Source organism: Corapipo altera, unplaced genomic scaffold, assembly GCF_003945725.1.
Source record: "Corapipo altera isolate COAL_440 unplaced genomic scaffold, ASM394572v1 112, whole genome shotgun sequence".
NCBI lineage: Eukaryota > Metazoa > Chordata > Aves > Passeriformes > Pipridae > Corapipo > Corapipo altera.
This window is the reverse complement of record NW_020884899.1, coordinates 8561273-8633361: the sequence shown is the minus strand read 5'-3', so window position 1 is coordinate 8633361 and position 72089 is coordinate 8561273. Positions and strand designations below refer to the sequence as shown.

General features: G+C 40.8%; 2 protein-coding genes across 3 annotated transcripts in view; both read right to left on the bottom strand.

The window, feature by feature from the left end:
- Positions 1-23203: 23203 nt before the first annotated feature.
- SHISAL2A (shisa like 2A) lies at positions 23204-42213 on the bottom strand. Its single transcript, XM_027649118.1, has 3 exons — positions 41976-42213; positions 34036-34175; positions 23204-23711 (listed from the first exon to the last, which is right to left on the bottom strand). The coding sequence occupies exons 1-3, from the start codon at positions 42155-42157 to the stop codon at positions 23491-23493; spliced, it is 543 nt and encodes a 180-aa protein (XP_027504919.1). The 5' UTR covers positions 42158-42213; the 3' UTR covers positions 23204-23490.
- Positions 42214-59194: 16981 nt separating this feature from the next.
- The window catches only part of GPX7 (glutathione peroxidase 7), a 13523-nt gene continuing 628 nt past the window's right edge, over positions 59195-72089 (bottom strand). The window contains exons 1-5 of one of the 2 annotated variants that reach the window (XM_027648856.1): positions 71516-72089; positions 69675-69783; positions 68809-69285; positions 62191-62452; positions 59195-60404 (exon numbers count right to left, since the gene is read on the bottom strand). The exon at positions 71516-72089 is cut by the window's right edge and continues 628 nt beyond it. In XM_027648856.1, the coding sequence (XP_027504657.1) occupies positions 60241-60404; positions 62191-62452; positions 68809-69120 (738 nt within the window). In that variant the 5' untranslated portion in view covers positions 69121-69285; positions 69675-69783; positions 71516-72089 and the 3' untranslated portion in view covers positions 59195-60240. The remainder of the gene's footprint in view (positions 60405-62190; positions 62453-68808; positions 69286-69674; positions 69784-71515) is intronic. The other variant, XM_027648855.1, reaches the window with a different exon arrangement.

The window sequence follows — 72089 nt, the reverse complement described above, 5'->3', positions numbered from 1 at the left end:
TCCTGGTGTGACCTGACAATTCAGATCATTTCCTTTCAAGCACCTCATTTAGCAGAAGGCCTCAAACCACTTTCACTGACACAATTCTCTTAGATTTCCAAGGAATAAAATACCAGATCCCATTTGCACAGTCTGCCATTTCCTTTTTGTATTAAAACTCTGAGCTGCCCTTATCAGGTCAGTGCTGCCTTATCACCTTCCCCAGAAAAGCTTCAGTCATACATATAATGGAATTAATATTCAGTGCATTCCTCGTGTCTCAGAGCTCCCAATTTAAAATCCCAAGTGCTGGTTTGGGAGCTCCAGCAAACATTAGCAAGGATTGCCAGAATCTCTGTAGCTCCTGCCCTGCCTTGCCACGGGCCTCCCAAGTACAGCAGTGCCCTCAGAGAGCATCTCTGACCACAGGTTGATCCCTGTGGATGGAACAGACCAATGGAGATGGAACAGACCAGTTGGAGCATCAGGGGTAACAGAGCAGTGTTTCCATTTAGCTCAACATCATGATTCATTGACACCAGTAACAAATGCAGCCTAAGGAAAGGCAAAGCTGCAGAAACACATTTTATCAGGAACTCAAAGAGAAGTCAATCTGTTTGCATATTTTAGTGGGAGCAATCTCCATTAAAAAGCAAAGGGACGAGACAATTATGTTTTTCATACTTTCTAGAATCCCATGGTTTTTTACTATAGTTTAGTCTCTGCCCTGATCCTGTCTCTCAAAAGCTGGTGGGCTCGTAGAAGAGATCAGCCCTACCCACCTGCCCTTACTGACCCACAGCCAACTCCCAGGCCCTTCTGGGAAGGCACTCTTCCCAAAAGTACTTGGAGGTCTGCAAAGAAGAGGAAGGTTTAGAAAGATTTTTGCCTGTGAATGGTCTGGAGTGACTAGAAGATGTAGAGAGGTTCAATTTATCCATACTGACACAGTACACATCTGCATTTTCTCACTTAAAGAAACAAAATTACGTTGATGGAGTTTGTGGTTCCTGTGCTTGCCAGGAGATTGAATGGGGCCAGTTTGGTCAAATGAACCATTTTAAGTGCATTGCTTTGTGCAGGTGTCTTTGGGAAAATAAAATAAAACAAAACAAAAGAAACAGCATGAGTCACTAACAGCCTCTTTGTGCTGCAATCACTTGTGGTTTAATTTCCTGAAATGAAAATTTATTGGGACGTCACTGCAAGTAATTTGACTGTTTTCCTTCGGGAACCAAAAAGTGCAAAGCATTAAGCTGGCTAGAGGAATGTCAAAGAAGGCAGCAGACATGACAGGAGTCCACAAGTGGCACACACTACCCTGGCTCCAGGCCAGTGAGTGCAGATTTGCATTGTGGCAGTTTCCTCCAAACAGTTGCTCATCACAGAGTGGTGAAAGAAATTACCTGCAACATTTGCTACAACAGCTACATGAGAAAATGGTACATTTTCTTACTGAAAATAAGGAACTCTTAAAATTGTTTTGGTCATTATGCACCTTAAATGTGTGTGTTGGCAGGACTACAGGACTAATAGTAAGTGAGGTGGAGAGAGGAACATGAACTGAGAAAAGGCACTTACCTATTACAGGCAGCAAAACCACCAGCAGAGACTCAGTGCCAGGTTCACAATGAGCTGGAAGCCACAACTCTAGAAAGGTGTGAGCACAACACTGCTTCTCATGATACATGATCTGTAAACTATCACGGCAGCCCTGAGAGAAAACAAGTAAAATATGTTAGCTAAGGAACACAAGGTGTATATTAAGGGAAGATTTGAAGAATTCAGGTCTACCTATGATGTCAAAGTAATACTTGTACATTTGTTGGTATCTCAGAGAAAAGACTCTGGGGAGAAAAATCTTCTATACTCAGGAGGCTGCTGGAAAGAACCTGGAGTACAAACATGGATCAGAGCAGTGGGCAGCACCACTTTTAGCTTTGGAAATTCTAAGTTACCTTATAGTTACTGGTACTATTGCAGAAAATCCTGAAAAACTTGCTAAAACCAGGGATAACTAACTAAAAATTAGGTGCTTTGTTTTCTTTAATCTCTCTTTAGCTCTGGTTCCTGTACACCAATGACATTTTTAACCCTGTGCTCTGACCAAACCCCCCAGGCTCACCCTCACAAGGGTGTGCTGACAGAGCTGCGAGGTGTGTGCTGCCTCGGTGGGCAAGGCCAGGACTCACCAGGCTCTCCTGTCTCCTGTTCTGGCCATTCTAGGATCTGTGCTGCATGTTTTGCCCCACGTGCAGCTGTGCTGTTCACAAGCTAAACCACAAAATGCTGCAGCACCACCCTTCAGACAGAGAGGTGACAAACTGACATGGTGACACTCATAGCTCAACCTGCAGAGTAGACATCACAAAGGATGTAAACACATTTTTCATTGTATAATGGATATATAAAAGCATTATGTCTAATTGAATGTGCTCTATCCAAAATAAATTCTTGCTCCCTTTCTGCAAACTCAATGGAAGTCAAAGTAAACCCATCTGTTTCAATCCCTGGGACTAACACTGCTTCCTCTCTTCTATTAACATGAGTATATCCTGCCCTCCCTTGAACGGGAAATGCATCAACCCTGAAGTTTGATTAGTGGTAATCAGAAAACATCCACACCTGCATGGAGGCAGTGGGAGGCTTTTCAATTAAAAATGGATTTTGAGAGCATAATGTCTCTGTTTTGAAAGGACAAATGCATCTCTCAAGGAATACGAGCTATAAAAATAATTTGTGTATTGTGCTTCTTCAAGGACAGTAATGTTATCATAGAATGAAGTGTCTTAATTCCTGGAGAGACTAATTTCTACTCTTTGGAACTAAATACATTCAATGTTACTAAAAAAGTACCGGGGAGCTTTTCAAAGGCTGGATGATAGAACAGCCAGTGATTATCATCTCTCCAGAACCAGGTGTCTTTTTTTTGTTCATTTTGTTCAAAAACCAGGTGCAAGGACTGTGGTGTAGGGACCTGCACTTGACCTAAAAGCAACCCAGCCAGGAATGCATCAGGGCAGTGCATGGGGGAGCAGGATGATTATTGCTGAAGAAAGTAGCCTGGCAGGGGAGCAGTGTCTAACTGCAATAAGTGGGTTTTATTCATTGTTTCCAAGTCTTTATTATCTTTAATGCCTGTTGAAATAAAACCATTTGGAAGAAAAGTCCTCCCTGATGGTTTAACTTCCTCATCATTTGGTTAAATTCTAAGGATGTTTCTGCTCCTTGTTTGTCAGGTTCCCAATAAAGCCAGAGGAAGGCAAAATTTAATCTTGCTGTAACACCTAAATATAAACTGTAATCAAATTTATAAACAGTATCTACAGGCCTCTTTCATAAGCCATAAAAAGCTTAGAAAAGTACATCTGCGCACTTCTGTTTCCTTTTCATAGTCTTTCACCTCTGCTTCTATTTCCCTAAACAGAAAGATAATAGTATTAATCTATTCCTTGGGGCTTTTGTGAAGATTCATCGATTAATATTTATGCAGCAAAATGGAATAAGTGCTGTGTAAGTGCTGAGCATCATTACTGTTCTCTCTCTTCATTAGCACATCATGGACTTGCCAAGAAGCCCAGATAAACACAGAAATTAGCTGTCCTCAAAGTAAGGCAAGTGAGACAGATAACATGACTGCTAGAGAGACACTAATTAAAAATGTTTGCTGTGGGTGATGTCTGTGGCTAACAAAACAACCCTGTACAATTCGAAGAATCAAATGTATTTCTTTACTCGTTTGAACAAGTTCTGTCTGCAGCAAAGAAGCTCTGAGACTATGTCCAAATTAAATATGCTGCATGTTTCCATGTGGGTTGCGCTTTGGAAAACACACATATAGCAATAAACACAGGGGAAAAGGAGATCTGGGAAGAATTACTGAGGAGGTTTCTGGATTTTAGAATGTAAAACCTACTTGCTGCTTCAGCTGGATTCCTGTTTAAGATGCAGCTGCTGTGGGAGGGACATCCATGAGGAGTGGAAGGACAGCTCTGCTCAAGAGCTCTGCACTATGAAAGGGGAAAGACAGAAAGAAAAACTAAAACCAGAACAAAGACAAATTCCAGGAAAGAAGCCCCAGGGGGTCTCAGCGAGGCTGTGGGTGGAGAGCAGAGGTGAGCATGACACACCCTTTTCAGGCAGGTGGGCTCTCCAGCTTCCAGGCTCCTGCCAGCACAGATCCAGGGTCTGCAGTGCCCATGGCACTCGGCACCCACAGCACATGGATCCCCTGCACTGGGAAAGCCACTCTCTGTTACCTCTCTTCCACCTTCATTTAAATGCTGGCTTCCAGCTTGCCCTCTTTTTTTTTGTTACCAAGAAACAACCCTTCACTGCCCCAAGCTCTACCCACCATGTGATCATTTACTTCTTCACTACGGATCTGTAAAATCCTGAGCTGTCAATGTTTTACATTGGAGCACACAAAGCTGATGCAGTGCCAAGTGTCTCTCTCAGCTTAAAGACATGCCTTGGGGGAGTTTCTGTCCAGAGTTGCAAAACTCTGGACAGCAGAAGCCAGCAGAAGCCCCTGCTCCTTGCAGCAGCTGAGGGAGAGCTGTGCTCCCTGCTCCAGCTATTCTGGAGCGTCTTGCAGCAGTGGCAGGGGCTGCACAGCACCTCAATCTGCAACTGGCTTCGTCTCTGCAGCTCCTGTAGCAACTAACCCCCATTTCCACAGGTTTTTGATGCAGGAATTTAGATTAGTCCCAATACCATCAGGACTTCTCATTTGTCAATCTCGAAGTCTTTCCGTCTGGTCCATCCCAAAGCACAGCTGGTGGTTGTGCTGTTACACCTGCCCAGAACAGCTTGGTGTTTGCTTTCAGAACAGTTCGCCTTCCCTTGGAGACTTTTCATGATGTGGCACAGTGTTATTTTGTAGCTGAGGATGCTGGCATGAGCAGTGCTCAAGTACTTCAGCTGAAATAGTCTAACAGAAACGGCCTTTTTATTACTGCATCGGTCTGACACAGAAAATTGCCCCACTTCTCTTCAAAATGTTGCAGGATCGTTATCACAGACACTGTCTGAAGGATGCACCAGCATCCAGCTGGGCATGGCAGCAAAGGTGCAAGGGGAAAATGAGAACTTTGGGCAGAGGTTCTTGCAAATCGAAATCCCCAGTTTGGGAAATTGAAAACACATGAAAGTAAAATCAGGCTGTGAAACCCAATTTGCTCTTCTTTTCCAGAAATAACAACTTGATAATAGCATTCTGCTGGACATGGGCTTCAAGAGGAGGTGACTTTATTCCTGCTTATGCAGAGGAGAAATTGAAGTGCCCTTCCATTGAAACCCCACAGCCATTTAAGCGTGGGTTTACTTGAGGGACTAATTCCCCCATAACTGCTGGCTGGAGTGGCTGAGTCCTCTGCACAAGCCACTCTTCCCTGTATCTCTCTATATCACAACAGACTGCTGTCCTGTGCTTCCAACCTCCAGCTAAAGCTGCTCCTCCCAGCATGAACCCACAGTGGATGACTTGCAAAATGACAATTCTTGTCACTGAAGGACATTAGAACCTACCAGTTCTCCGGTGTTTTGTTGATCAAGGAGCATCTTCCTAATACACTGATTAAAATTGTACAACCAGGGAAGGAATAGACACTATGGAAGAAAAAACCAACTTCTCACAGCATCTGGAATTTGTGGATTTGGCCTTCCAGTTGGCCACATTGAGGCCCTATTTGATTAAGTTACAGTATTTTACTTATTACCATAGTAAAGCCTAAGACTCCTTCTCACCCACCTTGAGCCCGTGGTTCTGGGAAATGCAGAGACTCAGTGAAGAGCTCATCCTGCATAAAACCTTTGCCCTTTGGTCATGCCAGCGTGGAACATCTCAATGCTAAGGAAGGACGTGTCAGAAAGAGAGTTGTTGAAACATAACATGGACACACCAGTTCTCCAGGAAGCTTTAAATAATAGGCAAATTTAGATTAGACATCAGGAAGAAACTCTTCCCTGTGAGGGTGGTGAGGCCCTGGCACAGGTTGCCCAGAGAAGCTGTGGCTGCCCCATCCCTGGAAGTGCTCAAGGCCAGATTGGATGGAGCTCTGAGCAACCTGGGCTAGTGGAAGGTGTCCTGCCCACAGCAGGGGGTTGGAATGAGATGATCCTTAAGGTCCTTTCCAACCCAAACCATCTGTGGATATGATTCCTTTCTCTGATTTATCTCCTCTCCTACACAGAAAATGGACCTTCTTCTCCAGCAGTGGAGAAGGTTGAGAAGGGCTGAGAGCAGCCAAGGTGCCTTCCCAGGTCTGCTCTTGTCTGAGTCCCTTGGGGCAGCACTGCATTAAGCACTTTGCCTAAAATTGACACTCCCACTGCTTCCTCCTGTTACACAATGTCAGGATTTAGGATTATGATGGAATTGCATCATTTGAGAGGAAGAGATGCTGGACTGCAAAGCCCAAGTGGACATGCCCTTCAGAGCAGTAGTCTGCTCCCTTGGCTCAGATTTCATCACAACAGGATCACCCTTGTTACAATGCTGCTGTTTGAGATTAGGTTTTATGCTAAACCCATGACCCGTTTTCATTCTGGGCTTTGGAAGGTAATTTGCATGCTTCAAATTTTGAATTATCGAAGACAAACTGATAGTTCCAGTAAGGGGCCATAAACTATACAGTGGATGCTGATCCCCTTCAACTCATTCAAATTCAGTCTCTCTCCTAAGGGAATCTGGCTCACAGGTTGTGCTTCAAGTCAGAATTCAGCTGGCAGAAAAGACAAACTCAGTTAATGCATTTTAAATGCTGGAGTCAAATCTGGCAGGGAAGAAAGGCCACGTCAGCTCCCAGTCTTTCATTCCGTGATGTTACTGGACTGTGTGCTACAAAATCCAAGCCAGATGTCTTATTATTAACAAAGATTTTCTCTCTAGGAATATCTGGCTACCTGACGGAATCTAATTGACCCTGACACAGATAGCTATCTTAAAGAGTATTGAACCATTTCTTGTTCTCAACATTTGCATTTCAGGAATGTCCTAAAGGAAAAGGAAGAAGGATTAATGGTGAATGCTGTCCCATAATTTTCTTGATTGTTTCCTTTCAAGGGGAATAATCACCAAGGAGAAGCAGTGAAAACTGCAGATGGTGTGTGAGAATAAGTGCAATGTGCAGTTATAAAATAAAAAGTCTATTTGCCATGAACAAGAGCTAGTAAAAGAAACTCAGTGAAGCAGGACAGGCTTGCTGTGATCAATGTGGTCAGAACCTGACTGTCAGAAGACAAAATGTTCTTTGAGCAGACCATTACATTGCTTTTTACACGCTCTCTGCATTTCATAACCGCTCCTTAAAGCAGCCTAAACTTCTGACATGCTCAAAATATTTCCAGATAAGAAGAGAAACACTTCACAGGTAAAGGATATTAGCGATTCTCAAAAAGCAAGTTTTTGTTTGTTTTTTTTAGTATGTGTTTCAGAAATTAATAAATGGTTTAGTGCATTTATTCCATTCAGATTAGGCAAAGAAAAAAAATTAATCGGTGCAATTTCAACATTTCTAAGCCTGAGGCACCTCCTTATACAACAGATTTTCACTAAAGACATGTAGATGTGCCACTTAAGGATATGGTTTAGTGGTGGGCTTGGCAGTCCTGGCTTAACAGTTGAACTCAATGACCATAAAAGTTTTTTCCAAACTAAATGATTCTGTGATTCTATGCAGGGGTGCCATCCCACAGCTCTGCTGGGATGTCACACATCAGTTGTGACTGAATGTTAAATGCCTCCCCCCTGCTACTCTCAGAGGGTCACCCATGCACAAGAGTCACCTCCCTTCTGCTACTCTGCAAACGTTCGATGGCTTTGCTGGAGAACAGCAGGAGCAAAGGGAGAATCCTGAGGCAAAGTTACCAGCAGCTTTAGATCCTTGCTTACTCGTTTTGGTATCAACGGATGTTTGCTTGTCTGTTTAATCCAAGTATGAGTTGATCTGCATTTGATATTTTCCATAAACATTTGTGGGAACCGTGAGAGATGGACAAAGCTCTTCAAGGATGTCTCTGCTTTTCAGAGCTTACCTATTGTTAATTGCAAGCACATCACACAGTCTTGCCTTTGGGATTCATCTCACCTGCCCATAAATATCTGAAAGGATGCTCCAAGACAGCAACCTGGGTCCCTTCCAACAGCAAATGCAGGAACACATGTTGCTACAGGGTAAAATCTCTCTCCTGGGCCAGGGGGCCAGGATGAATTGCCAAGTGCTGGTTGCTGTCTATTATTTTCACTGGCTAAAGGAGAAGTGTGGACAAATAGCTGAAACCAGCCAGTTTTTAGATCATTAAAATAAGGTGAGACAAATGTACCCTTCGCAACTGTATCTGTTTTGCTTTGCTTTTAAAAGATCTGCTTGGTTTTACAACACATAAGCAAGAATTCTTGCTTTCAGGACAACTGCAGGAAGATTAAAGAAACTTCCTTCCCCCAGTGGCACATTGTTACTCTTCCTTAGCCAGGTACTGGTGTTTTGTTTAAGCTCCTTCCCTCAAAGCACCTGGGGGGGGGCAAACTGAGGCAGGTGCTGGGTTGAAATGAACCTTTGCATGGGTTCAGGATGGAAAGTCAGCAATCCTGATGTTTGAAATGAATACTGAATCATGCACAGCCAGGCTGCTGAGTTTATATTTGTCTTTGCCCTTCCTCAGTCACTAGTTTGAAAGAACATCTGTTCCAGAAGCCTACACTGTATAAAACTCCTGTTGAGCTGTTACTTCCCCTTGACTGGCTTTGGCTTTTAACAAGGGAAACATAGGCAGAGCCCCATTCCCATCCTGTGCTCCCTTCATGTCACGATCCACAGCAATCCTTAACTGGGACTGCAGACTGCAAGGGGGCCCTGTCAATCAACATCATTACTACCAATATGAGGTCTTTTAAAAATGAGAGATTAATTGCAGTAATAGTTAACTGCAATTACCTGGCAGGACTGTCAGAGGAATCCATAATGGAAAGCCATATGTTACAGCCACACCTGATGCTGGGAGGCACACTGCCTTTTACACTGATTTCTTGGGTTGTCCAGCAGGGTTTGGGTTGGGGGTTATGGTTAATGTAAATTTAAAGTTTGCCTAGTTCATTTTTTTAAAAAAAATCTTAAACATTGTATGATTCCACCTTATTTTCCCACTTATATTTACAGTGTTCCAGGATTGTACAATGAAGTTACCACATGGATATGACGAAATAACTAAAAGTCACAGAGATCATGGTAAAGAAACTGGAATAGTGAACTGGCATCCTAAGATTCTTAATGTATTCCTAACTATCCCCTTATCACTGATGCTCATATGCATAAAAGGATGCTTTTATTTTGTAACAGCAAATGATTTGTTAGGTAGCCTCCACATCTGCTCCCCCGTAATTTAGATTAATGGCATTTATGTCTTTTCTTTAAAGAAATGATTGTTGCAGCTTTCCCATGGCGCCAAAAGAAAGATGTCTATTGTTCTTCATGCTAATACTATGATTTTTAAAGGTCTGAGTTGTTTTTTTATTCACTTAAACTTGCAATAGGAATAGCAAAAATGAATTACATTTGCATTGCATAACATAAAGATGAAAGCACTTCGGTGAAGTCTTGATATACACTTAGGAAGCATTTTTAAAATTCCCATATTCCCAAAATGTACATACACACATCGAGGATCAGTAGCTTGTTCAAAGGATAATTCATTATAATTTATACTGTTTGGCTACTGAAATGATATGCTTTCTTCTTCTAGTAAGATTCTGGGTTATCTGGAAGGATCACAGTCAGATGTTAGTTCTGTGGATGTAGTCATCCTATATCATGAGCCTTCTTGTACCTTTGGATAAGAATTTTATGCCCAACATTAAAGATGGCCACATTTTTACATAACTTACAACAGCTCAGTCTTTATGTTTGGAGGGTGCTGGGTCAGTTCCATAAGAGGACAGCACATGGTCTGCACAGAATCTGGCAGGTCCATTAAAATCCTGCTAATTAGAGCTGCTTTTATAAATTCAGGGATAGGATAGCTTACTGTCTGACTTGTCCTGCAATACCAGCTACAGTATCTTACCAATTATTTGTGCATCAAGTTCTTTATTTGGTCTCGTTGGTTAAAACCACAACGTTGATCAAAAATCCAAGCAAACACAGAGAGCTTAGGTACCAAGAGCCTGGTGTATTCAGGAAGGCAACTGGAGAGCAGCTCTCAGTGTGCACAAGGCAGTGGCAGTATCCAGACTTTACCTTTAGATGCCTTCTTTTGTAATCCTTTGGCACATCAGAATGCAACTTTCTCAGTTTTTTCATCAGTGGTAAAAAAGAGAGATGATCCAATTTGTTAATTGTCTGGGAAGAGGAAAAAAACCTACATTGCTACAATTTTGTTGAACAGTTCAGTTTTCATGATCTATATATCCATATTGCTGATTAATTCACATTCCCAGTGAATTTACCTCACTCTAACAATTCAGTATCTTTTAAAATGTGACTTGACTGAAGCGATTTTTTTCTCAGTTAATTCTGCTTGTTTCTAATTTGGAAGGCAAAGGCAGATCTGGCTTAGCACATCACTGATACCCCTCAACACTCTTCAGTTTTCATTTGGCCATTGGGGAATTCTTTAGTGGCTGAATGTGAGGTTCTAATTACATGCCTTTGTTGGAAAAGCTATTTTATTTCAGTCCTTTACGCTTCTGAGCCACGTAAGTAAAGCTGGAAAACTGAAGTGCCATTTGAAAACTGGGTGTTGGAAGACAACATGTGTACAATGGCAGTTCACATACTTTTTGTATCACTTAAAAAATCATGTGGTGTCCAAACTTGCAGCCTTGCACTATTCAAACAATAAACCGTTGGGATCAGATTCTGGAATTGTGCCAAGGGAGTTATGACACAGTTTCTTTGATAATTGGCCTGTATAATTAGGTTATATTTCATTTAAAGAAAGCACCTAGCAAGATGAGTTCTGACTCCAGTCAGATTAATTCACACCAAGCACGATTTTTAATCACATTCAGGGATCTGGAGATGCAGCAAAGTGCTTCATTCACATGGTTTGATGGAGAAATGGGCTACAGTCTTTTTTTTATAAACCTCACTTCAACTTCCTTAAGACTGGTTCATCTTTCTTTTCTCCTCAGCTCTCCCAGTCTGTGTTCCAGGCTGGCTGTGAGCCATAGGGCACAGACCTGAAGCTCAGCACATGCTGCTATCAGCACAGAGTCAGGGTTTGCTAACCCATTTTGGGAGAAGGTATTTTCCTAGCAAGCACAGGGTGAGATCATGTCTGCTCATAAAAAGTGTAAGCAGACCCTCAGGTATCCAGGCAATGTCAATTATTTCTTCAAATTGCTGGCACACAGAGAGAAGCAGAGATTAAAAGCAAACATGGCCTTAACACACTGTTTGTGAGTTGTGCTGTTCAGGGCTCAGCAAATGTTCTCAGGCAGCAAACTCCCAGGGAATCCACTTACTCTGCCCATCAGGCCCAGGCCCATAAATTATTATACTAGAAATAAGGAGCAGCGAAAAACATCAACATTATTTAACACTGTAGAGCTCTTTCTCCAATGAAAATACAGTTGCTACAAGGATGAACCACAGCTGAGGGGTTTGGGGTCTACTTGTGTCACAGCAAACTGAGCCTGGGCCACCAAGCACATAAGGAAGATTTTAGTAAAGCCAACTTAGTGGGAGCTTCCTGCTGTTTTCCTTAGCCTGCTGTGCTGACTCCAGCCTCCAGCTATGGATTGTACTGCTCTGGAATCCCTGAAGAATTTCTGAACGTGGAAGGGAGGTGAGAAGCAGGGCATCGATTCTTATCGATCCTCCAGCTCCACCTTTATCCTGGCTGGACAAAAACATCCCTTCCTAACATGCCCCCCGGGTATTTTCCAGGGCTGGTCTTGCACTGGAGAGCACAAACAGAGCAGAAAACACCATCCATCTTTCCAAGGAAAAGCAAGGACTAAACATTTTTCAGTTTACTTGTGTGAACAGTGCAGCACCTTGGTAACGAGCAGCTTGGGGGGTTCTCATTCTGGGGGGTTAAATGAATATTAGTGATGTTCAGGGAGGCTGCTGTGAACAGCCAAACACTGCTGGAGCTGTTTGTCAACAAGTTTTCAATCAAGGTGGATTAAAAAAAACCAAAACAGTTTATGAAGTACTACTGGGTAAAATACATTGCTTAAAGAAAGATTGCAAAAGAAACACAAGGGAAAACTAGTACGCACATTATTAACTTATGGAGTTTGATCTCTAGACAGAATTTAATTTGTGAGGCATTCTGTAATGTTCTAGTACTGTTAATGCTATGCTGTTTCATCACTACAATCATATGTTAACAGAGCAAACACATGCTCTGCAATGTTTTTTATTCTCATTTCTTCTCATAAATCTGTTCTCACATAGATGCCTTCTTTAAAGTCCTTAGATAGGAAAGTAAGAACAACATTAGGGATTATTTAAGTGAAACCAAGCTAGTCCCAGTTTTTACATGGATGCAATCCTTTTCCCAGATATTTTGCATTTTTGTCTACACCAAGCTACCAGTCACAACTAAAAGCAGTCCTGAGCCACCCCTGACAATAAGATGAGATGCTTACAAAAGTCAAGAGATTTTGAAGTATCTGCTTATGTCCTTGGGTTTTGGCCATGGATAAGATCCCTAACACACAGATTTGCTCACCCTCTCCACCACAGAGCAGCAATGTCTTTTCTTTTTTAATTTCCAGAAAAAATGTTTGTTATAAATCTAGGATTAAGGCCAGATGTGGTCACAAACAAATTTGGGAAGCTGAAGTAATTGTTATTTGCTGAAAGTAATTGCTTCCTGTTATGATTACCATAGCAATTAATGCAATTCTCTATAATACTCTCAGGAATAATAAAGTTACTGGAGAAGAACAGCAAACAAACACCTTTGCCTGCTCTAGAAAACAGATTAGTACCAAAGCTGGTTTGTTATATGGACAGCAGGAGAGCTGCATCGTCCTTAGCACTGCACTTTCTTGGTTTTAAATGCTTGGCTTAGTCAAAGTCACGAGAGACAATTAGGTTTTTGTCACTTAGCAACCATAACTGGGTTCAGGAGCAAAGCAATTTGGAACAGACAATACTTGACTGCTAAACACTACCACTGCAGCACACCTCCAACCTCTCACTGCTGCTCACACCTGGGCAGACTGGGGCACAGAAAAGCAATCAAGGTACCCTTTAAAAGAACTGCTAGAGAAACTTTATCTTCCCCTGATTTCCCACCATCCCATCACCCACACAGATGAGTTTTTGAAGAAATGCTCAAGACAGGAAGGACACAGGTAAGCATCTGAGGCTGTCTCAAGGCATCGAGTGCTAATGCCACCAAGTCAACTGCAGTGAAACACCTACACAGATGTCCCAGTGGATCTCTCCTTCTGCATGTTCACTTGCATCACTTAGGTGCTTTTGAGTTTCAAGTATGTACTTAGGATGTCCCTGGATGAATAGGAAGTCTTGAATGAAAATACAACAAAATAATGAAATTACTATAATTCTACATTCCCTGTACATTTTGGGACTTGGGTACATCAATAGTGGTAGTTGCATCAAACACTGGTGACAAAAATATTATTCTTTTATATAAAAATACTTAAATTAACTCTGTTTTCCCTCTCCCCAGAAGATCCTAATTCAGTGGATTTATAAAAACCCCACACTCCTTTCTCTGTCTACTCTTGTAACACGATGGAAGAGCCGGGAAAAGGAGTGTGGGGAAAGGGACTAGGTACTACCAAGAACAATCAAGCAGACAATCTGGCCCAGACCTTGATGCACACCCACAGTGCAAGTAATTAAATATATACTAAGAGTTATTTGAGAAAAAAAAGCACAGAAGACAGAAAAGTGACGAATTTAGGAGGATCACGATATGTAGTTAAGGCTCAAGGCCGAATTCTGATTTTGGTTGGAGCCAATCAGAGCAGGGGTTCTGAAAGGCTTGACTTGAGGGGTTCTGAAAGGCCCTACATACAAGGGCAGCATCAGGCCCCTTCTGCTTTACAGCTGCGACCAGACAAATGCACTCCTGACTCACAGATGCAGCACTCAGGGCCATACAGCATCATCCAGGAGAGAGTCGAGAGTGTATTTTCCTAGGAGTTTAAATACAGACTTGAAAAAGGTTTGATGGATATTATAGGAGCTCCCAATGGAAGTAGAAGCTCAGCATGACTGGTCTCAGAGCACTAAGGGATGAAGAGACTTTTACTTTGATATTCCAACATCCAGCTAAATCATTCAGTTCTAGAAGACTGAATAGATGCAGCTGAAAATGCCAATAGCCAAGTATTTCTCATTACTTTTTGCTGCTGAAAACGCTATGGATAAGGGAGGAAATGATTTTGGCTGGGGGATGCTATGCTTGCCTAGTAGTCCTTAAGTGTTTTGTTCAGCCTCAGTACACAGAAAATAAAAATGTCTGAACATATTTATTGAGGGTTCTCCGCTTGCCGCACTTGGCAGCAAGTCTGTGACTGGCTGGAGAGTGCTGCTGCTGTTTGGGGGAGAGCAGCCTCCTCTCTTGCCACATTGTCTAATCCCTGGTGCTGGTGACCTATTTACTGATCATTCCAGGGAGACATCTTACAGACATCATCTGCAGGGATGCAGGTACGCAGCAGAAAGGGAGTCAACAGATGCAAAGTGGAACTTGCAGCTACGGGCCTTCCGCAGCTGAAAAGCAACTGCTTGCCCTCAGAGCAGCTCTTGGGATAGCAGTGTCACAGAAGTGACTCACCTGAGTCCCTCACTGTACTCCTCTAACCCCCTGCCCAGCCCAGTGCTGGTTATGTACCAGCTATGCTCAGCTTGTGTGTATTTTTCTTCTTTCCTGCCCACTCACAGCTATTGTACCAAGCTGCCCTGTGCTGCTGGGGATCCTTCTCCACACAGAGAGCCCTGGGCACTTCCATCAGCCATGAAGCTCAGTGTCTCCTGACAGAGCAAAGGATTTTGAAGTGTGGGAAGAAGCAGAGAATCAATATACACAGCAAAAGTCTAAGGAATGCTTAGTCCTGTCTAATGGCACTCTTAGGCTTCAGAATACGATGAGAGCTCCTGGGAACCCCAGTCACAGCAGCAGCAGTGAGGTGAGAAGTGACCATTGCAATGAAAACAAGCAATATTCTGCAAAACCCTCAACTCTGAGAGCTAGTGGCTACTTAGGGGTTCAGTATTTCTATGTCTACAGTTTTTTGTTCTGAGGACAGAATTAGTACAAGATCCAACATTTTTGGTATATTAGACGTGTATTAACTATGGTCTATAGAGAAATACAGTGACATTTAAATTGCTTCTAATAATGTAATTGCACCATGAAACTACTATATTTCCTTCTGCTAAAATAAGAAACAATGATTGTGATGATATTTCTGCTTTATTAAGAAATACTATTCTTTTTTAACTTATGCTTCTCATTAGCACCAAAAAAGGGGTAACCATGGATATAATTCTCAGGCTCAATTTATGCTTAATGATACGTTAAGTCTGCTCCTTAACTGCCAGAGAATGGGCTCCTGGGTGTTTCCTTCAGTTCATTTCTTAAGCATGTGCAGCATTCCTGCCTCCTAAAAATTTGTTCTATAAAAGGCTCTTATGTGTCTTTAGTACTGGCAGATCCTATTCTCCCTTCATTAGACTGGAAAGCCTCTGTGTTACCCAAACATTTGTTCAAATAATCACATTCCAAACTGGTTTCAAGACATACCTTTAAAATGTTCAGATGATCTTTGATTCTGAAAGTTATCAGGGATTAGTCTAATATTTTCCAGCCAAACCCCAGAGTTTTAGGTACTGAACTGAACATTGTGCTCCTGAAAGAGAAGAACAAATCGGAAAAATGTAAATGTTAGGGGAGGTATGAGCCAGAAGCCAAAACTCCAAATAATTTTTTCTGAATCATCTTATGCTGTGAGACTTGAAACCTGCACAAATACTGTTTCCTCCTGAGGCAGAAACAGGAAGAATTTGAAATCTGTAAGGCTGAAAATAACTTTCCCAAATATCTTTCTCTTGCATTTCTGCTGCCACATTAGACATTAGAAAAAGTACAGAAGTGTGTGAAGGTTTGGATGTGGGCACCTGACAATATCATCTCTTGTGTGAGCTGCCATGAAGAGCAATCACAGGGTGACTGTGCTGCAGGCATTGCTGGGCATGACCCGGTGAGCTTTGGCATGTGCAGAAGAAAACATGAAAACAACCTGTCCTGAATTCTTTGACTGCAGCAGCACACCTGCATCCCCTCTGGAGCAATAAGCCCTGGGGGGAGAAGCGTTTTGTCTTACCTGGTCCTTCTTTTCCTCTTTCTTTGTGTGCTTTTCAAACAGCATGAGAAAGCAGACGGTGTATCCCTGGCATTGCACCTCACAACTTTGTCCAAAACAAGCCTGGGCCACAGAACTTTCTGCAGATTATGAAGAAGCTGGACCTGGCTGTGTATTGGCCAGTGTCCTCCACAGGGCATATCCACACAATTTCCAAGATTTTATCTCTGGTGTAAATGACCAGATACCTTCTACAGGCTGTCATCTGATACATGTCATAGAGTCCTTTCTAACTCCATCCTTTCCTAATGTGCAAGCTTGTTACTCCTCTCTATTTCCCTTTCTCTTTATGTGACCATGTGGGATAAGCAATGGATGCTGAGCACTGTTTAGATACAGCTCAATGATCTGCCAGTGAATTCCTTCTGTGGGTGATTGAATTCCCCAAGTGTAACTTCTAGATTTAATTTAGTCCCATTATATCCCTAAAACAGAATTCTGCACCTGCATTTTTCTCTGTCCTGGGATATCTTATGCTTCCTCATGTTATTCCATCAAGACAAGTAAGCAGCTGCACAATGCGTTACGTTTTGTGATGGTTTTATTTTTGGCTGGTTCATAATTAACCATTAGCTGGTGAGTTAAAGAGTTTTTCCACATCACTGATCTAACACTAGAGACTGACTGCTCAGTGCAACCACTTTACAATTTCTTTTTTTTAATTATTATTATTATTTAAGATATTGCAATATTCTAAATAACTTAGAAAATTACTTTATTTTACTTTATTACGTGCTACCACTGAGGACTCTTCAGCTCCTCATACTACCTGCTGTTGCCAAGCTGATAAATATGAAATATTGCCTGATGATAACCCACAAGGAACATTATTTTCCTCAAGTGGAACAAGCTCTCCAGTTGTGACGTATTAGAGGGATCTTTACGCCAATGGCCACCCATTAACATGCTAATCAGCAGCACAGGGAAGAGCAGAGCCAAAACTACAAACCCAAAAACTCATCAAAGCTTCAAGGAAATCTCTTGCATGTAACTCACCAGTGAGGCTGGCATGGATTTGCTGTAACTTCATGATCTTTCTGGTTCTGTCTCCATGGAACAGATGACATTTATATGAGAGGTAGTTTCCATGCTGACTGGGTGCTTTAAATGTGTACACAGAAGAGAGAATAATAAGAGACAAAGGTGAATCACCACTCATGAATGAAAAGTAGAGTCAGAGGGGAAGGGGGGGTAAGAATTAGAGGTTTCTCTTGTAGTCCCAGAATGCCAGCCCCCTCCTCTTCTACCTCCCTTTCCCTTCCCTCCCTTGCCAATTTGCTGCCAATAATTAACCCAAACTTTCATCCATGAGTGACCCAGACTCCCTCCTCCTCACCCCCAAATGATCTGATCACTTCTTAATCAAAAAATGCAGTAAACACTTGAAAACAACCCATGATCACCTGGCACACAGACTGTGCCAGCATCAGCCTTCTCTATGGGCCCTTTGCAGCTGGATGCATTCCCAAACATCTTCCTGCTTCCAAGTTCTGCCAAGGCAGCATGTCTATCTGAGTTGGCCAAACACTAGGTCACTCCACAGACTCCTGGTCACTTGTAGGTTCATAGCTACTTATTTTCCTTATTGTCTCAACCCTCCTACACTTTGCCTTAACAGTGGAGGTGGGGCTGTGCTGCAGGATTGGGATTCATACTCACTTCTGCGAGGGAAAGGCTTCCATGTCTGAGGTGGGAGCTTAACTCCTCAGGGCTGGAAGGCCTTTGAGAGAGAAGATTGTGTTTACAATGAGGATTTCTTCTTGTCCCAGTTTTGCTTCTTCTGAAAGGGACAGACATATTTTGATCTGCATTAGGAGCAATGACTCTGCATCAGATAGAGTAAATTATATCTTAGACAATTAAATATGGTGGAGATTCTTAGGAATGAAGTTTGTACATTCTCAGATTGAACTCTCAGATTTCTTACCCGGAAAGAAATGAGATGAAAAATGCAATTTTTATCTCTAAAACAAAATGCATATCCCTAAAATATTGACTTAGGTGCATTTACCTCTTCATTTTACCAGCACAAATACAGCTTAGATACGACCTTTGCTTTCCCAGCTCCTGCCTTCCCATGGCAATGGAGAAAATAAAAAACATGAAATATTCACAAATTACAGGACCTAATAAATTGTCCTGACTAATATGACGAATCATATTAGTCAGAGGTGATCTGTACATGTAGTCACTAGAGCCAACAACTTTAGAACTTGATTTCCCAACTATGGCTCAATTCATTACTACTTTTAAAAAACAATGTATTGCATCCATACATAATCTATTTCTTGGAGTTACCTGTTAATTGTGGAGAGATTCTGACTTTGTTGCCTTCATCACAAATAAAGCCATATATTTCACTTGAAATTTCTGGCTTTTCATTCCATATAAAACACTCCATTACAAACTCATGTGACAATAAAGCCACTGCACCATGTTTCTCAGCACATTAAAATAAAGAATCTCTGCTTAAAAATGCAAAGAAAAATTATTTGGCTGCAATATTTTCTCTTCTGTAGAAAGGATTTTGGGATCTATTTTTAAGAACAACAAAATGCAAACTAATATTGCACTGAAAATCAACAAGTTCCTTTACCTTGTTAAAAGCCAAATGCACAAATACTGGTTCTTCAATTACTTTCTCTCACTTCTTCACAGCTAAAAAAAATCCCTGTAGCAAAACCAGTAACAGACTGAAGGGTGCAACCAGTCTGTAAAGCTCAGATGGGATAAAAAATTGAGCCTTGAAACTTTGACTCTCTGAGTCAATTTTCCCCCAGCTGAATCTATGCCTTGACTGTTCTCATTCCCCACAGGTAGTTATGGCACTGGCAGTTTGAAGTAACTTGCTGGTATTCAGCATGTTACTTTATTTCCTCTCCTATAATTCAGTTGTGCTGGTTTGACATTCTGATTCAGCATTGTGGAAGGAGCAGACACAACTTACTGAAATTTCTATGGTTGACTGAAAAATACTGATTTAATTTTGCAGTTCATTCATTAAGGAAAACGCACTTTCATTACATTCCTTTGCAGAACTAAGAAGTTATTCATCAGGAACAAGACAAATATCTTGCTCTCCCTGCAGGAAGTCACAGCTTTGGGCAGGGATGGTTCTGATGTGAAGTTTGGTTTCCACAAGGATTTTCTGGTGGAATTGACAACATAAAATTTTCATAAACCATCTGCTCGTGCTCCTCTGATTCTGGGGACAAACCCTGGCTCTTGCTTCTGCCCACCCACTTGGAATTGATAGAGATTTTGCCTGGATGGGGGTTCAGGATGCTGTCCCATCAACCCCAAGTCCCTCTGCAGAAGTTCATCCACAGCCATCCAAAGCCTGAACAACCCATTTTCCCTATAAATCTCTAGGTCACAGTGCATGACCCAGCCAGTAAAATGCTCAGCACAGCTGATGGAGCAGATTAAAAACATCAAGGGCCTGAACACCTTCTTGCCAGTAGCTTTTTTTTTAACCAAGGGGAAAGCGAAGCTGTGGTTTCATAAGATACTCTTCAGCTAAAGTATCCTGAAACATCAACTGCAAAAAAAGGTGCTTATATGCACTTCTTTGTACTTACGCTGCTTCCACTAATGGATTTCAACCACTCTGTGTTGCTGTTGCCATCAAAATGTACTCTGTGTACAAAACACGGATCTTCAACAGTTTTTCTAAAGGAGATGGATTGGAAAAAGTATAGGAATACAGGAGAGGACTGAAAAGATGTTTTAAAGCAGCAAGTATAAAGCATATGTAGAATCTAAATTTCAGTATATTGGTTATAGACTTAGGGATTTCAGAGATGCCTGGATAGATTCTTCCCACACAAAGGCATCTCAAACAAATGTGCTCTACACACACACACACACACACACACATATAAATCAGTTATCTCTACGGGTAGATCACACTCTTGTGGTCACTAAGGAACAAGAGAGTGACAGAAGGGGGATTCTAAGGGCACTAATCCCACTGAGCACTAGAAACCAGCATGTGTTTTGAAAGACCTACTCCAGAAATAAATGATGTTGGGAACTTGGACAGATCCTGGTGGTGGTTGTTCAGATCAGCTTTTCATTTTTTCAATTTCTCAGTGTAGCAGAGATGTCTTTTTTTTGAACCAGAAATAGCTTCATATGGCTAAGAGCTGACTCTCCAAAAACTGGTCCATTGCAAAATTCTCTCATCCCCTGCTTTTAATGCAATATATAATGGATCTTTACCCCACTATTCAGTATCTGTCAAAATATGAACTCTATTTATACTTTTTCTTAACTTCCTAAACTTCCAGACAAATGGCTATGAAAAGAACAAGTACATCTTCCACAAACACCTCCTAATTGACTATTCTTCTGACCTTATAACTATAATCACTTCTAAATCTATTCGAAAAACTTTTAAATTCCTTACCTCAAATTAAGAGACAGGATTTCTGTGAGCTTCAGGCTAACAGAAAAAAACCTTAAAAGCTTCTCATTTGTATTCCTAGGAAGTAGCTGAATTTTTATGCTCTTCCTGCTTAATGTTTTCCACAACTTGAGCCATGGAACAGTCATGAGGATCTCCACCATTTGTCATATTAGGAAAATAATTAAAACACACATTATTTTCATTCAGTAAAACTGTGACTTTTTGCTGGTCTTTCTTCCCTAATTTAGAAGTTGAAAAAGATAGGGCCCTTAGGAATTACACTTACATAAAGTGATTAATTATCAAAGACATTAAATACTTCATTGATTGTGTGGGACTACTGATTAGGCATTTTCTGCTTAGACCCAAAGTCAGATGAAATAATACAAGGGAACAGCCAGATGTTAATATTGCAACATCTAGAATGGCAGGGATGACAAAGGCAGATCCCTTTGGAGTGAGCTGTCACTTCTGCCAGCAGAACTCCAAAGAAAGATGCAGCCAGCCCCAGAAGTGCCAGTGGGAATCAGCCTGGTGCCAGGGAAATCCATCAGGAGCTGCAGCTTGTGCTGCTCCGCTGGCATCTGTAAGTGCAGAGACAAACACACTTTCTATACCTCACAGTCCAAGAGGCCTATTCCATACTATTCCATAATTCTCCCATTTTTATTTTGACCCTATGATTAGAAAAATTCCCCAACTCTGACAAACAAAAAATACTCATAGAAACTTCTGTGAGCTTTAGTAGCTTCTGTACAGCTGATGGCAGCACAACAGCCCTGAATTTGCTTTACTATGGTAATTTAAGCAATTTAAGCTTAAAATGTTCCCAGGGCAAAAATTAGGGCTATACCTAACAAGTACATTAAGCCTTATTATGCCTATTAAGCACAGGGAGTCACCCTTGTTGTGACTGCACATTGAAAGCTGTTATGGGCAGTGTACTGAGTCCCTAATCAAACCAGCGTGGGAGGTACTTTTTGGTGACATTTAGAATACCTCAATTACAAAATAACTACCTAAAAGGGCAAAGAAATGGATTTTCCTAACACAAAACAAAAACAGGCATTAGACATAGGCATTAGATTGAAAGCATTTGTTTTTTGCATTCTGGTTTTTATTCTGTTACTTCAGTATCTTAAGATATTAAAAAAAAAAAGCCCGATATTTGAGGGGAAAACAACCTTCTCATCTGAAGAATGAAAGATTTAGAAATTGCCTGAGAGAAAAAAAGAATCAAAGCTATTTAGATCTGCAACATTCAAAATAGAGTATATTTTGTTACTTTAAATATCTTTAATACTTTAAAATCTAAAAATTAAAGTGCTAGCTCAGGTTGGTATGCAGTTAAAATAACTTAAATCCTCTTTTTTCTCATCTTCCATAAGCCTTTTATTGATGGTTCAAAAGGAAGCATATGCTTCCAGAATGTGTCTCTCAGGGCTGGGATCCTGAAAGGAAACCACATGGCAAAAATCATAAATCCTTTTCCCTTCTGCTCTTTGACAGCCCAAATCAAGAAACTTATGAGGTTGGAGGATAAGGTTTATGTTCAGTTGTTATAAAAATACTTTCTTTGTGCATCCAGTGTGGTTTCAATTTTCTAGAAGGCTGCAGTGGCAAATGCCAGTTTAGTGAGATATTATACGCAAACAGCTACCGAAAGAACATTCACCATATTCCCTACTCTTTTTGCAGGCACTGGTGTATTATTTCACACAAGAGTAGATTAGATCAGAAGCACTTTGGGGTTTTGATGCATAATACCAGATGGCTACAGTTTAATTTTCAAGGACTATCACACAAAAAGCTGTCACTCCCAAAGAGTGACTTTTTATCTTAAAAAGTTGAAATATAACCAGAGAAAAAACTGACATGGTAAGTAAATATTTCAGGCTTCACCTGCAAATGGAAGATATAACCTGTCTACTGCCTTAACATCAATAGCATGGTTAAATATTTCTGAAATTCTTTTCATCACTCACCGTAAAGAATTCTCACAAGATAAAAAGAAATCATTATCATTAACGTTCATAATTTCAGGACTGAGAGCTTGAAAGGCTTGAAAACTCAAATATGACAGTTAAGGCTGTGTTGGTTGTTCTGAGACTTCTGGGGGAATAAAATGTGCAATTAGAGCTCTTTGATTACCTGAAGGAATGCAACACTTCACAAATTAGTTCTCCAAATTGAAATACTACTTGAAAATTTTTATGTTTGCTTCACAAGAAATATTCCAACGTATTTTGATGCAGAATCTGCAAAACAATTGTGGATGTTTATTTCAAGTCATTTCAGTGTATACTGCTCCCAGTTAAAACACCTGTTAAAACCAGAACTTCCCTGCAAAACTTCACTCTTTACTAACTTCACCTGTTGTTGGAATTCTCCTGTCAAAATAATTTCCAGATTTATGAGGATCTTCTGAGGAAGAAAAGGTGGGGGGAAATGATCAATTAATAAAAATACAACACAAGTGCCAGATTTTATTGAGGTACTGCTTTCACATTGGTCTGTGCACCCAACAGTCACATTGGACTAAAGACAACCGTGTTCATGACATGAAGACACCACATTAAGATGGCACACAGGGAAGGCTTCAAATAAAGCTTGGTCAACATGGTGTGCCAAATTCTGCTCTGTTTGACAACTGTGTCATCTCACTGGGATTGCACAGGGTAAAGACAATGACTTGCATGAAAACAACTGACAGCAGTAGCTGGAATGTGCAAATCAAAACATACTATTTCTCGGTACAGAACCATACACAAACATATGCAGGCACAGCTTCAGATTGGCCTCTGGTTATCCACAGTGGCTGTAATAGCCAGGAAACACCTCTGGAAGAGTGAGTCAGGTTCTCAGTCACAGTCCATCCTTGCAGCTTAGGAAATCTCTTGAAGCCACTTGGCTTTGTCAGCAGCTTGTTCTGGTGGGGGCCTTGTGAAGGATGCAGCTCTGCATCTGCAAAATATCAATCAGAGTTCAGAACTAGACTGAAGAGGGGAAGCATTTTTTCCGCTGCTGCTTAGCAGAGTTGATAAGAAGATCCTACAAAAAAACCCAGAGCAAACCACACAGCTCAATCCATTTCACTGGCATTACTTCTTTCCAAGTACATCTTTCTATTCCTAACCTTTATGATGTGAAGAACACCTCTGAAGGGCATTACCACAGCTATGGAACACTAAATGCCCCCTCTGGGGGTGTATGTGGATGGGTACCTCTGCTGATGCTCCTATGCTGTGAAAGCGAGGATTTCCCCTTGTCTGTGGCAAAGGCTCAAGGCAAAATGAGGCTAAAACAAAAAAAAAAGGCTCAGCAGACAGAGTCATTCATCTAACATTTCTGTGCAGTGCCTTGTGGAAAATGCATCACTAATACCTACATTAAACCACACATGTAATTTCTTTTTAATGATGGACATACTCACAATGTGTGCCTTTAATCCTGAAAGACACCAGAATATATTCCAAACTACACTTGAGAAATTTCTTTACAAATAAATTACTCTACTGCTCATTAAAGGAGGATTGATTCCGAGGTGAAGCACAACAGCTGTTGGTACAGATGGGTTTAGAAGCAAATGCTCTTCTGGATATGCAGAAAAATGGACATGCACTGAAGTCTGGCTGGAAAATTTCAGCTAATTCAGCTACTGACAGAAGTTCTGAAGCATGAAATTTTGAATTCAAGGCAGATGGCAACTGGCAGCAAAGAGCATCCTAACCAGCAAAGAACATCACTTCAATACTCATTCATTAAGAGGAATGATGCTTATCTGAATTATCAGTGATGCCTTTTGTAGATTCTAGATTTTTTTCTGCTTAAAGCTCTGAAGACAGTTATACATTCCTGACCAACTTAAATGAAAACATGAGACATACCATAAACATAGATTTGCCCCTCCCCAGGATTGCCATCTGGCTGACTGCAGGCTCAGGATGAGCCAAGAGGGCAAACCCAGCTTGGGGCGTGATAAACACCGACTAACCAGCTGGTCAGGAGAGGGGGTTATCCCACTGTATTTAGCCTTGGTGAGGCTCACACTGAATACAGGAGGCAGTTCTGGGCTCTACAAGTTAAGAAGAATGGTAAGGTGCTCAAAAGCATCCAGTGGAGAGCAACAAAGCTGGAGAAAGGGCTGGAAGGATGGCTGGAAGGACGTCCTATGAGCAATGCCTGAGGACTTCGGACTTGTCTATTTTGGGGACAAGGAGGCTGAGAGGTGACCTCTCTCCAGCTTTCTGAGGAGGGGAATGTGGCAGAGACTGGTGAGGCCCTGGCACAGATTGCTCAGAGAAACTGGCTGCCCCATCCCTAAAGTATTCAAGGCCAGGTTGGATGGGACTTGGAGCAACCTGGTCTAGTGGAAGGTGTCCCTGCCCAAGGCGGGGGGTTGGAATGAAATGAGCTTAAAGTCCCTTCCAACCCAAATTGTGCTGTGATTCTGTGATCTCTTCTCCCTAGTATCCAGTGATAGGGTGCATGGGAATGGTTCAAAGCTGCATCAGGAGGGGTTTAGACTGGACATTAGGAAGCATTTCTTTATTACTTAGTCAACTATTCTCCCTTAGGTATATTTGAGGATTTGGTTTCTCCTTTTTTATTGCATCTTACCTTTTCTATTTCAGAACACTTCTCCAGGGCACTGAGATAATTCTGAAAGGTAGTTTTGCCCCAGAATCTTGCAACCCTTCCCATTCATAAATTTGATACATATCCTCTAGTCCTTCAGCCAAGCTCTTACTATTGAACTGGGATAGAGCACAGAGACATCTTTCTTCCCTCCAAAAACTTGTTTGAGAATGAGTCACTGAAAACTTCTCTTTGATTGCATTTTCATAAAGATCTGTAGTCAGAGCCACTTGTTCCCACTTATCTGATAGGCAAAATTACCTTGACAAAGAGAGAAATTACACTGGTTTGTCGTGATTTGTCTTCATGAAATCTGTGTCACATTTTTCTTGTGCGTAACTCAATTGTTTAATAATGCAATATGTTATCAATCTAAGTTAGAAGCAATGCCTCCAGCTGCCTAGTTCCTCTCCTTTCCCTTTTTAAAGCTAAAAGCTGTGTTTGCCCTTTTGCTGGAAAAGAACACACAAACAAACTTGAACTGTGTGTTGAACCACATCAGTTGTAACAGGGGTCCTGTTCCTAATTAAAACCCAATGAATTTGGCAGAGGAATTCTGCATTCTAAATCAAATCTAATTGGCACCTGTAGCTTTCTCACAGCAGTAGAAAGTGGTGGAGTGTCTGGCTCAACACTGCAGTGTGGAGTGGCTCCCCATGACAGGTGTGGGCATGGAATCTGCAACCAGCAGAGGTGAAAAGCAGAGGACAAAAAACAATTTGAGACCTGGAATTTCTACCAACACTTAACCATATTATTTGTTGAGGTTCAGAAAAGATCCTTGCCTCCTTTTTCATTTTCCCATAAAGTTTCCAGCTGTTCCACTGTGGATCAGGAAGAAAAAGGCTCACAGGTTAAGGACGTCGTTTTCCTGGATTTAGCTCCAAGAGAGGTCTCAGGTATTTTGAGTCTTCATGATAATGCCAGCCTCATTTTGCCAACACAAAGAATTGGGTAATTCATGCACAAAAAAAGCCTCTAAATTTTTTTGTCTTTATATAATGCATGCATTCAAACCCTAGAGAAGTCCTTTGCAGCTGGCCTTTCATTCTTTCCCTGTTTCTCTCTCCCTGGAAGCAATAGTGGTCTGCAGGCTGCACTTCAGGGCACCCCATAAACAGAAGCTTCTCTGCCACAGTGGAAGGCAGGCAAGCAGAAGCATGAGGAAATCAGAGGCTCATGGCCCTCAGAAAGCAATGCCACATTCCCAGACCTCAGCTCATCTCAGTACTTGGCACCTGCCTCAGATATTTTCGGATTTTCTCACTACAGACGGTTTTCTGAATGCAGGATCCATTTTAGTCTTCCCATGGCATTTTTCTCCCACAAGCCATTTCATTTGCAACAGCAGAAAAAAAATGTGTGGAGGTGGTTGGGAGTTTTGAAATGAGTTTTGTTACGCTGAAGTATTTTTATGAGGACCAGCAGCCCAAACCAACCCATTGTGCCCATAAAGAGCACTGAGAAAGGTGCATTGGCACTTGGGATGCACAGGGTGGCTTTTTTTAAGGGTACAAGAGAAAATACACAAAGTAGGGAACTCCTGACACATTCCCTTTCCTGCTTATCTGAGAACAACCTGCTGAGCAGAGGACCTCTTATTTTTCCTGTGACAGACATTGCTGATCTGCAGCTGTTCTCACATTCTGTGCCTGCCTAGCCATGAGCTTTCACACCCTGCAGAAAGTAAAATGCGTGTTTCATGCCACCTGAAGTCCTTTGCATTATTGATAAATTCCTCTTAAGCCTGAAGTACAACTCATCTCTATTGGCATACATTTAAAATACTATTTTGCATGGTCTGTGTCATAGGCAGTATGACCTTTAAACAGGATTTCAGCATTGGTTTTTATCAAGTTTCTGCCAAGGTAATCCCCTCCAGTTCTCTGTCAGACTTGACTCAGCACTCACAGGTGGCATCCCCCCAAAGCAAAGTATGACTAAACTGCCCAGCAGACACCTCACTGCTCTCACCCTTTGTCACACAGGAGACTTTCTAGCAGTTCATCACTTAAAGAAATTCTTCTGAATAAGTTACAGTGTTTGCCTCCTTAGTATAAGCTCTGGTGCATCCAGGACAGCATCAGGGAAAGGACAAAGACAGCATAAAGGGAATATAATCTTCTCTGGCACATAACCACGATGGAGTATTCATGTACCAGTAAATCAGGAAGAGATTTGTCTGTGGAAGGACTCTGTCCAAGTCTCTGCAGACACGTCCCTGTGCAAGGGCAGCATCAGGGCAGTGTATAAATAAATCAGAGACAGTTGCCACTGCTTTGCAGAAAGTTAAAAGGAAAGAATCATGGCATTTTATGGAATCCATATAAAACAGAGTAAAGAATATACAAAAACAATAGAGTAAGATGAAAATAAGTGTTCTCACAGTACCTGTTTTCTTTACAGCATTGGTAGAATCCATCCAGTGCCTCTGTTTTTTAACATACTGAACTCCCTCTGGTTTCACTGTCTGTAAAACAAAAGCATTTTTAGTAGAACTAACAGCATTCTTCTTCTTTTAGTTCCAAGTAGTAATATACAGATGTGCCCACTGCACTAGAAAAAACACAGTTCCTGGAATCTTCTACAGTTTTTAGAGGATAAATCAAAACCATTCCACTTTCCATTTCTGAGCCTCCAGGAGGCTGGAATTATTAGCATCCTTGTGTTAAAAAGGAATAAATATCAAAGGGAAAAGCAGTTTAAGGTAGCAGCACTGTGGTATAAGTAGGACTTATAGCAGGGAATCAGAGTGTCTGCTACAAGAAATTGCATGGGAAAAAAAGCAAATATTCAAGACAGTAAGTCAGAAATCTCAAACTTTCATTCCTCTCCAAACATGATCAGTCACTACTGCCTTCACTGCACCTTCCACCCAGTGAGCCCAAAGCACTGTGTGTGTGTGTGAGGAGGTTTCTCTGCATGAAAGAAACATTACCCATGTTTGACAGAAAGATTAAAGTGATGACATGAGCAAATAAAGCCATTTTTAGTTAGGCATTTCACCAGTTGCCCAGAAAATCTGTAGTTCTGGCAACTCCCATCTTTGGAGCCTTTGCTTTTGATGCTTAGTAGCATTCAAATGTTTTCCAGAGCACAACTTCACAGGTTAAAGTAAGTAATATTTATTAAAATTCCACTGGCTAACTGATCCAGACATCTGCTTGGAGCAGAATGGCTGGAATCTTTGGATTCAGTGCAGATAACTCGAGTTTGCCCAACTGCTCAGAACAACTAAAGCAAAAGCAGCCCTGCAGGGAGGGACAAGAGATGCTCTGCCAGTAGTTTCACTGATACCTGCTGACAGCTGGGAAAGTAAAGCTCTGGAAGGACTTTCCTGACCACACTTTGAACTCAATTTATTTTCTTTCTTACCTGATATTCATTCTTTCATTCCTTTCCCACTTTCCTAGTTCTGTTTCCCACCCTAATTTCCTGCTACTGTGCTTCCCGTGCTAATCCCCGTATCCATGAACAGCAGGTCATACTTTGAGTCCCTCCTCTCACTTTTCACTGCCCTAAATCTCCACTTGCTTCCCACCCTCCAGGCTCCATCTCCATGTCCCCAGGCAGCCTGACCCTGCTGTCCATCCCTCCCCCACAGTCACTGCTCCACTCCCTGGCCCTCCAAGGCTTTCTCCATCCCCTCTGGAATTGTTGTCTCCCTGCTCTGCTGCTCTCAACTCCATTAGTCCCAAGCCTTTGCCACATGCTCCTGGCACATTCAGGTGCTTGCAGTTTTCTCCTTTATCTACCAGTTCCAAACCTCTCCCTGCTCCCTCCTCTCATCTAAGTCTCCTTATGGAGCTCATCAATCTTCCTTGCAAGCCAAGTTTTCTTATATTTCCCAACACCCTCCAGCCCAACACTGTCTTGGACCTCATTTTCCACTTTTCCACTGCTTGGGCCAACACAAAGAACAAAGAGAATTGAAAAGATAAGCTTAACAGGGCAGGGTACTTCTGCCCAAGAAAGTGTATGGGGAAGGGATTAGAAAACAGGTTCCCTGAATCCAAAACAGAAGAAAAGTCAAGAATTCTAGTATTTAAATTAAAAAACCAAACACCTGACACAAAGCAAATTGGGCAAAGGAATTATTTGGTTTTGAGGTGTTTTGAAAGTTGCACTTTATTTTGTTTGAATTGAACAAGCTGCAGTTTGGTTTCAAAGATGTCAAAATGGGATTTAAGCCAAGATCTCAGTTGAAACCAACCACACGAGTTATTTCAGCTGTGATAAAAAACAAACAGAAAAAGTAAAAAAAAAAATAAAAAATTCTACTCAGTTATAGAGGAAGGCACCTTATTTTTGAAGCCTACACCAGCTATAGGTATCTTTGCAGTAAAAAACCTGACAATGAGCTGCAAAAATCTCACTGCTACGAGAAGGTTTCGGAAATTTAAAAGCTAAGGAGTCCAATAAAAACATTTCCAAATTTGATTTTTCCTAGTGATGTACCCCCCACTAAATTTGAATTCCCAGGTGCAAACCAGAAAATTTCTTCTTTTTTTTTTTTTTTGAGCAGTTGAGCCCATTTGGCTGATTTTCCCCCATATACAAATCTGAGGCAGATGATTGGCGAAGACAAAAGTAGCCTGAGTGGGGAAAATTTAAGGCCAGCTACCAGAAGACCATATAGTTGCCATTATTGATAAACCTGGAAAGCAAAGTTATCAGTGCACACTCCAAAAGCCAAGCAGTGTGTCTGAATTCAGACAGCAGCTACCTGCTTTCAGAACCAAGAGTCAGATAATTCTACTGAACTAAGAAGGGAAACGTGTGAGACTTTGGTACCTTTTCATCAAAATATCTGAATATCTCAAGTATTTGCATCATGCCCCATGAGGAATCTTTAATTAAGGAGAGAAATAGGGACAGGAAGGTCATCTGGCTATTTTTCAAGCTGAGTTTTTCCTTTTAATTAAATGAAACCATGAACTTTTGCATACTATGATGTCATCGCTTTGCAAGAACAAGAAATTAATAATTTCTATTAAAGTACATTTTTCCCAGCACTTCTGATTAATTTACAAGGTCACAGTTCTCTTCACACTCCAACCCAAAGGTCCCTGCTGTCTGACTCTGAATGCATTACAGAGGTCCTCCTGTGCTCAGTTTTAAGGGAAAATGTCAGTTACCATCATTAAATACAATTTGCTATTCTTACTTTGCAGTGGTATGGAACACCTCACCTCAAAGGTCTTCCCAGATCTGGAAGAAATACAGGGGCAACTCAGAAAATGTGTTTAAAAACTTTTAGGTCACCAAGGTGGAGAGTCTCTGTCTACCTTTTATACCTCTGATAGCAAAGCCCATCCTAAGGAGCCAGCAGAGATGGTCCCTCCTCTCCCATCAGCTGCCTGCCCAAGGGAAATATGTGTGCATCTTTCCCCAGAGCTGAGCAGATGTGCCTTTAGATTCCTCCTTTTCTGCCTGTTCACCTCCTCTCCTGACAATTAGGCACTGTTTCCTTGGCCCTCCTTGTCTCCAGCACTGGGGGATGTTCCAGCATTATTCACTCGACCTTAACGAAACACTTGCAATCTTTTGACTTCTTAGTTCCCTACATTCTCAAGGGGATAAACCTTTTGAACAAAGAGAAGCTTTTGGTTAGAAGAACAAAGCATATGGCCAAATTCCCCTCTACCTTGGATAAATCCATAATGTTTGCATGCTCAGGGCATGGATTTCTTTGGCACCTTTTTTTACCAGCATTATAGTTTTCCAGCCTTTGAGTGGGAGAAACAGAAACATCAAAAAATGAGTTCAATGAAAAATCCTTTCTCTCAGAAAGAGCTTAAAGAGCAAAGAAAGAGCTTAAAGAACAACTTGTATAATTTAAAAGCAAGTTCACTATGCTAAGAGGAAGTATGCTCCAAGGATTTGAGTAGTCTTGGTCTCAAAAAGCATGGCTCAATTCCTGTGTCAAGCCAGTCTTGGAGCTGGTTTTTAGAGATAATGTAAGCAAAAGGACAAAGGTCTTCTGGTTAGTGATGTCCCTTCAAAATTCCACTGGACATTAATGTCTAAACTGACACAAAGCATTAAAAATGTGACAGTTCCCTGCAGTTCTGTCTCTTGGAAGATGGGTTATAGCATCTCCCTGCTTCAGCAAGGCAGCTTTGAGGATAGAGAGGAACAGCTGAGAAGCCCTCTGACACTTGGGCAAGGCAGAACATCAGCTCTCAAGCCAAAGCCTGTGTGAACCTCACACTGTAAGCAGAGTGCAAACAGTGAAAAAGCAAGGTGTAAAGAGCTGAGACTGCCTGTAAAAGGAGAGGATTTCACTGAAAGAGTAATAAAGTACATTGCTGCTTTTTATTGAGAAATACTTGATCTGACAAGACACTAGGCTGTCAATTCCTTGAAATGCAGGGTCTTCTCATTTGCCTGTTCAGACTGTCTTGCATATTGGGGATCAACTCTGCACTCTACACTATGATACTACAAATAGAACTCCAGTAACATTTAAGGGGTTCTTCCTTCTCTATACCAGTGACAGAGCTCATTTTTCTTGAAATTCAGTGTTCAGATTAAAATGTTAAGTTTTGCTAGGGCTAAAACATCCTTAGTTAACTCAGGAACCCAGTCTGTAATATCTCTGCTGGTGCTATTGAAGACCACTTGCCCAAGGCTAAACAGAGGCAAATTCCAGTTGATCTGCCTTTTGCAGAATCAGAAACTTTAATAAAGGCTTCACATCCACTTTATTGCTAAATTTATGATCAATCTTGAAACTATTTCTGTAAAAATTCAACTATTCCACCTCTTTCTTTAGGGGATCTTGGATGAGCCCACAGAACCATGACCAACTTTAACTATTCCATGATGTACAAAAGGCATACAATAATCAATTGTATGTTTAATGAAGTACAAAACTCTAACTGAGCTGATGTATTATGCATGAAATTGAACACAATAAAAAATACTGCCTTCAGAAATGAATGCTCTCTGAATGCTCCAGGGATACAGATGTTGCACAACACCTAATGTGCCACACAGCCTTCACCTAAAGGTAAGATTATGCTAGTTTGAAAAAGCTGGGTTGAACTGAGTTCAGGTAAAACTCTTGGTCCCCAGGCCTGCAGTTTCCTGAAGCTTCTAAAAACTGTTTTAATTTTTTAATTTGTTTTTATTGTCTAGATATGATTATCCTCAGATCTCAGAAGAACTGGAAGAGGAGGAGAGAGGCTGTTTTCATTGTTCCCCAGGCCTGAAAGCAGCTAACCAGTCATGTCCTCAGACACTCAGACCTAGTCATGTCCTCAGATACTCAGACCCTGCACGACTCTCATGCAAAAGAAACCCAAGGATGATGAAAATAAGCACTCAGGCTTGTCAGTGAAATCCTCCAGCATTTCACAGGCAAAGCAACTGGCTTTCAATTTCCAGCAGCCCATCTCATGAACAGCTAAAGCTATCAGGGCTTAGATGTGAAATAATTGTCATTCAGAGCAGCCAAAGAAGCAGAATAATAAAAGTGAAAAACACAGGATGAGAGCAAAGCCAAAGCTTTGTGTTTAAACGCAAAGCAACAGAGCCTGAACAAAGCCCCAAAGCACACAGGAGATGGCTGGGAAAAGGCAAAGATCTCCCAGCTTCCTGGGCTCATAACATTTGGAATCGTGAGATGGGATGCCTGCAGGAATGCTGGGTCATCAGTGGGGGAGCTTGGGATGTTGTTCACCTCATGACAGGAAAAGAGGAATACCTCTAATGCCCAAGCAGGATGTGGGTTTGCAGCGGGGTCCAACTGGGTATAGAAAGATGGAATCCCTGCCTCCTTCCCAGCTCCCCATGTGCCAAACATGGCTGGCACAAAAATGCAAGGCATGAGGAGAACAGCACTGCTGTCCTGGCAATGGATTAAGAGCTGATGTCATAGCAGGAAAACTTGAGGGAAGAAGTTGAACAGCAACACATTGAAAAGCATAATGGTAGTCTATAATTAGAACACAACCATCTTGGAGCACCAGAGCATTTTGTTCATCCCACCCAAGAGTTTATTTAGGCTGTTCTAGGTAGTAGGTCTTATTTCCACTCTCTCTCCAGGACAAGTGTGAAGTTTTCAAATTGCAGATTAGTAGCAGTTTGCTGAATGTGTGACACTCATTTCAGCAGCTTGCTCAGCTTACACAGCTCCAAAGAGAGGCTTTGCAGTTCCTGATGGCCCAAAGAACTACTTTAAGACCAAAACCTGCATCCTCTGGAGAAAAAAATAAGACATAGGAAGCTTGGTATGAAGTGGACTGTGTTAACTAGACACTCAGGAGGGGGCTTACTGCTCTATAATAGGCTAAATTACAGTAACTCATTGGTCATTTACTGCCATGGAGGTAGAGAAGCATTTTAAAATAACAAATTAAAAAAACTGGAGGTGAGGGGACTTTTTTTCCAAGAATTATTCCCCTTTTTCAACTTGTTCAACTTCCAATGCCTAACTAAGTAAAATACACTGAGCTCCTGTTAAATGTTTTGAGTTTGGTCCGGATTTCACACAGAAGGTAAAACAGCAGGACAACTCCATTGCATCTTGAGGTCCCCATCAGAAAGAAAATACACACTGTTGGACTTCTCCACATCCATTTGAAGACAGAATAAGACTTTTCCTCTGCAGGTAATTATGTACATCAAAACCAACAGGTCTTACCTGCCATCTGCAAGCTTAAACCAGTATCCAGTTTGCTGCGTGGCTTGGTGCTGACAAACAAATAACAGAGAACACACACAGTGATGATAAAAGCGAAGAGAACCACTGCTGCTATGGACAGGCCCACGAGTGCTCCAACACTAGGAGAGAAAAACAAAGAAATTAAGTGTGCAAACAGCCTGGCATAACCATTAAAACAATGGTCAGGATGATGTCTGGAGTTTACTTGTACTCAGGCATGGGACTGACTGTGTATTTTCCTGTAAACAAAAGTTTAGAGCTTAATACTTAAACTGCACAAAGTGCAGTTACTTCATTGTCCTCAGAAGGGTCAATTCATTATACAGGAGCTGAACATCTGGCCCTTGGTGACATTTCCTGTTCCCTATGCATGCTGCTGCTGAGTCTGATTGAAAGTGTGTTTATGAAAATCAGAAGTAATGTCATGCAGTAACTGACATCAGAGGTCAAAAAGTTCTTCAGTGCAGTGCATATTCCTAGAAAAGCCTAATATCACATGCACACACAGGGAGGGATTCCAGGGCTCCAGGCAGCTCAAACAACGTGACTACTCAAGCTGTATTTTCAGTCTGAAAAGCCATTTTTACTGTGTAAAACCCATGCAAACCATGTTATTCAACTCTATGAGCAGCTCTGGAGGGCAGGACAGAGTACTGTGATCACTGGTGTGCCTTTGTGTTAATGCAATAAATCTCCACTTAAGACCAGTGAAATTCTCCCACGATCTTTGTCATGGTAAAAGGAAAACTAAAGCTGAATTAGTTTATACACAATATCAAAGGCACCAAAGAAGCAGGAACTTAATTTCTCAAGCCAAATATACAGTAATATGTAGGTTTTATCAAGATACTACTCCTGCAGGATAAAAGTTACTTTCTACATCTCCCACAGGCACACAGTGAGACAGTGTATGTATATACAGAAACCTCTCCTTATTTCCAACCCTTCTTTTCAAGTCTTTTCCTAATATAAAATGCTCATGATGAAATAAAAGCCTCAATACAGCACAGTCTAGCAATCATTTCCTATCCCCTCCTGGGCCTTTTGATGCCTTCAGTGTTCCAGTCCTCTGTTCTACAGTCCATGCCAAAGTGCTGACTTCTGGTGAAATTAAACAGCAGCCTTTTGGTCACAGAGGAGGGGTCTGAGGATTGAGAGTCCTTCTATTGCTGCTCTATTTACGATTTGGACAGATGTCAAAAGGAGAGAAGATAAATGAATGTTCTTAATTCTACCAGCTCCATGCTCTAGCCATAAATATGCCTTTATATATCACTGCTATCAGTGAGAAGTCAGCTCTACTGTGGCCTTGCAGAGATATAAGAAGAACTGTGCCCTGGGATGTTTTTATGAATTTTAAATTCAAGCTACTACAAAGCTTCTCCACGAGCTCCCATAGCACCAGCAGACAGATTTGTCCACAGGAGAAACTCTTAAAACCATCAGCATGAGAACAGCAGATATCAGAATGACTTTAACATGCAGTTTTCCTGAGTTATTGGTCAGATTCATTAATGAGGTTTGTGCAACATTTAGCTCCACTTTAGCATAACTAAAATAATTTGTTATCAGCAAAATGACCAGTTCTGGAAAGAACAGCTTTACCCTTCTGAAGATTTGTCATGGTGTTTATCATCTGCATGAACAGGGGTGTCATTATGTGTTTGTGCATATATGCACATATCAAGTAAATTTTTCCTTCTTGTTTTTTGGCTCAAACAAAATCTGCAGGCAAGTAATATTCTGCTTAATATGGAATCTGAGTATGACCCTACAGTCAGAGATCTCAGCTGGGTTCTGGCTTCATTTTTGCATTTTCACTTGGAACACCTTGACCCAAATAGACAAAACAGAAGAAATACACACCACTACAGGAGGCTGAATAGCCATTTGAACCAAGTAATACAAACAAGCTCTTCAGAAACACGTATCTGTGCTTTTTTGCTGTGAAAATACAAGCTCTGTTGTAAGATTCCATTTAAATTACAATCTGCAGTGCAGTACTAAGGAGGTTGCTCACCACTATCCAAACACTCAGCAGAGTCAGCTGTCCTAAAGCTGAAGAGATCAAGCACAGATTAGTGATTATAGATTTTTCTTTTCAGGCATCTGTTACCTCTGAGCTGTAGCTCTCCTCCATGCAGCTGTAGAAGAAGACATTAACAGCCCAGTTGTGTAATGTACAGCACAATGCACCCTCAGCATCACTACACAACTTGGGTAAGATGCTTTGGGAGTTACAAGAGACAAAGAAAAACAGTTCCTGAAGAACTCTCCAGGTCAAAGACATCACAGCATATGTGCCACCAAAAGTGTTTGTCGTGCTCCAGCAGCAACATGAAAAGATCTCACCCAAAACATTGAGATCAGCAGCACAAAACCAAACAGACACTCTGGATTCCACTTCCTAAATGAATCAGAAATCAGAATCCAATTTGTACTTACTCTTTTTAAACATACAATATTTCAATACCAAACTGTTGTCAAAGTGCTGAAGCCATCAACCCACTTAGAAGGTGTGGTTAAGTTCTTCAAGATTAATTTTGGGTTAAAGTTTGGGAATGGGTGGTTATTTCTTAATTTATTTAATTTAGAAGAATTTAGTGGTTTCCATAGTTCTAAATACTGATGTTTCTTAACCAGGATCTTTTCTTTCTATTTTTGCAGTTAAAGCTGTCATCAGAAACAAACTTAGCCCTTGCTAAAAGCATTTTGCCATTTTCCAGCCTTTACCTTAAACATGAGCTGTCTGAAGCCCTCAGCAGTCCACATGGTAACCATCTACAGGTTTCTGGGTGTATCTCCAAGATCAGTCTTCTGACAGCAGAGACACTCAACAAGCAATTTAAAAAGTCCTTCTTGCCCACAGCTGGGGCCCCATTAGCAAGTGAAAACCTCTGCATTGACAACCCATCCAACCCAAAACCAATGATCAAGCATAAAAATGGCATTGAAGGCCTGGTAGTGTTTGCTCAACGCTTTGAAGGTGAGCAATGTTAGGTTTGCTAGGAGATCCAAACAGAACTCTCCCAAGTTACTTTCCACATACAATAAAGATACAGCCACACCACACATTTCACTGACACTGTTCCACCAAGTGCCACATCCAGGCCTGCAGCACAGCCAAAGGCTTTGCTCAGCAGAGGCTCCACTTGCCAGCAGCCTCCCCAGGGCTCCCCAAGCTGCTGTCCAGGGAGCTGCTTAGTGGGTCACTGACATTTCTGTCAGTGGATGCTCAGCACCACACACCCACTGTTACTTTTAGTCGATAAAATTAGTCCATCCACACCAAGAACAGCCAGGGAAACTTTAAATATTGGCTAAGCAGATGCAGTGTTGCCCACTGGTACACTAAAAGGAAGCTCATGAGTCATCTGATCCCAGTGAATCAAATGTTCCTAATGCCATTGTTGCAGTGACGTGTTGTCTGTAGTATTTGCAAAGCAAACAGATAAATATACTCAAGAGACTGAAAGAGTGGGCATAGAGGAACAAAAGACTTGCTATTTTGGAAAGCCAAAACAGACTCCTGGAGATCTGTACAGCCAAGCAAAAGCTTGGCCTCAGCATTAGGTCAAGAGTATTCATTAATAAAGCATTTTGAACAACATCTATATGTGGCCTGACAAAATGTTAATCAAATCTATGTTATTATATGAAACTAAAAAGGTACAGCTTTGGAATGGAGCTATAATTCTATTTGATACTGACAGATGCCATTAAATTTGCAAAATAAAACTTAACCGAAGAGTGCCAAAAAAAATTCTAAAAATCTTTTAAAACAACGAGAAACAAAAAGGTTGAATTTAACTGCAGCAGTTCAGTACAAATACTACATGTTCAGCATTTCTTCCCTTCCACTCAGCTTGGGAGGCAAAGCAGATGTGATGACTGCATGTACATGCACAGCACACAGCTCTGGAGGCTGAGCTGCTCAGTGTTTTGCTCACTAGACTTTTTTAGCATCTGTGTTCTGTTGTTTCAAATGCTGCCTAACCTTCTGGTGAAATCTGCATACCCCTGCCTTTTCCTAATATTGCCTTCCCTGTTCCATGGGCTCCTGACTGTTGTAAGAGCAAAAATGCACCCTTCACTCTTCTTTGCTGAGGTCAGCTTTTCAAGAAATACGTTCTAACAAAGAGAAAAAAAAGATACTGTATTATTTCATTTTAAATACCAGCAAAAGAAAAAAAAAAACAAAACAAAACAAGAAAGAATAATATTAATTACGTATAATAAATTCTGGTGAAAATATGAAATGTGTCAGAGTTGCTCAAACGTCTGTTATTTATGATTGTCCAACAGCTCCCAGTACAGCGGGTGTTTGGATGCACTTGTCAAATACCACAGTTTTTGCAGGAGTGGAATGGGAAAAGAAGGTTCCATGTTGCTAAGGGATAGGGCAGTGTCTGGTTCTAAACATAGTACAGGCAGTAGAGATTTGGCAAGAAAATAAAAGGAATAGCATAGGCCTGCAAGTAACTATTGCTTTAGGTTGCCCAGGCTGCTGGCTTCTCCATGACCTGCTGCCGTCAGAGCTGGCTACAAAGTGCTCTGGCAATGCCTCTCCCACAGCAGGAAAAACACAAAAGGAATATGCAATAGTTTCCTGAAATTCCACCTGCTGTGTCACCAAACTGAAACAATCCCTGAGATATCACCAACCACGTGTGGTGCACTCAGTCACTGCTTTCAAACTCATGGGGGGAAATCAAGCAAAGATTTAGAAGAAGGAACCTAAAGCTCTGGAGAAAAGGAAAACCTGAAACAATTCCCCCATCAGAGCTTCCATTCCCTTTCTCAGTACATTCCATCTCCAGACTTACCTTGGCTAGTTTGGCTAACTCTTGTATAGTTTTAAGGGTTTCAAGTCTTAAAAGTGTGTCTTCAAAGGTTGCAAGAAGCATTATAAGGATTATTTTAACATATTGTTGTTACAAACTGATATAAGTAACTGCCTGAGACAAAGACAAGCAAGGCAGTGATCACCAAAACATTCTGAGAAGCCAAAAAATGTTATTGTTACATTTTCCTCAAACTCCTAATGGAACTATCATGTGCAAATGTATACAGTTTTCAAAGTGCTGTAATATTGTAACATTATCAGCATGTTAGTAACTAAAACTTATCTGATTTGTTCCTGAGAAGTCCAATGAAAACAGAAATCTCAATTCTCACCACTCAGTAACTTTGCTTAGAGAGGTAAATTGTATTCATTCACCTCTTTTCTGCAATGGATAGAGACAGCTATGGCAAAAGTTAAGCACAACCAAAATCCCACCAATGGAAACTTCCTTCAGTCCTTTTAGCAGTTTAGGGTCACTGTGAAAAGAAGAAGAAGAAAAGTCCTTAGGTTTCAAAGTTTGGGTCCAAATTTCTGACCTAGGTGGAGGCAAAGAAGTCACTTCTCAGACTCTAGAAAATCTTTGTAAAGAAAGACCCTTCAGAGAGGTGCTTCATTAAAGCCTCTCATGGGATTCAGTTCTTGGAGGCACTTTCAGAAAAGATCAAGCTTTATCAGTCTTCACTGTAGCATATCATCCACATGCAAGAGCAAAACCTTTTAAACTTAATCTTTCAGTACTTGAGAAGGTTTACTGTGATCAAAACATCAGACTATGCAAAAATATCATATAACATTAAAACAGTATTTGATAAGTTTAAAAAAGGACACTTGGAGACATCTCACATCAGAGAAGCTGAGTAATTCTGTGTCAGTCACAGTGGTGAATGGCTGGGGGATCCCCATATTCAACCCACTCCTTGTAGCAGAGAAAGTAGATTTTAAATAATAATATGTTAAATATTAGACAAGTTAAATGAATAAGCCCACAGTACTGGATAGCATTCATTCATGAGCCCTGAAGGAATTCACACGTGAAACTGCAAAACTGCTGGCCAAGGTGTGCACCCCATCATCACACAAGGCCACCCTAACAGAGGTCTGGCAGCCTGGGAGTGTAACTCCAACCTGAAACAGGGCTCTGCAGGGGAACCCAGGAACTACAGACCTGAATTCCACCTCTTGCAAGACAGAAAGGTGAGAAAAAAAAAAATAATATCATCAAGTCAAGAGGTAAACACAATGTCAGGGTGCTGAGTGCTGAATCTGAGCCTGGCTATTATTCCCAGGCCATGATGCCCCCTCTCACCTTGCTTGAATATGAGGGACAGGTCCTTTGATGGCAAAGCCACTGTTCCCATCCCCCTCCTCACCACGCTCAGCCCACAGCAAGCTGCTGGCACTTGCAGCTTTCTGACATAAAATCTTTAATAAAAGAGTCAGCATTTCTACGAGGGGAAAATGCTGCCTTGTTAACCTGCTGGAGTCTATGAGGTGTCAATAGACAGATGGACAGAGGAACCCAGTGGACAGAGTTAGATGTCTCAAAAAACCTTTTGATGAAGTCCCACACTGAAGGTGTGGCTAAAAAGGCTGAACTGACACAGGCTTAGGGAAAGGTTTTGTTACAGATTTAAGGCTGCTTAAAAGAATAAGGAGCAAAGCATGAGGCTAGGTGGGCTCTTTTCAGTGTAAAGAAAAGTCACTGAGACTGACTTTTCTTCAGTATCTTCATCTATAACCTTGTGAAGAATGAAATCTGAGTTTCTGATGATCCTAAGTCCCTAGAAGTGATTAAATGCTATGAGGGCAAGGAATGCTAGAAGACTTGAGGAAAACTGAGTGAGCAGGCAAAAGTGTTGTAAATGAGTTTCAGTGTACATAACATAATGTATAAACATTACAATGTATAAACAAAACCAAGCCTACAGGGCAATGAACTCAGAATTGGCAGTTCTGAACTCGAAGAAAGTTTTACAGTCATCAGTGACAGCTCACTGAAATCAGAGTCAATGTGAACCAGCAGTCAAAGACATCAACAAGAAGTTGGCCAAGAGGAAGAATTTTGAGAGCAAGGCTGGAGGCAGCATTTTGCCACTCTGTAGAACCTTGCCATACCCACATCTTAAGCATGCAACTCCAGCACTGTGGAGTGAAAAACAGTATGGATGAGACACAACTAAAACCATCAGTGAGGCACAGCACCTGCCCTAATGATAATCCAAAAGGACCAAGGCTGTTCAGCTCAGAGAGGTGAAAGCTGAGAACCGATGGCACCAAATGCGAATGACATTTTAAACATCAAGCATAAACTGAACATGCAATTGCTGTTCACCAAATCTCACAATACTAATAGTAGAGAGCACTTCAGAAAACTAGTGTGGAACAATATAAACCAGATAAAAGCCTGTATCTTCAAACAGCAGGCTGTCACCAGGGCTGCAGAAGCAGACGCTATAAGTGAGCCCAGAAAGGGATTTGACAAAATCAAGGATATCAAGTCCATAAGAAACACAGGGAGAGCATCATGCAGAGGTGTACCAACATCCTGATACTGCCAGCGTGGATGCTGAGGAGCCCGAGGGGAATCAGGGAGCAGCCGGGCTGGCTGTGTGCAGCTCTCCTCTCTGCTGGAGATACTGCCGGAGCCAGGCGGACCCTCGCACTGTCCCGGGAGAGCACCGGGCTGATTATGTGTCATCTTTCAAGTGGTAGGTTACGCAGTGCTTGACTTTACCACACATGGAAAAGTAGCTAAAGTCATTGGGAACTTTATTCCCGCAGCACCTTACACGCTCGGGCCCCGAGACCGCTGTTCCCCTCACACCCCAAGGGCGGGGGACACTGGAGATGCTCCATCCAGAGGCACCGAGCGTTTCCCAGCGCTTCCTTTACGAAGACCAGGAGTTGTTTCCTTCAGAAACCACCCTGGCACAAGAAAAAGTCTCTCCGGGCTGAAGATGCCTCTCTCCCGCTACTCTCGGCGGGACAAGGGCAGCCTGAAAGCGCCCGGCTACAAACACCTCACCGGCCCGCCCGGAGCCTCCCGCCCGGGCAGGCACCGCCGCGCCCCTACCTGAGCCACCACATGTAGCTGTGCTCGTAGGGGAAGAAGCTGTGGGGGTCATCGCAGCAGTACTTGACGTCCTGGAAGCCGCAGCAGAACACGGCGCGGGCGTCGCCGCCCGCCCGCGGGCAGCTGAACCCGCTCACCAGCACCTTGTCGGCGTTGAGGTAACTGCTGCACTCGGCGCTCATGGTGCCGGTGCCCGCCCGGCGACTCGGCTCGGCGGCGCCCGGGCGGGAGAGGAGGCGAGGAGAGGAGAGAAGAGAGGCGGCCGTGGCGGGCGGAGCTGGGCGGGCAGGGGGCTGCGCTGGCGGCGGGAACCGCCGCGCCCACTCCCCCCCGGGGTCGCCACAAGGCGGGAGCGGCGGGAGCCGCCCGCGCCCTGAGGGGAGGGAATGGCGGGAAGGGGCTGTGTGCGGGGGCTGCTCCCCTCAGAGCCTCGGGCTTGGTGTTACCTCAGCGCTGGGTCACACGTCGAGCAGAGGTTTAGGGGGTCCGCCCTCCCCCGTCGCCTCGGTGGCGTCTCAGGGCAGCCAAAGCAGTGAGGTCATGGAGAGGGATCCCATCTCTGTTACACTCAGGAGCCCTTGGGGGAAGAGCTTCACGTAAAACTTAATGTTTCTGAGAGATCAATCTCCTGCTCTTTCCAGAGGGCATTTCAGGGTACTTTTCTTAAAAAATTGGGGCTCAAGCAGTCACTCTGTTACCTGTATGAAAAAACCTCTCCTGAGGGAGGGGTAAGCAAATCTCAGCTCCAGACGACACACCTGCCTGTAGTACACTCTCTGCATGCGATTTGGCTCATGGAAAAAAGGGTAATAAGAAGCCTCTGGGAGAGCAATGGGAGACTTACCTCCTCTAAGGACCTGGTGCTCAGTCAGTCTCCTCTAGATCCAGGAGAGCCTGGATCAAGTACTTTACCACTCAAGTGACCTCCTCAAGGAAAAGTTCAGGTTTTAGAGAGAAAGGGAAGTCGTGCAATATCAATAGAGCTTGACTTGAACTAGTAAGACCTCTTTAAATCAGCTAGCACTTTACACTTTGATTTCAGATCTTACCTTGAGATGAACTCCAGGCAAGTTGGAGTGTCGTCTTCCAGCTGTCGGACAAAAGCAAGAGCCAGGAGTGATGGCAGCTTAGGGAGGTGCAGCCCTGCAGGATCTGAAGGTGGACAGGCTGGTGGACAGGCACCATCAGCAACACCAGGCAAGGTAAGATACTGAGTCCATCCAGGAGACAGGACAGAAGGCAAGTTACGTACAGCATAGGTCTAAAGTTCATTCAGGAGGACTAACAAGCAATCCAGGACAGCAGGAGACAACACTGAGCTTAGGAAAGGTCAGGCTGCCCCAGCTGAGCTTAAATGTGGCTCCTGGATCAACGGGCAGAGGCTGTGGATGTTGTGAGGACCCAGATGATGCTGGTCAGGGCCTGTTGGTGGCTACCTAGAGCCCTGACACTGAGTGCTTCCAATACTACGTGCAGTACCCCTGTATTAGACTGTACTTGCTAAAAAGTATAAATATTCTTCTGTTGCTTGGTTGGTTTTATTTTGTGAAATCAACCCTGATTGGCATCAAGTGAAATGAACTCAGAAATTCAGTCAGACTCTTTCTGCTGAATTACAGATTTGCCTTGCTAGTATTAAATGTATACATGAAGAGTCAGGGAAGATTCAAATTATCAAACTGTTAAGCTTGAACAATTTGAGAATTTGACTTTAGGTATCTCAAAATCAGGCTCAACACTTAATGATGCACTGCACACAGTGAGAGGATTAATGACAGTGTTGTGGCTGGTGCAAAGACTCCAGAAAAGGGGAGACTGGGGGGGATCAATGCATATTGAACATCAACAAAGAAAAAGGCTGGATAACTATGAGATTTCATGAGAGTTGTAACTTCATCACTTGTGTTGTTCAGGTGAAATCAGATACAATCAGATCAATTATTTTTATGATAAAGTTGAGGATTGACTTATTTGAAATGTGTACAAGAAAATGATCTACCAAAGGCCAGAAGGCAGCCTTTTTACCTCAGTTATGTCAATAGTGTCAGTACATGTTAGGATTTAATTGTGGCTCTTGTGTTACCTGAGATTTTTTTTTAGAGACCAATTTCCTGGTCATTTGATTCACAGTGACATGGGGACTGTTTTTCTGTGACTGAGGAGAGTCTCTAAGGAGGGAGGGATGGGTGAATCTCAGCTCAAAAGCTATCAGTTGGTTGGCCTGATAGTGTGTATGCACCAGTCAGTCAAACAACATGTGGTGTGGTTGAAACCCAGAAGTACAGTGGTAAATGTCAGGGTTTTGGAGACTGGTTCAAGACTTCAGAGAGATTGTCAATACTGTGTTCAAAACACAGACCTAAGTAAGTCCTACAACTTCCCAGGATGGAGAAACATCTAATTCCAGTCTAATAGGTATTAGTCTTCTGAAATTTCTTCATATACCTTGTTCAGTTTATTGTTTCAGCTAGTAACTATTTTCTTCCAAAAACCTGAATTCCCATCTTTGTTTTTATCTCTGATTCTCTTTATCCCTCTGTTGTTTTTTTTAACTCATCTTATCCTTGGTTTGTTTCCACCAAGGTTCTGTTCATACCAAAATTCAACAACCATGGCAGAGAGAATTGATTCCAGGAGTCATTCAATTCACCTTTCCAACTGAATAATCCCAAATCAAGTGGTCAAGAGATATAGAACATTCTTGGTTATTTTTGTATTTCACATTGTTATTTTGCTTTTGGAGATTTTTCTCCTATTATTCAGAACTCAGCTAACTGTTTTCCTCTCAGAATTACAACTGCAGTGATTTTGAACAAATAAAGTCAGCTATCACAGTTTTATGCTCAGTCTTACACAAATTTCCTCTCATACTTAATAAGACAGAGTTGGAGTAAGGGTGGATTTTTTTCTCCAAACTTCATGAAATTTTGTTTCAAAGAAAGCTGAAATGTTCTGAAGTGGCAAAATCCTTTTTTTAGCAATCAGTGTACTCATTTATATCATACAGTCAGTTTATACTTGCTGTGATTATTGGGTGACAATAATTAGCATGCTCTGTTGTTCCAATTATTTGGAAAGATTTATTTGAAACATTAGAACTGACTTTGAGTTATCTACCTTAGTGACTGAGTTAACTATATAAATGCTGGAGGATTGAAGTAAAAAAACATTCTCTTTTGATGACATTCAGGATTTGAAGTAGGAGTGGGAAGCTCTTCACTGACCAGTGGGTGATGTGCATCATCTTTTGTGTCAGAAGAAAACCACATCAACTTCTTTTTTCATTCCAACTACAAAACACAGACCTCTTCCAGTAAGAGCCAGTGGTTTGAAACTCATAAAATATGCTGTCCTTGCTCTCTCTTCACTATTACCAATATCAGTTTAAGTTACTACACAGATCCCTACAGCACTTCTCTCTGCTGAGTGAAGAGTGTGTTTCAACCTAACAGTGAGATCATCCAGCTTTCAGAAAAACACAGATCAAAGACCTTTGCAGGATATGTGTCAGTAACAGACAAATTATCTAGGTAATTCAGGAACAGCTTTCAGAACTGTATCCACAACAAGATACTTCTATTCCCTGAGTGCTGAATTATCATCCTTGTGAATATGAGTCTCTTTTGCAGTGAAGCTCCAGCTCTAATTCTGATAAAATGTGCCAACTTTCTCAGATGCTTGCAATCCAGACTCCCCTGCAAATCTGTAACTGATTCACTGGCACTCATACTGGCTTCCAAGAGGTTGTTTTGGCTGTACTTAAAGCCCTTTTCCAAAATACTTGGTGCCATGGAACTGCACCTTTGGCTTTCTCTTTCTTATAACTGTTTTCCAGCCTTCCCATTTAACTAATAAATAAAAATGTATGTATGTTGTCTATGCAATAATTAAAACAGCAGCTTTTTCTATAATCATTAAAAATATTTGTAATCTTCATGTAATCTTCATCTAAACTACAATTCATGTGAAAAGCATACAGCCTCTTATTTACTTATTTACTTATTTACTCCACACTATACTGGCCAGCAGAACTAGGGTGCTTTCATTTTGCAGCAAATTACAAGAGTTCCTCTGGATGATACAGCTTGGAGCAAAGGGGGCTTGAGGGAGAAGCTAAACTTTGATTTAACCATTCCCTTTAGACACAACTCACAGTGAATTTTGCCTCTGTGCTGACCACTGAGAAAAGCTGACAACAGGCATTTTCATTAACAGCTATGGGACACATTTCTACCAGCCAACCTTCTAATAAACAGAAAATCCATTATGAATTACCAATAGAGCTGTCAGATCAGCATCAATCCTCAGACCTACATGGCAAGTTTTTCCTTAAGAACATAATCTAATTATTAATAGGCAAAGAGCTGCATAAATTACTCTCAAAAGTAATCTGGTGGCAAATTATGCAATTAAACAAAATTGCCGTGCCAAGATGGTATAACTAGCTCTGATTAGGACTAAAAACTTAAACTGACAGCAGAGTTAGTGCAGGCAACATGTTTTATCCCACATGAGTAGCAGGCAATTCAGAAAGGCAGATGACAGCATAAGGTTCAGAACAGAGAGGGGAACAGAAGTTTGAAGTGGTGCATACTTGGAGTACAGTGAGATGCTGTCACTCAGAGGACTGAAAAAGAAGGACCGATGTGAGGAGCATTATAAAGAGGACTGTTTGCTTTGGCACTCCTGTTCTGGATCCCTTTCCCCACCCTCGACGTAGGGCGGCCCAGTTCTAGTTCTGTTTCCATCTGAAGAACCATTGCGATGCTTTGAAGGATGGGGAAAGGGAACTCCAGGGGTTTCTCAGGGGTCTTTTCAGGCCCTGAGCCTGGAGGGGAGAGGTGCTCCCCCTTTCCCCCCCGCACGTGGCCCCATGGCCGGCAGGGAGACAGGACACAGGACACCGGGCGTGGAGAGGAGGCAAGAGAGCGTTTATTGTTGGGGATGTTACATTTATAGGGTTTAGGAGGATTCACAGAGTAACCAATTAGAAGTCTCAAGGGGCTTACAGGAACACCCAATCACAGGAAGAGGTTAACAAAGGCCAATGGGAAACACCTCAGGACACCTTCCCAGGACATTCCTGCATGGATAACACGGGGGCTGTGCAGGAAGAAGAAACATGTGTTTGCAAAGAGACCACCAAAAGCCATCTTAAAACCTGTTTAAACCACAGTTTTCCCATATAATGCAGGTTTACTGCTACATTCCTGTGCACTGGGGAAGGACTGAAGTCTCTCAAGGGGTCATGATACACCTTAGGTTCTGCTCTCAACTCAGCCAATGCACAGCTGTAAGCAAGTTGCTCTCCCGGTGTGTGCCCCACTTGAACTCTGTACGTTTGTGACAGAGCTGGAGCTGTGTGACACACACCCCTGGGCAAAAGAGTTTGTAGTCTGAGATCCTCTCTCTGCAAGTGGACACACGTATGAAGTATCATCATGAGTTTTTCATGTCACTCTAGAGCCTACCAATTTTGCTGGTCATTTTAGCTGTCCTTCATACACATTATTCTTTAGCTGATTCCTCCAGTCAATATATGGTATAGATTTTGCCTTTATACCGTCTCTGCTTCACAGAACTAAATAACAAAGAAGAAGAAAGTGATTTGAAGCATCAAGAAGTAAGAAGAGGCTTCAGTCAAAATTTTAAGGAAGAGGGAAAACCAGTGAAACACAGTAAAGTAGGAAGTTGGCACTGGTAATTTTGAGGTGAGGATGGAGCTCTGATAAGCAGTTTGTTTTTATATGTGTAGTGGCCTTCAGTATCTACAGCGTTTTATGTTCTGTAATTGGCAAATATTTCAGAATAATGACTCACTTAAGCAATTCTTACCCTTTAACACTTACTCTTCTATCTAGAAATAAAATAATCAGATGGATAATACAGTTTTCAACAATGAACTTGACCAAACACTCTTGATTGCAGTTTGTCTTTGTGGACTGGTTTTCATTTCTTTTTCCTTTTCAGAGAGGAATATTCATTTTACTCTTCTGAGTAAAAGGTGTAGAAATTTTATGGTCCTTACTTACAAAAAAATAACAATGTGACACTGCCTCAATCATTTGACTTTGCTTTTATTTATTCTACTTGTAAAATACAATTATTTGTAATTTTAGGAACAAATTATATGTTGCAGTGCAACTTCTACTTGAATAGGAGGATTCAAATTTTAAAGGATTCCAGCAAGTATGCAGTTCTGTATGTAGGGGATAATTATGGGGGTAATTCTGAAACTGAGTTACTCAATTACAAGACAGTTAGAAATGATGGGCCTATTATTTCATACTATTTAAGCAAGATATCCACCAGAGACATCACTTGTAAAACGTGTAATTGTTTGATCTTTTCGGCATTTATTCTGTATTAATAGACAAAATAAAAAATTATAGATTCATAGGCTCATAATGAATTGTCACTTTCTATCACAGTTTGAATTTACCTTGTCTGAAACTTAAGATTTAAGGAAAAGACTTAAGAAACCAGGTTTGAAGCATTGACTTCAATATATCAGTGAAAAAATATTACAATAAAACTTCTTCCCACCATTTTTGCTGTAAACTCAAACTGAGGCTTATTCATTTTCTTCATTTTGTTCAAGCTCTTAGGCCAATAATTTAGATTTAGTCCTACTAAGAATATTTTTAAAATATCAAAAGCTGATTTTTTTCTACTATTATATAAATATTTTTTACAAATTTTTGTGTGCCTTGTCTCAGAATCCTTTCTCTCACTTGGCCATCATAGAGAACTTTCATTCTAATTTATAATTCAAAGAGATTCAGATATCAATAGCTGTTCCTCTTTAATTCTCCCACACAACTATCATATTTTGTGTGTAGGGGTAACATCATCTATTGTTAAAGTTCTGCAGCAGGAGAGAAGCTTTTTACAGGAGCCTATTTACAACAGCTTCTTGTCTTACCAAGCTTTATTTTGGGACTGAAGTTCCCTGTCCTGTGTGAAGGAAGATGTTAAGGCCAAAGATTTGGGGTAAGAAACTAGAACTGGCATGATAAACATAAGAATCAGGGGCTGGGATTTGGTAGTTGAAGAGAACAGGGCTGGGATGAAGAGATGGGAGTAGGAAAGAGGTAAATTGAAAGGACAAGGCAAAGAGGACCAGTCTTTGGAGTAACAGGGAATCCCTGCTCTGCCTGTGAACTTGGAACAGAACCCAAGTCTCCTGCTTGTCCCTCTTCCTTTTCTATCAGCAAGTATCTTTAATTCCTATGGGAAAGTGTATGATTCAGTGAGTTCTCTCTCACATATATGATGACAGTGACCTATTTATTTCATCAATTCATGTGGCAAAATTCCACGTGATGGTTTGAAATATTTTGGATGACTCATGTTGTTGCAAAGATGAAATTTTGCTCTTGTTTCCTCTATTTGTTTTCAAATATACAAAATCACATTGAAAGAATATTAGGTTACTTAGAATTTACACTTGCCACACTTGGAGCTAATAATATGATCATACTCTATTTTTTGAGAGATTTCATCTCCTTTGGCAATGGAGTTTTTAAGGACTTTCTTTTGTTACTCTTTTTAAATGCCTGGTCAAAAGCTTGTCAACTGCATGTTAACCATACCTACTGGGAATACAGAATTATTTCAGCCATGGTTTTTGGTAATACTTCTGATTGCTTCACAGATACTAATTCATTTGTCCAGTCCCCTGTGATATGAGGACTTTTCACTCCTGATATTGTTGTGTTAGTCACAAGCAAGGACATGCCTTTCTGAGCAATTCTTTTCTTGACAGAGTTTCAGTTTTATTTTCTAGCTGCAAAAGATCAATTTTATTCCTCTTTTTAGGTGCTGAAAGTGAGTTTGTTCTCCACCTTTGGAGCACTACTAGATTTGGGGATACTGTAAAGAGAATCAGTTTCCTTTGGCTGAAATTAGAAAACCTTATTGCTTTTCAAAATCATTTTTACTTCAGCGGTGGAAAGGAGGACCAGTTGTCCAACACAAACAGCTAAGCCAAAGGAAAAATAAAAGGTATATTCTTATTAAGAACACCTTACACAGCCTATTCTTTGATGAGATGGTTCAGAACATTAAATGAATATAGGCTCCAAACAATATCTGATGGTTACATGGTTTGTATGTCTTTGAGACACTACAGGTCTTTCAACTCAACTACGTTTGCACAATAGTTATTAAAATGCAACTGAGGTACATGATTGGTACTTCTTAATCTTATCCATCCCTCATTATCAGAGCACCTGATTACCAAGCAATCTGTAATTAATGGAATCACTCTTAGTGCCACACTAGGCCTTTTGAAGCTGGGCCGGGTGAGCTGTTGGTCAGGTCTCCACCTCATCAGTCCTGCTTTGGTGAAATGCTCACCAGTCACATCTCAGATGAATGGCTCATTTGATCTGTCTTATAATCAGATATTCTCTTAGGAATTGAATGAAGCTGTAGATATATTGTATCTTCTCACCATTCTACCTGGAATTCACACCAGGATTTTGACAGAAATTGTTCCTGTGTTGCTACTGAAGTGGAATGTATCAGTGCAGCTCACTGTCAGACGTGATGAACATCTCAACAGAAGTAGTCAAAGCAGAATCAAGCTAAATTAGCTTAATTTACAGTAGCATTGCTGTTTGTCTTATGGAAGGGAATGTAATTACTTCATTTGTTGTTGTCTATTTCTCACTTTAACTGCTGCCAAATTATTCAGATTTACCTGGTAGCTTGCTTTCTCCTGTTGGATTAGCTGAAGGTGACAGATACATCTGTACAGACTTGAAAGGAGAAGATTAAATTCTGTCCTTTGCTTTTCATTAACTTCTTACATGCTTTTGGGAAAATGGTGTCACTGACATTCTTAATTGCTTCATCTATAGGATCAATATCAAGCCCTTTTTCATGATGCTCTGAGATTTCTGTAAGTTACAGTAACAGAATATAATTATGACTGTATTTGACTAAAAATGTTCCACTTTTACCATCCTTATTATTACTTTAGTTCCTCCATCAGTAACAAACATTCCTGTTTTTCATCTCACTGAAAATTTTCATGTTTTGTTTTGAACCTCATTACACCCAGTACAGATGAAATTTAGAATAAGGTACAGAATGTTTCCATCCTACACACACACAGCTTTGTAAACATATATATATGGCATGAAACCACTTTGCTTCAGCACCAGTGCCATAACTCTGAGCGGTGAGTGCACACATATGAATGTGATTCTACATGCTTCTTTTTATTATTTGACTTTAAATCAGCATTTGTACCAACGTAAAGAAAGACAAGAATAAAAGAAGATGGAATTTCAATAATTCTTTCATTTGCTTCACTGGTTGCTATTTTATAATTGCATTGCATTTTAAATTTTACATTCAAAATGTTCAGGCTGAGACACAAGCACTGCACTGCCTATTCCGATGGAAATTTGAATTTTTATCTCATTATATGTCTAAAATTCAGAATTCTTATCACATTAGACATTTTTACATTAGAAACTCCCACTCTAAAGTCTAATCTCTTTTCTGTTTCAGAAGAATGCCTATAGGAAATCTGTAATGTTTTTATATTACTGTAATTTGTTCTCAGGAGATCTGAGATCTTGTTTAAAAAAAAAAAAAAAAAGAAAGAAAGAAAAAGATGCAAGAATTGTGGTTGTATAAACAATTACAGCCAACATCCTATATAAAGCCAAACACAAATGCTAATCCTCCTGACCTTTAAGGCTTTCCACATCATTTCTTGGGGGTAGAAATTTTGAAAGCCTAACTATACTACAAAAGTAGCCCTTATATCTGGAAATTCTCCACGGTTTTGGGCAGAGTGTGAATGAGATGGTTCTGTGAGGAGCAGGGAGTGGGACCCCATGATTTTATGGGTCCCTTCCAACTAGAGATATTCTGTGGTTTTATGATATAAAGTGTAAAGAACTCTGAGGGCTTTCTTTCAAAATAATGCAGTGTCATCTCATCTCACTGCTTGTATTTAAGTCTTGCACCAATTATTATAATAACAATTTTAAAAGTAGTCATCTCCCACATGAGAATGGAAAAGGAAGACAAATACCAAGTATGCTGGTTCCTTGCTACAGCCTATGCAAAAGCAAACCTGGCCTGACAGTGGGGAGAGTGCTGAGCATTTCTTGCTTTTCTGGGAAAAATGGATGTGTTACTGTCTGTTCCTTTTAGAAAACAAACCATTCAGCTCATAAATCAGGAGCTGAAATGTATTTAGAGCAGTGGTAACAAAATCAGTCCCCTGCCATGAGGTCACTTTTTGATGAGTCACCGTCGAGTCCCAGAGACGTCACCCTGCTCTTCCCAACAGGTAATTAATGCAAGCAGGAAAGGGGACCAGTAAATGGAATATGTAATTATGAGAGTTGGTGTATATATTGAGAGGGGTTTTAACTTATTTTGGAAGCTCCTGAAGTACATGAACAAAGACTGGTAACCAAACTGCATCGACAGTGACGTGCTAGAAGCACAAGAGACTTTTTTCAAGTGGTTTTTACTTCATTATTCCCCGGTTGCTGTGGCTGAAGATGAGTTTGGTTCCTGAGAACAGCTGATTTCCTGCATTTCTGACATTCAAGCCAACAGAGATGTACAAGAAATCGAGTTTATAACTGGCTGTTAGTAATGTAATACACACTAAAAAGCCAGATCTCTATAGATGCTAAACCCCTGGTCCTTCCAGCACATCTGTGTAACTGTTGCTGGTGCACAGCATGGTTTGTTTCTTGATTTATGACTTCTGTTCATATTATATGCTATATATTAAGCACCAGTCTCCACATAGGATGTTATTTTATTCACTTATTAGTCCACTCACAAATATTTTGCATAGTATTCTCAACTCCATTAAATGAGAGGAAAATAAGACTATAGACTGATTAATTCATATGCTTAGTATCAGAAAGGAGGCATTTACAGTGCAGGGAGCCAAGTCTAACACTGGTAGCACTCAGTCTGAACACCAAATGATGCAGACATCTGCAGCAGGTTTTTCCCATGCAGTGCTTTAGTGCACACAAAGTGCTTTTGGAAGGAAGAATAAAATGATGTTGCCTTTGACAAAGCACTGGGTCTCCAAAAGGGAGTTCAGAGTACAGCTCATTTGGAAGGACCAGGTGCATTTCAGCCCAGTAGATGGGATTTTGAACAAGAATTCTTCCAGAGGACTTTCAATAAATACTGAAGTGCTTAGAAATTATGTTTTGCAGAATATAAAATAAACATAGAGAAGTATTCCCTGTGAGATTGGGATGCACAGTGGACTTGGGTATGTTTATTCACTGATCTTGCCATCTGTAGCAGTTACTGAGCTTGTGTATTGGGTACAGAACTTAAGGAGGAGCATATCTTAGGACAGACTCATGAAAGATTTTTTTCACAGAGATTTTCAGAGATATTCAGTTGTCCTTGATCCTGGGCTACTGAATTTCTGCTATGTTGGTGGAATGCTTTTTCTAGCAGAAGCACAGGAGGGTGAGGCTCATCTTTTGAGTTTTACAGCACAAAAGTATGGCCAGAATTATTCCACCACATAAAAGTAATCCATTGTGCTAAAATCTAATCTAGTCCTGGCACCAAATGATCCTCTTCCATCCTGACAAGATTCCCCTTTCAAAACATTGCCAACAAAGGGACCCTAAATATCTCTTTTATCCTTTGTTGTCCTGCTGTTAATAGAGAAAGGGAGAAAATCAACACTGATTATGACCTAAACCAGAAGAAAGAGAAAATAAAATGACTTCAAATTATTGCACCTTCCACTGAGCTCCTTTTCCTCTTTTCATCTGTTATGTTTTGACCTACTAACAGATGTTTTAGGAATACTCTTTCATAGGTATGGTGATACTTTGTGGAGTGAGGCTTTCAACTTTAATTATGTCAGAAAGACATCAGGAAAAGAATCAAAAGAAATGGTCAGAGGTGAAAGGCTAGAAAAGCAGTGAACTTTAAAATGACAAGTAGAACTGACAGAGAACTAAATCAGACCAGAGTAAATATTCACAGGGCAGAGAAATTTCCTGACAGATGACAAAATACATGCACTTGCCATACCTGCAGTAACACAGCTTTTTAGTAGTGCTTGATAACAAAAGAATCCCTCTGCTCTATGATCTTCCTCCAGCATTGAAACAATTTCCCCTGAAGTTCCCATGTGGACATAAATGACATCTTTCTATTGCACACAACTTCTCACATGAAAGTTAGGAGAACTTTATCCCTTGCCAGTTGGCTGTCTATTAGTGTTCTCTTAACTTTTTAAATCTTAAAAAAAAACCCACCTGTGTTATGTCCTTTCTTCTATTTAAATTACTAAAATTATGTTGATTACATGTTTACTGCATGGATTATATACATAATATTATTTTTTAAGTCAGGTCTTTGAAATATTTTGTGTTTTTGAAGCTGTTTCACCAAATTCTTTGTTCCCAGTTTCTTGATGGCTTGACAAGGACATTTCCTGTGCATGCAGTTAACAACTAGAAATGGTGTCTTGCAATTCCCAGTGTTCAATAAAACTGAATGATTCAGAGATTGCAATTTTACTCAGTGATATATTCCTGTCCACTTCAGTGTAGCTAAAGGCAGAATAGATTGGCAGCCTCTGAAGCAAGCAAGACTTTTTCAAAAGAACATTTTGATATCAGGAATTGTCAACTTTTTTTAACCAAACTGTTCCCTAAGCTGAAACCTGCAGAAAAATATGTTTTGACAAAATTCACAAAATCAATGTTCTAAGTTTTAAGATCATCAAAGCTCTTTATATTGCCATTTAGATTCTGTTTCTGGGTTTGAAATTATTTTCTTTTTTAATATTTTATTTATAAAGTTTGAAAACATGAATATCACCTTTGAAATGTTTCTCATCGATTGTGTCCAACTAAATGTTTGAGCTTAACCAAACTGATGGTTTGGGGGCTATTTTTCCTTGAAAACTTAAAATACTGTGTCTGGATTTGGAAGAGGAGTTTTCAAATGTAAAATGTTCACATGGTAGAAAAACATTTCCCTATATATCTCTAGTGGTTAGTGGTCTCTCCAGAGGACAGTAAAATACCAGTAAGAAAATAAACAGTATTTTGAACATAGAAGTAATGACAAATTAGAATGAGTGGTGTGACTCTAATTAAGGGTTAGAGAAGTTGATTTATAACTTATGCAGGGAATTCAGCAAGCTCTTTCATTACAAGAACAGTTTGACTGTTGTGCCCTTTTTCAAAGGATGGATGAACAATTTGTGGGTCATGGATATTTTCCTTGCCAGCTATTCTTTATTCATCATTGTCAGATTTACTTGCTTGATAAATAAAAATATAATGATTTATCATATAAATCAGGTTAAAGCAGTAACTATGAAAGAGCAATGCCTTTGGGGCAAGAGGGACAAAAAAGCCAGAGGATTATTTTATATAATACAGTAACAACTTTCTTGCTGCATCTTTCACTTAAGGAAGCTGAAACTACAGCTCCCTAAAGGTGGAATTTCTGTAATTCCTGTCTGATGGGGAAGTGTTCCCCAGAACTGCATTTATAAATCAGGTGTCAGGAAAGTTTGTTCTCCAACCAATCGTATTTCAGTCTTTCCACTGTTCTAGAATACTATTATTTCCTTTTACTGTCACTGTTCCATCTTAGGAGAGAATCTGCCCCTGCCCCTGTGAGTGCTGTTATTTCTGTTCGAGTAGGGGAGAAGAATCTCCATCAGCAGAACCATCTTAAAAACTTCCCTGCCTCTGCTCACCTTCCAGAATACAGGTCTGCCTACTTAAAACTCAAATGATCCTTCAACTGTTCTCATTTTCTGGAATTACTTTAGAAGATCTTCTTTGGAGCAGGTATCTTGCAGTGCTTTGATAAAACAGCCTGTCTTATCTCTTAGGTAGACTGACAGCTGGGATCAGGTTTTCTAGGCTAAGGATGGAAAGTTCCTTGGGGCTGATTCAGCTCCTGTGCAGAGACAGCTGGCAAAGGGCAGCCCTTGTCACTGGACAGGCCCCACTGTCATCTGTGCCAAGGGCTGGCTTAAAAGATGTAGCTGAGTTTTGCTGTTTCTCCTCCTCTGCCGTGGCCATCACTGTGTTAGTGAGCTACCTGGGCAGATGAAGGAGCTGTGCAGCATTAGATCACAGCATTAGATCACCTTTGAGATGATGTCTGGGTACAGCTCAGTGATTTCCTTCTACTCTGTGCTGTGGAGCTTTAATATGGTTAAGAACTAGTTCTCAAATTTGGTGCTTTCAGTATCTCATCCATCAAAAGGTTTGTAAACACCTTTGTGTTTTGTCAGTGATGTTTTTACTGCAGAATCTGTTAATTGTCACAGAGAACACCTAATTTCTCTGCTTATTTGATTCTTTCTGTGAATGAGTCAGAAGGAAGCTTGTAAAATTTCATCTGGCTCTATGAGTAGGTGCAGTATAGATTTACATGTGTAGAGAATGTATTTGGTTATCTAATAATTGAAGACAGCATCAAATTTGTTTGCTTAACCAAAGGGATGTACAGTCTTCTGAAAATCCTGACTATGGTCAGCAACTTATTGAATGAGTTGCTGATGTGTTGGAAGGGATAAACTGAAAAATTGTCTCTGATTTGCCACTGGGATTTCTGACTAAAATCACAATAGAAATTCAAGTGAAATGTCCCTGGTATATAACTAAAATACCAGATGTGGCTGTAAGGATAATGAGGGTATTTAGTTTTGTTCTCCTTATAGTGCCAAAAAAAGGGGGTTAAACCCCTCTCTATCTCTTCATTCAAATGCTCTATTTCAATGGAGCACATTCCATTTCAAGCAGAGCTTTGAATACATGTAAGTCTGATTTTACCTTCTTTATGAGACAAAGTTTTGAAAGATTAAAAGAGCCCAGTCTAACTTTAAACTTATAGTCAGGCTTTAAAGTCATTTCTTCTCCCTGTGGCATTGCCACAGGGGGCACATGGCTGCACACAATCATGTCAGGGTGCTTAGTTTATGTTTTAAATCAACACACCAAGAATTTACACCTTTAAAGTTGCAAACTGTAGGAGACCAAGTCTTAGGTGATCAAGGTAATTGCTTTCCATGCATCAATGTGCTCAGCTGTTAATGCACACTGATATTGTCTCTACAAAATAGATAAGTGGCAAGGAAAAATGTTTCATGCTAAATATTCAGAGCTGGTTTACAGGTTTCAGGACTTGCTGTAGGGGATCTCCCTGTCAGATTAAAACAGTGTTGGAACTCATGAGGCAAAGAAAGTCATTTCTGATCTCTGCATGCTCTCTATCCAATCTCAACAGACAAATCCAGCCCAGTGCAGTGTAATTTGCAAGTCTTCTGAGCAGGAAGTCCTAAAGGACTTGGAGCACGACTAGAGACGAATTAATCTACAACTGAGAAGATTTACTTCTACTCCATAACTTTGATTAAAAGACCAAAGCCTGTGTTCTACAAACTGATTTAGTGCAACAAAGGATGGAATATGTGCCATGTGCTTAATTTAATCATGAAAAAAACTCCTTTAACCTCTGAAAGAGTAGGTATGTGCTTAAAATCATGTGCCTGTTCACATTTGCTGTTGTTCATGGCTTGCATATGTCATACTTACCTTAGTTCTCTTTAAATGGCCAAACTGGTAAGAACCTCAGTTCTAACAGTCACCAGTCTGGACTTATTTCTTGCACTCAGGCATCTGCTCAGACTGCACAACTCCTTAGCTCATGCTGAAGTAAGAACACCAACAATTGCAGCCTCATTGTTCCTTGACAGAAACCCTTTGAAAATCTTGTCAGAAGAACTCTTTGTGTCTTGACAAAAACACAATGTTCCCATGCTCTTAACCCCAGGATGCTTTAAGAAGACTCTAGTCTTGTCCAATTGCGGTATTATTGACAAGTGAAAGCTTTTTTGTGCTTTGTAATGCCTTTAAAAGCAGCACAAACAATATTTGTCCATATAGTATAAGACCTTTCCAACTGATTCTTGCCATTGCATCTCTTCAGACTAGTAGAATTTGTCTGGTGGAGAATGGGAGATTGTTTCTATGTAAATCCAGAGTTCTGTTTGAAGTTGGACACACAGAATTGAAATAGAAAGGGCCAAAAAGTTTTTAAAAGCCTAGTCTGGGCTCATCCAGGCTTCAGTTATAGAACAGAACCAGACTTGTTAAGGAGAAAACTTTGAACCCTGCAGCACTTGCTAACAGAATGCTGGGGTACTGCATCAATATCAAGGGACAGAGAAAAACAGTCTATGGATAATAAAGAGTTTCTTTTGTAGCAGCTGGGTTCTCTATCCCAGCACAGTATCAGCTGGATCTGATTTTCCTCTCTATGTGATATCCTTAGCAACCATTGTCTTAGAGTGATCCCTGCAAGAATAGACTAAATGACTGAATCAACCATAGAGTTCACTTTCCTCACCATCAGAAGAGGAAAATACAGACATTCACTGCCACAAGCACCAATTTCCTGCACTCTTAAGTTACAGTTCAAGTGAGAAGTAGCTGATATAGCTTGGAACATACTCATTAGTATCAATGTTCAGACTGGAACATTTCTATGCCCCATTTGTCCCACAGATTCTTTGGCTGCAAACTGTCTTTTCATTTCCTTCTCATTTCTTCCTTTTTACTTGATATCTTTTTTCTTTTGTTCTTCTGTAACTTCTTCCTTTTATTCTCTCTTCCACAGGCCTCCCTTTTTTTTTCTTCACTAAAAACTAAAAACCCTCACTCTCAGCTTCTTTCAGGCAATTTGAGATTGTTTTGTCCAGTACAATCTCCGCCCTTCGCGGTCTTTCTGGAAATCCTAAAGTACCTCAAGCTCTTACTTCCTTAGACAGCTCCACAGAACATCTCTTCTTTCCCCTCTTGTTCTGCAAACCAGTGCAGGCCACAATACTTGCCTTTGATTTCCCCTAGAGCCTGTTTGGACACTGAAGAGCTTTAATGGCAGTGATGACTTGGAAAAAGTCCTTACTGTGGTCAGGTCAATTAAGGCTTATTTGTACACTTGGGCCCTGACAACTATATGGACAAACATTGTTTGTGCTACCTGAAAAAAACATTAAAAAGCAGAAAAAAGCTTTCACTTGTCAATAATACTGCAATTGGACAAGATTAGAGTCTTCTTAAAGCATCCTGGGGTTAAGAGCATGGGAACATCGTGTTTTTGTCAAGACACAAAGAGTTCTTCTGACAAGATTTTCAAAAGGTTTCTGTCAAGGAACAATGAGGCTGCAATTGTTGGTGTTATTATTTTAGTGTGAGCTAAGGAGTTCTGCAGGCTGAGGGCTGAGCAGATGCCTGAAAAGGTGACATTAATAATTTGTAACATAAATGTGCTATTAAACTAGGTAACATTATGTAAGAATTAAATATTTGCAAAAATTAACTCCATGGAAAAGATGTTGATTGTCTAATGTTTGTCTGTACATGCAGCAAAACTGGATGGTGTCATAAATTGTAAAATAGATTTAACATCAGTTTTATGAGAGTTTTATGAGTGAGAGTAATTCTAAGACAAAATGCTCTCAGAAGCAAGAAACAGCAATTTCTTATAGGCTCTGGTCCTACAGATGTTCAAATAACTATTTAAATATCATCTGGTAATCTTTACTCGGTGAAAAAATATAGAAATTCTTCCCATAGTTTGTGGAGAATTTTTAAAGAGACTTTGTCTTCATATTTCTTCCATTTCTATTTAATAGATGTATTTTCCCAATGCCCTTCTAAACTGATTTTCTAGACAGATGAAATGAAATATGTTTGGCTGTGATAATTGGAAAGGCATATATCCATGCAAGTCTGCCTGGGCTGAAGGTACCTGGTTTGTCTCTCTCCTTAGCACATGCCTTGAGTCAATCATGCACTTTTTACTCTTTATTTTATTCAGTTTGTGTCAAAATATAACAACAAAATTGTACATATCAGTGAGAACCCAGTTAGGAAATTCTCATTATTCTGAGCCTTCTTCCTACAAGTACATTAACTGACTTCCTATAGTGTTACCCACAGTGAATAAATTGAATTGGGCAAGAAACAATTACTGAGAATTTTTTTTTCCCAGAAAGGTCAAACTGAATCCAGTTGGAGAAAAAAATTTAAATTACTTAGACCATGCTAACTTGCTGTTTTCTACATTCTTAGAATGGTGACTATAGATTCAACTGGTCCTAATTTCCCTTCCCCGTATTCTCTCTTTTGGAATGTGAAAAGACAAAGTCCCATCCTAATTCTCAACAGAGATGTAATTGGCATGCTGGTATTTTTGAAAGTCATAATTCATCTTTCTTCTTCAGGATGATTTTTCTCACAAGTTCTGTAACGTGAGGTCTTATTTCTTCCACAGAGACAGTAGAGTCCCAGACCTTTACTACTTTCCCATTGGGGTCCACTAGGTATTTCCAAAAGTTCCAGGTTGGTTCTTCTCCTGTAGAATCTACAGGCAAAAAAGTGAAATTTTAGAAAAACATGTTAGGCAATTCCTGACATTTGTTCCTATCAATTTGATGATTACCCTCTCAGAGGAAGGAGGAATGTAAAATAGGGAGTTCAGACTGAATAAGATTAATTTTCTGACAGACAGGGAGCTTTAATTAGACAGGAGCCCCTGGAGACTAATGGGAACAGGGAAACTTCAGACAGACAGGAGAAAGCACTAGAATGGGTGTTAAAGTGTGTGAGGGCATGTGTGTGTCTGTGCCACCCAGATAAACCTGAAACAGTGGACTTTGATAGGAAAATGGTATTTGGCATAACAGAGGAGCTGTACCAGGACTGATTATTTGCTTACCCAGAATTTTCCCTCCAAAAGCACCCAGTGTCAGGTGCTTCAGAAGATTGTTTCAACAAATGTTACATGAAGTAACAAAGTAATTGTTCCAGTTTTCCTCCTACTCCTCATCTACTACAGTTTTTCCCTCCCTGGCCATGTACTCGTTTTACACAAGTTGAATTCTTATCCTTCACTGTTCTGCAACGTGACTAATAAAATTTTCAGGATTTTCAATTAGCCCAGGAACCTCATCCCACTAAAAGCACAAGTACAGACGCTACAGACCAATTAGTATCTTTTTTCCACTGATTATACATTGAGCAAAACCTCATGAGGAATTAGAAGATATTTCAAAGTACCACCAAGACACAGCCAGACTACACTGTGCTGCTTAAATGCTGCCTCCAGCAGCCTCCTGCTTCCTGTGGGACAACAGGGAAACACAAGTTTGGCAAGTTTCATGTGAGATGCCTGCAGGAACAACCCTGCTGGGCAAAACAGAAACAGAAGGACCTGAAGAAGATTAAAGGGAAGTTTGCCTAGCAGAGAGATCTATCACAGACACCTGGAAGGAGGTGTGCTTGGGACAGTCACAAATATTATCACTACTCATTTGAATTCAGTGGTATGTGGGCAAACAGTGCAGAGAAGCAGCAGTGATACAGTCCTTGCAGGATGGAGCTCAAGGAATTCTGTATTTTATTTCATTGCTGGAAGACATTTCCTTCACATTGGGTTAAGACTGACATTTTAATTTAGCGTTTAAATGGTATTTAGAGTGTTTGTTCAGTGCAAGAAAAATAGTGCCTTGATGAAGAATATCCTGCCTTACAATGTATTTTGTCAGCTGGCTGCTAAGGACCTGCAAAGCTCTTCAGGTCTCAGTGCTGTAAAGCAGATTGGAACTGGCAGAACTGGACATGGCTATCCCAACACTTGGGGAGGAATGAGGAAGGGAGTATTCAAGGACATCCTTTATTGCCCAGTTTCACTTTCTGATTGTTGAAGTAAATTATGAGGTGCTTTGCTTCCACTTATGCTACAGCTCTCGAGATGAATCTTATAAATCCAGCCTGCAGCACTCCTGTCACAGGAGGAGCACTTACGAGGCTGCAAAGTGGAAAACGGAAGGTCAGGTGTTGGATGTATACAGGGGAGTATTTCAAAATCTATATCCTATGTAGAGGTTTATTAGATGAGCTTTTACAGGACAACTGTTATTGATGTGTCCTCACCTCCAGAGATCTTTTTAGAAGGTAAGACAAAGCTGTCAGAGGTGACAGAGAGAGAAATCCTGCCTTGTGTGAGAAGGGCTGCGTGACTTCTGACCTCTTTGAGCCTGCCAACTCTGTGAACACAGTCATAGGGATCTTTTTTCTGTCAGATGTTATTTTGTATCAGAGGAATTCTACACTGAAGAAACAACCCTCCAGTGTTCCGGATTACTCACCAATTAAGTACTTGAAGGCAGGAATTGCTCCAGCCCCGCTGACTGTGATTTTGCTGAACATGGGAAAGGAGGCACCGTAAGTCTTTCGTGCAAAACTCTCAATTTCTCTGTTGGTGTCTGGTTCTTGCTGCCCAAACTGGTTGCAGGGGAAGGCCAGCACATTGAAATGGTAGGGGCCCAGGTCCCTCTGCAGCTGCTGTAAGGCCTTGTAGTGGCTGTCTGTGTACCCACACTCACTTGCAACATTGACAACCAGTGACACCTGAAGAGAGATTGAAAAATGTGCTGACATGTCAGCTTTCCAAGAGGTAGGCTGGATGCAGATTATTTAAAAAAAGAAAGAATGTCTAGAGAACTGTGACTGAATACATATTTGAAACTACATCGAGTTCTGTTCACAATAGGAACATTTAATATTTCTTTCATGTATTCCTATTTGGCAACGATGAAAATAATCAATAAACTTCTAAGCAATCTTAGTTTTCAGAGAATCTGTACTTCTCCATTCTGCCCTTTGGATAGTTTCTAAGCATATTCAAGAAGTGCCCATTCAGCTATGATAGACCAAGTTGCATGAAAGAAACTTGCAAACAAATGTATTTTTTGTTTTTTATTTATCTGTTGTGAAACATCTGCTCTGCATCATCTTTCCCTGTGCAGAATTTAGTACCCATACAGAACTGGTTGATCCATTCATCATTGCTAGTTAAATGACCTGGAAGTTAACAGAAGCAATTACAGGATTTTGGGTTGGTCTGTGCAGAATGGGCTGAAAAATCTTCCACCATTTCTAGAGTAAATCTACTCAGTTGAGACAAAATGACAACAGTTTTTTTTCACAAAAATTTACTACCTCAATTAGAGATTCGAAGAAGTAAAGACTGCCCACTATCCTTTAAGATCTTTCCTGTGGTGGATCATGTCCAACCTGTGCACATGGTGTCATTCAGATATTACCAACAGGCAGATCCAGCTGGAGGAAGGTGTCACACACAGGTGAGCACCACAGGAAAATAAAGGCATGTGTGGAACAGGTTCCACCAAGAATTTGTTGGAGAAAATAAGTGACCTCACCCTGAACTGACACATATTACAGTTTCTCAAAGCTTTGAGGAATTTTCCATTGGTTTTTGAGATATTTTATCCTTAAATAACTTTTGGGATTTATTATTAGACATAGTTCTTATTACTCTCACAAATTTTGTAAGTGTGAGTTGCTGCTCATCCTACATAAATTGAGTCCATTCTAATACTTTCATATAAAATACAAAAGTATTTAGGGAAATAAGGCGTGTCAAAGAAATTATAGTATACAAAAAAAAAACCCCTACATGTAAATAGGAGTTTTAAGGCCAGAAAACAAACTGGCTTATAAAAGCCTTTAGCTGGGCAAGGTATGGGATCATAAAATGAAAGGCCTGGAAGGGGTAGGAATGAGTAAAGAAAAAGGTACCGGGATGTTGGTGTTTATAATTTCTTACATTAACTCTTACTTTGTGTTTTCTACCTTGTATAGGTATATTGCTATAGAGAATCATAGAATATCCTGAGTTGGAAGGGACTCACAAGGTCCAACTCCTGAATTTTAAGTGGTTTTGGAATGGCACTGTTCTCCCTGGAAGACAGGTAATCTCACAAAACACAAGTTGGTGTAATCTCTGTGGTGTAGTGTCAACAGAACACAATCCAAGCACTCCCTGGACACTTGCATATGAAATATGACCTGCAGCCACCCAGCCAACCTCCAAAGCATCACTTTCATTCAGGCATTTAAAAGCTCTGCCTGAAATTTTAAATTCAGTTTCCTAAAACACTCGAAGATGTGACACATAAGTAGATTTTTTTGAGAGAAGATACAATAATTTTATGATGAATTCCTCTTGCAGACTGTCAGCATTTCAAATAGAACCTATATATTGGCCACAAAAAATAATCTGATTTACCAAGCCTAGTGATAACCGTAGTTTAGTATGAAGTAAAGATAAATTGTACCACTAAGAGTTGAAGTCACATGTAGCTCTTTCATATGAAATTTTAGAAGCTTTTTAAAATATAGTTTAAGGCTTGGCATTTTCATAATGCAGGAGTATTCATATACCTTATTGTATTCACATCTATTGGTACTTTATCCCAAAAGCGTGGAAATGTAAGAATTTATCATTGGAGGTTTGGGGGAATAAGCTTGTGTAGGCATTGTGATCATATTAAAACAGATATGAAAGATGAAAACAATCAAACTTTTATAACTTTTGCTTGATTTTAAGTAAAAAGAGGGCTTGAAAGAATTCGCTCAAAAAGAATCAATTTTAATTTACAGCTGTTTAAAATCAGTGATTATTTGGCATGGTGGTGAAAGGCTTGAGAGCTCACGGTGCAAATAGTGCAAACTTCCAGACATTCTCCCACAAAATAGAAGGAAACTCCACACAGCATTTTTTTGTATAGCAAACACATTATGCTTCTTTTTCCTTAGAAAAATGTTTTCCCTGTAACTGAATTCTTCACTACTGAACTCCATAATTTAATAGTGCAAACCTCCTAAAAGTGTAACTAACACATATAATCAAAACTTGCAGGATTTATTGGTATTTCATAAGGAACATTTAAAATTATTATTTAAAAACCTTTACCAAGTTATCTTTCAAGTGTCTGGTACTAGAAGTGATTAAATGCGATGATTTTTTTGGTCTATATTTTATTTTTAATAAATAACAGTCACTCTTTTTGTTCTCATGTAGAGGCTGTAATTTGACTTCTTACAACTATTAATGCTTTAAATTAAGTTCAATATGCTTGACTTTAGGCTCTTGAGAGTGCAGGTCAAGCACACCACCTAGTGTGCAGTGCAAACAGTTCACCATGGACCTCACAAAAATCATTTCATTTAAGCTGAATTCTCTATTAGCTCTTGTCTGACCTCTTCACACTATCCTGTCCTTCCCTTTGCTTAGAAAACCCAGGCATTCTAGTAGTGAACTCATTTATTTAACACTGCAAAAAGACTTCCTGGTCTACTTAATGTTTACACCAAGGTGCCTCCTTGAGGGTCCCTGAACAGATTTATGAGTCTGGTCTCATCTTCAAGTAACCCTTTGTGGATCTTTCAGCAGGGTTTTTAGACCTGGAGATTCTTAACTGGCTCCATCTGAGCCATGAGAGTCAGCTTACACCAACTCACAGAGCTGTTACCTCCATGGAAAAAGAGCAGTATTTGTGCAGTAATTAAATGCTGTTCTCTGCATTTACCCACACTCAGTAATACACACACTCAGACTGCAGGGAGCTCTGATCCAAAGTGCCTGGCATTACTTCCAATAGTAAAATAATACTTAGGTAGTTATAGTGCCTGATGCTCTTACATGATTATTGTACCTTTGGTTCAGGATTTCGAAAGGCACTGCACTGATGCTGCCTAATTCCATCCCAGCACACTGTACTCAGCTCTGGGGTAGCTTGGGACTATCAAAGACAGGTATAAAAACACCAGAGAACAGTTGATGCTTGGGAGTTCTGACTCCCAAATAGGTGCTATTTTTGGTAAGAATATATCTTACAGCATATCTGATTCAGATCATAAAATGGAAGATAAGATTCTTGAATTAGGTAGGGAGATAGGTTAGATAGAAAACTGAGCTTGTTTGGATCCTCTTGATTCTTGTCCAGCCACGTATCACTGCCCCTCATTTTTAATGTAGAGGGGTCAACATCAGTATAGAAGCCTGGAAAAACCATGGCCTTGTCCCATAACACAGTAAACCAGACAGTTTTGGGGTCTATTCCACTCATAATACTCTTTTCTCAGTTGTTATAGTCATTCCTGTCTTTGCTTCCAGGTACACGTCACACAACACCTGATTTTGTAGCACGCATGCCAAATTTTTAGCATTCTGGCAATATAATACCCCCATAGAAAGGGAGTACTCTCTTACATATTTTCAGTATTTTTATTAAAGTGGAGATTATGTCTGTGCACATTTATTTCAGAAAAGAACAACAAACTGTCCTCTGATATTTTTAATTTTTGTTATTGCATAATTGTTAGTCTATTTCTTCTATACTATATAACAGAGGGTACTTTTTTATTAAGATGAAAATAGAAATTGATATAATATCAGTCGGTACTAGGAAAAAATTGTTTCAGTGATCTGAATGTGCAAAAATTTATATTAATAATGAGTTATTGAAGAAAGATTCTGCAAGTCATGAATTGCACTGATTGTTTATACTTAGCACAGCTTTTGTGTTTTTAGAATTAGCACACTTTTTTTTTTTTTTTGGTAGTCTGGAAGCTTTTGGATTTTTTCAATTCCCAGTTAGTCTCTTGACTACCAATTAGGTAGCTATTTAAATAAATTAGTTGAGTGACTGAATTGAAGAAAATGTCTTCTCTACATCTGCCAGAAAGCTTAAGGCTGTTAAAAGCTGGTTTGGCAATTAGCAGACGATTGTTCCAGGAGGTAACTAGTGACTCACTTTCTTTAGAACACCACCAGCACACACGTAGTACTTTAATATTATTTGCTTTTAATAGCTTTAAAATATTATGATAAACCTACGCCTTAACACTACTTATTTAACTGCAGATTTAAGCAAGTTTATTTTAAGAAATAAATGAGAGTTTTAATTAACCTTTTTCTATCTTGATACTGAGTTCTGACAACATAATGACAGAAAGGGATGTGTTTTATTGCTGCAATTTTCTTTAAAATGGTGCATGTGCATTATCAAAGAGCAGCTGGCCTGAACATCAATAGGATTTCTGAATGCAAATCTTTTTATCCACACAGAAGCTGGTCATCACCTTTTTGGAATCAACTATTCCATGTGGCCTAGCAGAGATCAAGGAATGCCATTCATCAATGCTGTTCCCTCTCCCAAGGTACAGATCTAGAACTCTCCCTTATGAAACCAGTCACGCCTCAAGGATGGCCTGGAATCATAGCACTGGGATACAGGCACACCCCCCCAACTTCCTCTTCATAAGATTCCAAATTAGGCTTTGCAGCTTGTTCCGGGGAGGATGAACACCCACAGCTCTCTGTGGGGTAGCTGTAAGGAATTCTGAGTTCCCCCTTAACTCCTTTCTATGTGGATTCTGGCCCCGAGGTAGAGAAGCTACAGGTGGTATTTGCTTATTCAGATTTGCAATGACCTGCAGACAAAACATGCCCCAGTAGCAGGATTTATTGACAGAGCCTTTGGAAGGAACTGATTAAAAAAGCACAAATATTGCTCAATATTAAACAGCTTCCATGTTTTTTTCCACTAGAGATATTGGAGTGGGCATGGGACCAGTTCTGCTGTATCTGAATTGTGCATGGAGGGAGATGAGAACTTTGACCAGGTAAGATTCAGTCCTGTCATTTGTTCCAACTCCACCAGTATCCCTTTCTGCTGAGCTCAGGAAAATGTGCATCTCCCCATATGCCTTCTCTGTCTATCTGCCAATGTTTCAGTGACCTGCTGCTGTGCACTAGTGAGCTCAGACACCTCAGTGAAGCACCTGAGGAGGGGAAAAGGAAGGTGAAAACACAATACTGGAGATTAAGGGCGAAAGTGAGAAGAGGTGGTGCCTTTCTGAGCAGCAGGTAAGCTGTTGGACTGCCTGCAAGTGTCACAGATGTGTCACTTGAGTGCTAAAGGGGTACTTGTGGGATTAATGTTGATTTTAGCTTCTCTAACTTGTGAGTGGGGCTATAAGAGCTTATAGTATTAAGCCTTCAGTGTGCTAAATTCTCTTATCGCTCTTCCATAGGTACTGACCATCTTTTCTAGATGATCAAACCACTAAAAAACTAAATTAACTAAACTAAAATAAAATCACAGTATAGTCAAGGACACTGTTTTAAAATGGCATGGAAAGCTCTGCCTAAAACTCCTTAAAGTAATATGTAAATAAAATTTAAAAGACATCATAAAGTATATGTGTGTCTACGTGCCCTTCTTCATGCACTAAAAAGTGAAAGAGGAATAGCATGATGTTACAATTTCATTATACTCTGATATTACAATAACTACTTTATAATGTCTCTCACATTTTCACTAACTACGGTGAAATCTGTTTACTCCATTAGCCATTGACTAAATCCCTTTCTTTTTAATGTAGAACATTAAAAAGAAATGGGATTTAAGTAAAAATAATGTACAAGAAGTCATGCGGTTAAAAGGCAGAAATAAGCTCCAAAAGTAAGTTACACAAAGAAACAAACTTCCTGAGCTTCCAAGTGAACAGCCACGATCCAGTGCAATCCATCCTGCTGCAGGAACAGCAGGCGGGGAGCATTCCCTGCCTGCCACGTCTACAGGCAGCAGCCGCCTGCCCCGGGAGAAGACGCAGACACACACAGGGGTTAGACTGCAAACATTTATTGAGAAGGAGCCTGTATTAACTAGATATCATCGCTAAACGGGAGCGCAGAGATGTGGGGAGCGGCACCCAGGCAGCATGCAGGTAGCACTGCCCTCAGTTAGAGAGTGGTGAGATAAAGAGTGATAAACCCAGACCTACACGAGACTGTGCCCCAAGTTTCTGTGCTCTCTCCCCCCCTCTCGCCCCGCAGACATGCAAGGACTGGCTGTTAGTGAGCCTGGGCCAGAGCCCAGCACCGCGGGACTTACCGAGCCCCTGTACTTCTCCAGGGAGACTAACTTGCCCCTGATGTTTACAACTTTGAAAGTGTAAAAATCAGGCTCTTTCTGCCGCGTGGCGGAAAAGGCTAAGAGCAGGAGCGCTGCAATTGCGAGGAGCATGGCTAGAGGGATGAGCAGGAGTTTGGGGAAGGAAGGGGAAGGCTGATGCTCCACACTGCCCTCCGGATCCAGCATGCTGCACGGCCGCCGCCGCTCTGCCCGGCCCGGCACAGCGCCGCCGCAAAGGACCGGCTGCTGCAAATCGGCCTTTTGCAGCACTCCTAAAAGCTCTGTCCACATCAAAGCTCAGCAGGATGGATTTATGGAGGATCCACGCACTCTGACATGGAGCATTTCACGGTGGCAGTGGTGCATTGAGTACTGTACGTGGTTTTAAAGTACTGGTCGGCTCGAGAACAGTCTGTGGGATCCAGTCAGATTTAAAGATCCTGCTTTAACTACGTCCTGGGAAAATAAGGGATAGAGTTGTTATGATTTTTGACAGATTTGCAAGTGCCTTTTTTTAGTGTACTAAGTATAGCATCTGGTAACTACGGTGTAATGTCAAAGGATACCAATGGCTTGGTTGCTATTGGTTACTGACGTGAGTGCTCTGAACAAGAGTCCCAGCTCACAGTCAGCAAACCCAGGACTACAAACACTCCGTGCAGAGCATCACGTGGAACACCACCACACGAACCAGGCCTGCAGGAAATTCATCTTTACAAGCTCCTGGTTAGGGAGGAGTGAGTGGCCACAGCACTGGTCCTACAGTGTGGTATAGGGGAAACCACATTACCAAAGGGTTTTTAAGCAAGAAAGAGGCATTAAGGATGAGGAACTGAATTTGGTACCAAAGTTTTCAGACGTGCAGAACCAAACCACTGCTTCAGTGCACTGATGTCATTCTTGGGTTGCCTGCAACAAAAAACTGCCATCTGTACAATTTTGCTCCTATGCCTGCTGGAAGAAAAGGATTTGGACATATAAAGTATCAACAATAGAAAGCATTAAATGGTCATTGATTTTTTCTTGGCCCAAGAAATTGGTCACCCATGGCTGGGATTCTGATAGTTCTTGGCAAAGAAAAGCAAAATGCAGCGATTTACAGAAAACAATTAAGTAGAACCTCCAAGGCATATTGGAAATTTATATTTTGAAGAGCAAATTACATTTTGTCATCTCACTTGGTGATTTATTTTCTTTTTTTAACTGAGTTTTGGTAGATCTTTGACATTTTGATTAAATTTGCTTAGGTAATTCAAGCATGACTGGCATTACTGTAAGTGAAGAAGACATGTATAGCTAGTTGACAAATTTAATTATAGTTTTTAAGCATTTCAGATTTTCTTATCTTTTTTATCTATTTCAGCTTAAGTAGACATCCAACATCAAGAAACAATGTAATATGCTACAAAAATATATAGATAGAAAATCTTGTACTATGCTGGGAAGATACAGTTGCTAAAACCCTGAAGTTCTTCACAGACAAATTCTATCTTTCTGTAAAGTTTCCTGGCTGTAGTATTGACCAGGAACCTATCCTTGAGATGACAGTCAAGTATGATTTCCTCATTTGATAAGTAAATTATCTAAGAAGTTTTAGAGTTTCTTCCAACACAGCTAGAGACAGAGAACAGGGCCTTAATGCAGTAGATACATTTAAATAGATGTTAAAAACCTAGTAAATCCTAAAAATAATTTTTAAAAATCATTCTGATGGTGATCAACAGCATTTTTTGGCCAGAAAATGAAAAAGAAATCTATGATACTCTTTTACATTTTTTAGGCTTAATGTTATAGTACTTTGGGTATGGGACTGAAAATGAGGTGTCATACTGCAACAGGAGATAAGCAAGTTGTGCTCTGGAAAGGGACTTTATAAAATCTGCTTCCTACAGCTTTATGCTTATTGTCTCTGATTTCTAGATAAAATTTAGTGGCTTTCAGGATTCTATTTTGTCCTACAAACTGAGCCCAGAATCTGAAAGGTTTTGATCACTGGCACTGAATTGGGAGTTCTTTAAATAATGGCCAACTGGCAGTAGAACTCAGCTTCCTCTTTTACTGCCATGTTTCTATACTGCTGCCTGCAATAAAACATTCTTTAACATCAGCAAAGAAGGAAGCATTGTTCCTGAACACAGAGAGGAACTATGTCAAAGACTCTTGGCTTTATAAATGGTTCAGGTTTTCAGAGCCAAACTGCACTAACATTTCATATTAAAGTCTATCCAACTATTTGAAGGAAATATGCTAGTCAGGTTTGCAAACTGGTGTGTGTTTGCTCACTAGCATGTCTAAATGTTGATCTAGGAGGACTGTATCCAGCAGCAAGTATAATTAGGTTACTTTTGCAATTTACTCTTTGACCTATGAAACCTAATAAAAATCTTTGTCAAACAGGACTGGCTGAAACCACCACCCAGTTAACCTGAGCTGGCCCCGGGGCAGCACTGCTGTTTCTGTCATTGCTGCCCTGGACTGACCTGGCTCACGTTCCTGAAGGTGAAACCTCTGTAGTACATCCCTGAGTTATCCAGTCCTAATTTTGTAAAGTGTGAACTTCAAGTGAACCAAAAAAAATAGCACGTTACCCCTAGTCAGGATTGTGCTGACTTCACAATACATTCAGAAGTATGAATCGTCAGTATTTATAGAATCTAGTATTACAGATTTTGCAATTTTTGTTTACCTGCACATACTCCCTGAGGCAGTGTTTCCAGCACTCCTGTTCTTGTTATTTTTAATACTTTCCTTTGAACCCCTATAGTAGTTCAAGACTAATCTTTTACGTGCCTTGTTTTTCTGGAAAGGCCTCCTTAGCCTCAAGTGCCAACACGGCATTTCAGTGCCAAAAGGGGTAGTAGTGGCTCACAGAGGGATTTGTTTCAGACAAGCACTTGCCAGTGCCTTTAGGTCACCGTCCAGCACTGCTAAGAGCTGGCAGGATGGCTCTTCTCCCTGGAGACCTGCAGACTGCCAGCAGACATGCTGGCCAAGCTGCTGTCCCGGGCTGCTGCCGGGGCCAGATCCATAGCCAAGGTCAGGGAGCCTGGAGCCACTTCCCCAGTGTCCCCGGGGCACACCTGCCCTTCTCCACCGACTGGAGAGGAGAGGAAGAGGAGGGGAAGCCCTGGGGAAGGGGGGAGCAAGGCCGGGGCTGTGGCTTGGGGCTCCATGGAGCCCTAACCCAGCTCCACGGGGCCTGGGGGTGCAGTTGCCTCATCGCTCTCTACAACCACCTGACAGGAGATTGTGGTGAGGGG

Excerpts from the sequence above, each read along its gene's own strand:
- SHISAL2A (XM_027649118.1), bottom strand. The coding sequence starts at position 42,157 with ATGAGCGCCGAGTGCAGCAGTTACCTCAACGCCGACAAGGTGCTGGTG. Across the intron at positions 34,176-41,975 it reads AGCTACATGTGGTGGCTCAG|TGTTGGAGCACTCGTGGGCC; the intron begins GTAGGGGCGCGG and ends TTTCTCTCCTAG. Across the intron at positions 23,712-34,035 it reads TTTAAGCTTGCAGATGGCAG|ATGCAGAGCTGCATCCTTCA; the intron begins GTAAGACCTGTT and ends GATATTTTGCAG.